Raw genomic sequence first — 71,943 nt, 5'->3', positions numbered from 1 at the left:
AAGCTGGGAACACACAGAGGAACTGGGCACTTCCCTGACCCCGGGAGCTTACTGCCTTGTCAAACAGTCAGAGGTGGAAAAGGGAAAGTGCAGGCGGCAGTGGGGCCGGGGAGCCCCTGGCCCAGCCTGGGCAGCAAGGAGGGCTTTCGTGGAGATGCAGGTCCTCGCCTAGATCTGAAAAGCTGAACAGGAGCCAGCTAGGTGGAAAGGGGCGGGAGGATCCAAAGGGAGAGGTGACAGCAGGAGCCAAGCCTCTGTGGCTGCGTGAGGGTGAGAAGGGACTCAGCCCAGAGGAGAGAGGAGAGCAGCCCTGAGCAAGAGGAAAGAGGCCTTTTCCTCCAGGTGGGAGCTGGGGGTGGGCAGAAGGAAGGAGAAGGCAAGGATTGATTTTGTGGGTGCTGGGAGGGGGGTGCTGAGGACTGGATAGGGGATTGGGGTGACAGGAGGTACATCTGTTCTCATTCCCACCGTTCCCCGCCACTCCATACTCCACTGCTCTAGCCATGTGGGTCCCCTGCTGCCCCTCCAACATAGCTGCACTCTCCTGCCTCTGGGCCTTTGTGTGTGGGGTTCCTCTGGCCTAGAAAGCCTTCTCCCATTGTTTGCAGGGCTCACTCCTTGTCATCCTCACCTGTGCTCGTGTCTCCTCTTCTCATGGGCCTTCCTTAGCCACCCCCTCACCCATGATGTCCTGTTCGTTCTGTTTTGCTTTTTTCCTGAAAATGTACTACTACCTGACATAGCATGTATTTATGGTCTTATTTGCTTATTTTCTGTCTCACCCAATGAACATGTACTCTCAGAGAATTCATTGGTTTGGCCCTGGTTGTATGCCTGGCACTTAGCACCAGGCATGAGGTTGGTGCTCAATAAAAGGGTGTCAGGTAAAGAAGTGACTCAATGGAGCAGGTGGGAGGTGGTGAGGCACAGTCACTGGTGACCATCTTTTCTCCCTAAGACACTCTTGGGAAGACACTTTACCCTATGCACACAAACTGGGCAAGCGAGCAGCCTCCCCTAATGCCCTGAGCCCCTAGCCCTGTCTGCTCACCTCTGTGGAGATCCTAGGTTCCCACCCTTGGCCCCTGATGTCAGCAGAAGAGGTCCGGCTGGGAGGGACAAAGGGACTGTGGTTTTGCTGGGAATGGGCAAGGTGGGAGGGCTGGTGTTGAGAGGTTCAGTCCAGATTTCAGGAAGCTTCTACCTGCTGGTTCCCACCATCATTCCCAGTGCAGACAACTCCTGGATTGCCGTCTCCAGCAAGCTGGCCCCAGGAAAGGCCTGTGGACCTTTTTGCAAACACCTTTTTTAAGCCCCATAAGCAACTGTGAAATAATATAAGATGAAACAGTGGCCACTTTCAGGGAGTGGAATCAATAGGGGTGGTGGCAACTAGGATCTTCTCTTTCACTTTATTATATGTCCTTTTTTGCTGTTTCCGTGCATTTCAAAAATGAAGTATTTTGGTTTAAAAGAAATGAAGACTTTACCTTTCAGGTGATTTTCCAGAAATGTGAAATGACACACATGCAAGGGAGTTCACCCAGCATGGTTTGCTCCAGCGAGAGATCGGAGTGCCCTAAGTGAATGCCAGTGGGTGTTGCGAAGCAGTCAGCGGGGCCTCTATGTAAGGGTATCCTGTTGACAGTAAAACAGAGTCAGGCAGCTGCAAGGTTCCGGCACAGTGCAGGGCACACAAAGGCCACGCCAAGGTAGGGGCAGCATCACATGCTCCCATTGTGTACACGATGTTTAGAGTGTCTCTGGAACACACGACAGCCAGCAGCAGCAGCTGCCTCTGGGCAAAGGAACTGGTGTTCTGGGCTCATAGGTGAGAGGGGGGATGACTTTCTCTGAATACCCTTAAGATTTTGTATGGAACCTCCTCAAAAACAACTAGATAGATAGAAGCTTAACAACAATTTGTTTTTAAAGCATATCAAAGTTTTAGAAAGAATTCTTTTTGAAAGGCATGGGGGAAAGGAGATAAAAGATGACAGATTTTTGTTCTAAGCACTGACGCACTCTTTGACCAGTGGGTAAGTCACTGGCTATCCCTGGGCATCAGTTTCTGCCAAGTGTAAAATAAGCCAAGTCTTCCTGCTCAACGTGAGCAGTGTCACACAACTCCGGGGGGTGCCACTCACATTGCAGTCCATGTGACTGGTACCCTTGCAATTGTGCAGTGTGCAATGTAGACAGACAACTGGAGGAGGCAGCTCTCATGTGAGGCAGAAATGGGATAGTGGACAGGAGAGAGCTTGAATGTCATGAGGGGTAGGGTGTGCACATGTGGGTGTGTAGAATGTGGCAGTGCATTCCTCTAAGTGGGTGTGTACTTTCTGCTGATGTGGGCCCTGCAGACACAGGCTGAGGAAAAGAGATCACCCCCTCTCTCCCAGGCTCCGGCTCCTGGGTCTTCTAGAGCCAGACTTGAGAAGAGAAGGGTCCACACCGCAGGGTGCTGAGGCTTCCCACTCTAACTTCAAAGCCTCTGCCACCCGGAAAGCTGTTTCTTCAGGCCCCTCCCATGCTAGCTCAGAGCCTTCATGCCCAGGGTTGGGGTAGGAAATAATTCCTCACACCAGGATGCTTTCTGCTTTTCCAAGTGCAGAGTCAGAGCTAACCTGACTCAAATCCCAGCCATGACTCTCTTTGTCACTTGATTAGAAACAGCTTTGACACTTTCTATCCCTGGGACCTTGGGCAAGGACCTTCACCTCTCTGAGCCTTAGTTTCTCATCTGTGAAATGGAGGCGGAGGTCATGGCCACCGCACAGTGTTGCTGTGAGGGTTAAATGTCCAGTGAGGTTTGACAGGAGCAAGGGCTCATGCCTGTAATTTCAGCACTTTGGGCAGCCATTGTGGGAGGATAGCTTGAGGCCAGGAGATCGAGCCTGTACAACACAGAGATATTCTGTCCCTACAAAAAATAAAAATAAAAAATTAGCAAGGCACGGTGGTATGTACCTGTGGTCCCAGCTACTGGGGAGGCTGAGGTGGGACGATCGCTTGAGTTCAGGAGTTCAAGGCTGCAGTAAACTATGATCATGCCACATTGCCTTGCAGCCTGGGTGACAAAGTGAGATCTTCTCAGAAAAAAAAAAATTTTTTTTAATGTCCAGTGAGGTCAAGCACATAGTAGGCACTCAGTCAGTGGCAATTCCCAATATTAGCTCCTGAGGTACTCCTGATAAATGGGCGGGCTGTGTGGATACAGACGTAAAACACATGAAGGGAAACATACCCACACTCTCAGCAGTGGTTGTCTTGGGATAGGAGGGTGCCATTAAGCCCATGCACGATTTTAAAATCAGTAGAGGTGTTTTCATTCTGAAAACGGACAAATAAAGTGAAAAAGAGAATAGGTGAATCACAGAGGAATTTTAGGGTAGTGAAACTACCTTGTATGATCTAGAATGGCAGATACATGTCATGATACATTTGTTTAAACCTATAGAATATGCAACACCAAGAGTGAGCCTCACGTTGGCTATGGAGTCAGGGTGATGATGATGTGTCAAGGTAGGTTGACTAACAACTGCACCAGCTGGTGCCCCTGTTGGTGGTGGGGACACTGTGTGTGGGGTGGGGGTGGGTGTTGGTGGTGAGGACACTGTGTGTGGGGTGGGAACACTGTGTGTGGGGTGGGGGTGGGTGTTGGTGGTGAGGACACTGTGTGTAGGGTGGGGGTGGGTGTTGGTGGGAACACTGTGTGTGGGGTGGGGACACTGTGTGTGGGGCGGGGACACTGTGTGTGGGGCGGGGGTGGGTGTTGGTGGTGAGGCCACTGTGTGTGGGGTGGGACACTGTGTGTGGGGTGGGGGTGGGTGGTGGTGGGAACACTGTGTGTGGGGTGGGGGTGGGTGTTGGTGGGAACACTGTGTGTGGGGTGGGGACACTGTGTGTGGGGTGGGAACACTGTGTGTGGGGTGGGGGTGGGTGTTGGTGGGAACACTGTGTGTGGGGTGGGGACACTGTGTGTGGGGTGGTGGTGGGTGTTGGTGGTGGGAACACTGTGTGTGGGGTGGGGACACTGTGTGTGGGGTGGGGGTGGGTGGTGGTAGGAACACTGTGTGTTGGGTGGGGACACTGTGTGGGGTGGGGACACTGTGTGTGGGGTGGGGGTGGGTGTTGGTGGTGAGGACGCTGTGTGTGGGGTGGGAACACTGTGTGTGGGGTGGGGGTGGGTGTTGGTGGTGAGGACACTGTGTGTGGGGTGGGGACACTGTGTGTGGGGTGGGGGTGGGTGTTGGTGGGAACACTGTGTGTGGGGTGGGGACACTGTGTGTGGGGTGGGGACACTGTGTGGGGGGTGGGGGTGGGTGTTGGTTGTGAGGACACTGTGTGTGGGGTGGGGACACTATGTGGGGTGGGGGTGGGTGTTGGTGGGAACACTGTGTGTGGGGTGGGGACACTGTGTGTGGGGTGATGGTGGGTGTTGGTGGTGGGAACACTGTGTGTGGGGTGGGGACACTGTGTGTGGGGTGGTGGTGGGTGTTGGTGGTGGGAACACTGTGTGTGGGGCCTTCAACCCTGGCCAGCTGTGTCCCGACAGTGCCCGTAACATGCAGGGCCTTTCTTATCTGGCCTGGGGTCTCTCATGAACCACACTGCCTCTTCCACAGTCAGGGGATCTGGGTACCCCACCTCATGTAGGAAGAAGATGCCACCCCTTTACACCCTCAGCAAGGAGAGGGGTCGCTCAAGTCAAGACCATGGGTGAAGGAGGGGGACATCTGTGTGCAGATGTCCAGCTAGCCAGATCCTAGCTGGCCAGCCAGCCTGGGGCCAGTTCCTGGGGGCCCCAACTGACCCCCAGGATGACCTTCAGTTGTGTGCCAGCAGGGTGGGTCAGAGAGAGCCACACAGCTCCTACTGGGCACCTCTCTAAGACCTCACAGCTAACCTCAGGATGGGGGTACAGGGGGCAGAGGCCTAGTTCCCATCATCCTTCTCAGGTGGCGGAGAGTGGCCTCTGCCCCCCGAGTTGCTGTGTGACCTTGCATGGCTTGCATCCTCTCTGGCCCATCAGGTTCTGCTGATCTGGGCTCCTAACAAACCCCAGGGGCTTTCTGGGCTGGGCCAGGGAACTGTGTGGCAGGGAGGTGAAGCAAAGTCTCCAGAGTGGGCTGGGGCCAAGCCTGGGAGACACTCAGACAAGTGCTAAGGTGTCCACCCCTCAGACATGCTCCAGGTCTCCCTGGCAGCCCCCTTGGTCCAGGCTTCTGGGGCTCATGAAGCACTGGGCCAGTGGGTCTAGACCACCAGGACCTGGCAGAAAACAAGACATAAGCGTCTTCTGCCAGTCTACCCAGCCCAAAATCTACAAGAGAAGAAAAATTTACAGGAAGTGGCTCTTCTGGACTCCTTCACCTGAATCTTGAGACAGGAAGCAGGCTGCGGCCAAGGTGTGGTAGGTGGGTGAGGACCTGAGCCTCAGTTTCAATCCAGTTCCTCCCTACCCTGCTGAGTGCCCTTGGGTGCAGCAACCGCTTCCCTGGTGGAGCCTCGGAGCCAGAATCATCACTCTGTGGTCACAGATCATAAGCCCTCTGTCCACCTCAGACTGAGAGGTCCACCCTGGAGTGAGAGATGCCTTCAGAAATGGCCTGTAGTGACCGCAGCTAAGAGTCTGTTCAAACAGGCATGAGTTGGAGTCCTGGCTTGTCCGCTTGAGCAACTGGGTCATCATGGGCAAGTGATCTCCCGCCCACGCCCCCCGAGACTCAGTCTTCATCTGTAAAATGGGGATGATAGGAGTGCCCCTGCTGGAGAGCTGTAAGGAGCTGATGTGAGCCTATGTGTCAGTTGCTTGGGTATTTAAGCCCTCAGTAAGCTATGGCCCTGTTATTATCCTTTGTATTGACAATAGCCATTATGTTATGATTTTTAGCAATAATAATCATCCTATTATCACCCTGCCTTCATTTCTTCACCTCTAAAATGGGGACAGTTAAGCGGGCTGACATCATGATGTTGCTGGGAAGGTTGAGTGCTTAGAGCAGGGCCTGGCACAGCATGAGCCCTCCGTAAACGACCGTCATTCTTCCTATTACTATCATCGTTGTAGTCTTCTTAATGCTGGAAACGCTCAACAAGCCAGCACAGGCTCTCCAGGAAGCCGGCATTCCCATGCCTAAACTGGGAAAGGGAGGTTCAGGGCAGCCAAGCCACGTGTGCCGCGTCCCACAGCGGGATGTGCTCTGCGGCCTCCAGCCCAAGGGCAGCCCCCACCCGCATCCCCTGCCCATCTGCGGGCGTCAGTGCCTGCAGGAGCTGGCAGCGGCCCAGGCAGCGGGCCAGGGAGGGAGCAGGCGGGGAGCGCACGCGGGGCTGCACGTGGGGCGCGAGCCAGGAAAGGCCGCACACGTGTCCGCCCACGCGGGCCTGCAAGGAGAGGATGGGGCAAGCTTCGGCTTGGCCTCTGGTGGCCAGAGCCTGCGCGCTTCTCTGGTGTTCTCATGGCTCTGCGTGGGCGGCTGGGGCGCTGGCGTTGGGGGCATGGAGGTCCCGTGGATGCCGGGTGAGACGCATTGCTGTCTGCCACCCACACCAGCCCTCCCAGAATCCGGACTCCCTGAGTCAGAGCCCCCAGGGAAAAATCAAGAGTGGCAGACACGAGCTGTGAAGTCATCCTTTCTTTCTTCCACCCCCACCCTCACTTCGTCAGCAACCCCGCTTGACCCTCTTTAAAATTAATTGCAAAGCCAGCCACCTCTTCAGGGACTGGCAGTCCTCAGGTGTCCCACCAGTCACCACCCTCTCCCAGGAGTACAGTGGCCTCCTCGCTCCACTAGCTGTTCTGCTGCAGCAGGCAGTGAGGCTGCCGTGAGCCACCTTTACTGTGAAGAGGACAGAGAAATAAGAAGAGGGATTGTTTGTGTTCATATTTGCATAAGGAAGCTATAATACCTTATCCTGGTAGTTCAGTGAGCCCAGTTTAAGAAAAAGAATGGAAAATTAGGTACCAAGATGAGAAAAGGAATCATAGAAAATTAGAAATTTTAGAAAGCTGACGAAAGTCACGAACATCACAAAATCCAGAAAAATAACTTTTTTTTTTTCAGGGCATTGGGATAATTTATTCAAGACAGTATTTCACAGCAATTTAGGTTTGTGAGGTTGACAAGGTTTCACTGAGTTGGCCAAGGCCTAATAAATATGGACAACTTTGGTGCAAATATCTCTGGTTTCAACTCCTTCACACCTCCAATCTCATTGTTAGGCTTCTGCTTTCTAACTTGGATGGTTGCTTTGTCCCTGTGATGAAATCATGTTATCCATATGCAGAGTCTCTTGGAGATGGTAGACAGTCAAGTTTGATCACATGAATGTTCGAACTTGGGGCTTAACCTGAAGGACTCACGCATTTTCCTAATTTATGCAGGAGACAGAAAATTAACCATTCTCCCTTGGATAAAAGCTGATCCACACAATTTCTTGATATTTTGTCCAGAGAACAGATAATACTCTTAAGTATCAACTTCCTCAAACTAGAATATTATTTTTAAAATATCTTTTTTTTTTACAGTGAATATATATTTTATTTAGTCATTTTGCTTACCATTGGAACTCTGGGAATTCAAAATTAACATCCTTGTCCATGAGCTTCTTATAGACACCAGAAAAAGTTTCAACCTTGTGTTCCACATTGTTCTGCTGTACTTTGTCCAAATGAACCTTTATGAGCCGGCTGCCATCCAGACTCACACAGATACTCTTGCCCACAATTTCGTTTGGGAAGACCAGGTCCTCAAGGATTGCATCGTGCACGGCTGTCAGTGTACCGCTCCTGGGACGCTTTTGCTTATTATTTTTTTTAACCTGTAAGAAATTCACTTTATTTATTTTTTGTTTTGTGTTTTTGGAGACAGAGTCTCACTCTATCCCCCAGGCTAGAGTGCAGTGGTGTAATCTCAGCTCACTGCAACCTTTGCCTCTTGGGTTCAAGCGATTCTCCCGCCTCAGCCTCCCAAGTAGCTGGGATTATAGGCATGCACCACCACGGCCCCCTAATTTTTGTATTTTTAGTAGAGACGAGGTTTCACCATGTTACCAGGCTGGTCTTGAACTCTGGGATTACAACTGTGAGCCACCGTGCCCAGCTAAAAATTCACTTTAAGTAGAGCAATACAGGCAGGTTGAAAGTAAAAGGATATCCAGACACGGTAGCTCACACCTATAATCCTGGCACTTTGGGAGGCCAAGGTGGGCAGATCGTGAGCCCAGGAGTTTGAGACCAGCCTAGGCAACATAACCAAACTCTCTCTCTACAAAAAAACACAAAAGAATTAGCCATGTGTGGTGGCACCGGTCTGTGAGCCCAGCTCACCACTTGGGAGGCTGAGGTGGGAGGATCACCTGAGCCTGGGAGGCAAAAGTTGTAGTGAGCTACAAAAGATTGCACCACTGCACTTCAGCCTTGGCAACAGTGAGACCCAGTTAAGAAAGAAAATAGGCTGGGCATGGTGGCTCATGCCTGTAATCCTAGCACTTTGGGAGGCCAAGGTGGGTGGATCACCTGAGGTCAGGAGTTCAAAACCAGCCTGCCCATCTTGGTGAAACCCCATGTTTAAAAAAAAAGAGAGAGAGAAAGGCGGAAGAAAGGAAGGAAAGAAAAAAGGGAAGGAGGAAGGGAAGGAGGGAGAGAAAGAAAAGAAAAAGAAAGAAAAGAAAGATGATTGCTTGAGCCCAGAAGTTCGAGATCAGCCTGGGCAATATAGTCAAACCTCATCTCTACAAAAAAATTAAAAAATGAGGTGGGAGGGGAGGCGGAGCAAGATGGCTGAATAGGAAGAGCTCTGGAGCGCTGTTCCCAGTGAGAACTGCGCAGAGGGTGAGTTATCTGTATTTCCAAATGAGGTACCAGGTGCATCTCAGTGGGACTGGTGGCACAGTGTGTGTAGCCCAGGAAGGGCAAGCCAAGGCAGAGTGAGGCGCTGCCTCACCTGGGAAGTACAATCCCCGGAGGACGCCCCTCCCTTCCCAATGTAGGCCATCGGGGCTTTTCCATCCCCTCCAGCACTCTGATTCAGATACTGCGTCTCCCGCAGTTTTTAACCACCCGCAGACCAGGAGATTCCCCCCGCCAAAAAGCGCCAGAAGTTTCCAGCTGGGCTGTTTCACCCGCCGCTGCAGGTTTCTGCACAAAAAGTCACACAAATCTGGGCGTCCGTTTCAACTAGCTCCTGGAAAGCCTGGGAGACAGAGCCACCCATTCAACTGAAAAAGGGTGCCGAAAGCAGGGAGCCCGGTGATCTGGCTCCGAGGGTCCTACAAAGACTGGCGATCCAAAACTCTCTGCCTTGAGAGTTCCGCAGCAAGCGCAGCTGGACACCGGACGGTCGGGCTCTGTGAGGAGAAGGGCGTCCGCCATAACGGAGGCAGTCCGGTCCACCTCCACCGAGGCAGTCCACCATTAGTGAGCCAATTCGCCGCTACCGAGGCAGTCCGGTCCGCATTACTGAGGCAGTTCACAGCTGAAAAGTAACATTTTTATTAATCCGTTGTCTGACATACATTTATCTTTTTCCCCAACATGTCGTTGGTCACCTTTATATGGTGACAATTTTGTCATATTCACAGAAAATTAAATGATAATTCTGTCTTTCCTCTAATGTGGCCTACAGAATAAAGCTTAGGAGAGTTTCAGTTTCACAACTTGTACTTGGAAATGTTTTCTGTAAACTCAGACACACACACACACACACACGCGCGCACATTTTAGCACCATTGTCAAATTTGGAAAAACCTCCATGAAGGTTTTACATATTTTGACCCGTAGCTATCCTCGCTGCTCTGAGTAAAACTATAAATCCGTGACCTACAAACAAAAATTCTGATGAATCGCATTTTGTATAATGCTCCCCAAAAAGAAAAAAAAAAACAGTGTGTATTTATTATATACTCTGCATTACTGAGTACGTTTCTGACAAGGGAGGGCTTTGTTTTGAAGTAGGCACGTGGATGACACAGGAAGACTCCATTTATAGTCTTACCTAGTTAATGGTTGAAGGAATTTTCTATAAAGTAGCTCGTGGCTCCTGATGGTTCAGACCTGTTTTTCCTTCACATTCTGTGCACTTTCTATGCTGGTGGGGAGGGGCCGGAGAATAAATTCACATCATGATGGGATCCAGATGAGTTGGCAAACTGAGCTGGAGGATGGTCCTGGAAACCATCGCTGACACCTGGTGGCTAGTGGTAACCTTGCTATGCATGGAAGGGCTTTCATCAGCATAAATTTAGCTCAGTAAACCCAAACTCAATGTATTCTCAACTCTGCTAACCCTAAACCGGGTCCCCAAAATGCCCACAGCCACTCCAGTGCTAATCAGGATGAGAGAAACAGTCAGAAATGGGATTCATAGTAGAAAGTGACAGTGATGTTAGCTGTACTCAGGTAAACTATATTACTTTTGCTAATTTTACAGGTGACACAGTGGGGGACTGTACCTGGGGACGAGCCTGTGTGCAAAACTCTGACGCTTAAGTTTTTGAACTGTATCGTAAATCCGGTCCTTGGGGACACGTTTCTTGTCTGCAAAACAGGGATAATTGTAATACTACTGCCTGCTTTGTCAGTAAATTATGTGCAAAGCACTTAGAACCATGACTAGCAAATACACGCATAGCTCAGAGATACTGAAGGTTCTGTTCCTGCAATAAAGCCACTAATCAAACTAGTATAACAATAAAGTGACTCACACAAGTTTTTGTGGTGTCCCAGTACATATAAAAGTTAATGTTTATGTTATACTGTAATCAGTAGAGTGCAATAGCATTGCCTGCTGCAAGTGTCAAATAGGATTGTGCCTAAACTAGCAATACCCTGTTGTGTGCAATAGTGTTACGTATGAAAGAACATATAGACCTTACTTTAAAAATACCGTATTGCCAAGAACTGCTAATTATCATCTGAGCCTTCAGCAAGTCCTAATCTTTTTGCTGGTGCCATGTCTCTTGCCTCAGTCTTGATGGCTGCTGACTGATCGTGGTGGTGGTTGCTGAAGGTTGGGGTGACTGTGGCAATTTCTTAAAAAGGACAATGACATTTGGTCAACCAGTGGACTCTTCCTTTCATGAAAGATTTCTCTGTAGCCTGCAATGCTGTTTCATCCTGTTTCACCCATAGTGGAACTTCTTTCAAAATTGTAACAAATCCTCACAAACTTTGCTGCTACCTTATCAACTAAGTTTATGTAATAGTCTGCATTCTTTGTTGTCATTTCAACAGTGTTCACAGCCTCATCACCAGGAGTAGATTCCACCCTAAGAAACCACTTTCTTTGCTCATCCCTAAGCAGCAACTCATCATCCATTTATCATTTATCATGAGATCGCAGCAATTCAGTCCCATCTTCAAGTTCTACCTCTAATTCTAGTTCTCTTGCTTTTTCCACCATATCTACAGTTACTTCCTCCACTGGAGTCTTGAACCCTTCAAAGTCATCCATGAGGGTTGTAATCAACGTCTTACAAACTCCTGCTAATATTGGTATTTTGACCTGGTGCCATGAATCATGAATGTTTGTAAGGCATCTAGAATGGTGACTCCTTTCTGGAAGGTTTTCAGTGTACCTTACCCAGATCCATCAGAGGAGTCACTATCTATGGGAGCTGTAGCCCTATGAAATGTGTTTCTTCAATAATAAGAAAGTCAAGGCCTGGCGCAGTGGCTCATGCCTATAATCCCAGCACTTTGGGAGGCTGAGGTGGGTGGATCACATGAGGTCAGGAGTTCAAGACCAGACTGACCAACATAGAAAAACTCTGTCTTTACTAAAAATACAAAATTAGCTGAGTGTGGTGGTGTATGCCTATAATTCCAGCTACTTGGGAGGCTGAGGCAGGAGAATCATTTGACTCTGGGAGGCGGAGGTTGCAGTGAGCTGAGATCGTGCCATTGTACTCCAGCCTGGGCAGCAAGAGCGAAACTCCCTCTCAAAAAGAAAAAGAAAAAGGAAGTCAGAATTGCTCCTCGACCCATGGGCTGCAGAATGGATGTGGTGTTAGCAGGCATGAAAACAACACTCATGTCCTGCACATCTTCGTCAGAGCTCTCAGGTGACCAGGCCTATTGTTAATGGGCAGTCATATTTGAAAGGCACATTATTTTCCTGAGCAGTAGGTCAACAATGGGCTTCAATAAACCATCAATTCAACAAACCATGCTGTAAACAGATGTGCTGTCATCCAGGCTCTGTTGTTCCATTTCTAGAGCACAGGCAGAGTAGATTTAGCATCATTCTTCAGGGCCCTACTGTTGTGGAAATGCTCAATGTGCATTGGCTTCAACTTTAAGTCACCAGTAGCACTAGCCCCTATACAAGAGAGTCAGCCTGTCCTTTGAAGCTTTGTGGCCAGGCATTAGCTTCTCCTCCCTAGCTCTGTAAGTCCTAGATGGCATCTACTTCCAGTAAAGGCTGTTTCGTCTATATTGAAAGCCTGTTGTTAGTGTCTCCACCTTTATCAATGGTCTTAGCTGGTAGATCTGATACCTTGCTGCAGTTTCTTCAGCAGCACTTGCTGCTTTGCCTTGTACTTTTATGTTACAGAAATGGCTTCTTTCCTTAAATCTCTGAATCAACCTCTGCTAACTTCCAACTTCTGTTCTGCAGGTTTTTCACCTCTCTGAGCCTTCATAAAATTGATGAGTTAGGGCTGGGAGAGGTAGCTTATGCCTGTAATCCCAGCACTTTGGGAGGCCGAGGCAGGTGGATCACTTGAGGTCAATAGTTCAAGACCAGTCTGGCCAACATGGTGAAACCCCATCTCTAATAAAAATACAAAAATAGCTGAGCACAGTGGCACATGTTTGTAGTCCCAGCTACTCGGGAGGCTGAGGCAGCAGAATTGCTTGAACCCGGGAGGCGGAAGTTGTGGAGAGCCGAGATTGTGCCACTGCACTCCAACCTGGGCAATAGAGAGAGATTCCATCTCAAAAAAAAAAAAAAGAACTGATGAGTTGGGGCCTTGTTCTAACTTAAGAGGATGCTGTGGCTGGTGTGGCCTTCTATCCAGACCACTCAAACTTACCCCTTATCGGCAACAAGTCTGCTTTACTGCCTTACTGTTTGTGAGTTTACTAGAGTAACACTTTTCATTTCTTTCAAAGACTTTTCCTTTGCATTTACAACTCGGCTATTTGGCACACATGGCCTAGCTTTTAGTCAGTCTTGGCTTTCGATGTGCCTCCCTCACTAGGCTTAATCATTTCTAGTGTTTGGTTTAAAGTGAAAGATGTATGTCTTCTTCTTTTACTTGAACACTTAGAGGCCATGATGCAGTGATTAACTGGCCTAACCTCAATATTGTTATGTCTCTGGAAATAGGGAGGCCTGGGGAGAGGGAGAGAGATGGAAGAACTGCTGGTTGGTGGAACAGCCAGAACACACACATTTATAGATTAAGTTCATTGTCTCACATGGGCACAGTTCATGGTGCTCCCAAACAATTGCAATAGTAACATCAAAGGTCACTGATCACAGATCACCATAACAGATATAATAATAATGTTTGAAATACTGTGAGAATTGCCAAGCTGTAACACAGCGAGCACACGCTTTTGAAAAAATGGCGCCAAGAAACTTGCTCAACACAGGGTTCCCAGAAACCTTCAATTTGAAAAAAACACAATGTGACATGCCATAAAGTGAAGCCCAATAAAACAATAAAGGTATGCATATAGCAGATGCTGGGTAAACATTTGCCTAATTAGTGAATGATGAAAGAGCCTTGTAAACTGTAAAGCGTCATTCAAATTCCTTAGTCCAGCTAAAAGCTGGCATAAGCCAAATCAATTCATGGGGTGCTCACACAGCAGATTTTTAAAAGCCTAGCTTTAAGAAGGGAAGTAAACTTGTCTGCAGCAGCGGCAGAGTCTGCAGCCTCCCTGGAGGGTGGGGTGGGCTGAGATGAGGCTGTGGTCATTCAGCCTCCACTCTCAGCCTCAGGAGTGAGGACTCCCTGCCTCTGGAGGCAGTGGCTCCTTGGTCATCTGAAATCTCTCCCTGACTGCCATGCTGGCTTCATATTTTTCTCCCAGGGTGAAAGAGAAGAGGATCCAAACCAACAGACAGACTTTCAGAAAGATGAGAAGGAGGGAGTGTTAAAAGTCACCCCAGCCTTGAAAACAGAAAGAACAAGATATTCAAAGCTCTCTGCAGAGCAAGCAAGGGGATAAGGAAAAGAGTGGGAAGTCATCTGGTGGAACAGGAGAGAAATGTGGACCAAAGGAGAGGCAATCTGTGGAGAGAAAAAGCAGAGGAGCAGGGAAGGATGAAGCTGGGAGGGTCTCGTAAGCATGGAAGGTGACAACCTCTCCATTCTTACAAAGCGCAAACTTTCATCAGCACGCTCTGTCAGACACCTGCCGTTTGGACTATAGTAGTGAGCAAGATAGACAAAAATCTCTGCCCTCATGGAGCTTAAATTTTGGTGATGGAGACCGAAAATAAGCAGAGGATGAACGTGTATGAAAGCAGTAAGGACAATGCAGAAAGCTGAAGTAGAGTGAGGTGGTTGGAGGCGCCAGGGGCTATTTTCCATCTAGGAGGCAACACTTGTGCTGAGACCTGAATGAGGATAAACAGCCAGTCAAGGAAAGATGAGGGAAGAGTGTTCCAGGCAGAGGAATGGTGAGTGCAAAGGCCCGGGGGTGGAAGTGGGCTTGGTGTGTTCAAGGTGCAGGGGGTGTGGCAGGAGATGAGTGGGACTGGTGGGCAGGGCGTCAGACACAGGATTTTAAAAGTCAGGATAAGGAATTTGAATTTTATTCTAAGTACACAGGGTTTCAAAGAAAGTATCACACTCCAGTGTCCACACTGCTGGGGTGCTTTAAAAGTAGTGTTGAGAGAGAAGTCAGTCATTCATAGAGGATTCGTTGTGAGCCAGGCTCTGGGACAGGGTCTTTCACAGCCAATTTTCCATGTGATTCTTATTGGTAATAGAACTGGAAAGCCGCTGAGTTCAAGTCTGGTTCTACTATAGCACAGCTTCACAGCCTTTCCTAAGATGAGTGTGGATTCCTTACAGTTAATAAAGTGCTTTTATATGTGCCTTACCTCATGCAGTCTTACAGAGTGCTGTCACCTCTTTACAATGGCCTCTGCAATGTTTCTGAGACTGTGAATGATGAGTCACAGCTCTGCAGCTGTTCTTTATCCTCAGCTTTCAGCAGCTTCTCTCTGAACAGGATCACTACTGATGTGAACTTGGAGTTGGATACCGTCAGCATCCGTGGAAGTTAGAGGCAGGTTGCTGCTGGCCCATGTGGTGTCTGCGCAAATCAGAAAAAGGCTCCCTTTGCTCAAGATACTTGACTTCTACCTACCAAAAAAATGTTGTAATAATTAGCTTGTTAGAGCATCCTTTGCAGCCATCTGCAAAGAAAAAAATTCTCTCTGTATGTATGTGAACCTATACTATTTTGGATATGAGAGAGGCCCACTTAAATGCAGGGCCCTTGTGCAAGGCAGAACCTGAATGACTTTCATGATTTTCCACACCCCTGCACAAAACGTTTAGAACAGCAAAGCTATGAGTCCACGCAGAAAGGAAATCCATCTGGAAACGGCCACACCAGGACATATGTGTGAACACATGCCATATCCTAGAGGTGACCGTGACTGTCCAGTTTTTCCTAGAGCTGTCTCCCTTCACAGGACATTCAGTTCTGGTTTCCTCTCCCACATCAGCACGCTGTCCACCCCGCTCTGTAACACTGCCCCCTCCCAGTCACAGAGGCACCTGCTCCAGGGTGTAAAATGTTGAGCAACACTGAGTCCCTTTACAAGTCCTCCTGGGATTGTGAAATGAAGTCCCCACACTGTGCCTTGGGGAAAGCCCCCACCATGACCCTGGGTGGTATTGGTTTCCAACGCTCACCACACCCATGTTCCCCTGTGTGGCCAGTGCTACCTCTAATGACCGGGGTGCACCTTTGAATTCTTCCAGCTCCTAAATTTAGAAACACGGATTAAATCTAAATAAATGGAGAGTTATGTAACTTCTTGTCCCTTTTCACTGCCCCCTCCCCTTGGAATAATCAGCCTTAATCAGCTAAGATGGGGCCCTGAATACAACTTCAATCCCTGGGGAAGCTATTAGGCTTACATAAGGAGTGACATTGGCTGCTGTGTTACGAGGCTTTAAAATACATCCTCTCATTCTGTCTCCTCTCTCTTTTTTCTCTTTCTCAATCCCTCCTTCTCATCCATACATTCACACACACACACACACACACACACACACTCCCCCAAACATGTCCATCAGATGCTGAAGCTGCTTAGCTAGTCTGGGATCAACTATATGCAAGCTGAGAGGAAGGGTTTACTCCTCAGGAGGTTCCAATTATCACCTAAAAATAAACCACCTAAATCTGTAAGTGACAGCTTATGTAGGAAGGAAGGGGGCTCTTTGCCACAGAATTATAGACTGAGGAAAAAGGCAAGGTCAGGAAGGTACATTTGAGAAGTTCCTAATCATCAGAACTGTCCAGCAATGGAATGGCCAGTCTGAAGAAACAGTGAGCTTCCTGACATTAGAGGTGAGTAAGTAGAGGTTGGGGATAAGGATTCCTGCAATGAGCAGAGGCTGAATGGTAACTGACATTTATGCAGGATCTGCTATGTGCCAGAAACTGTGCTCCACAAATATTGTAAGGAGATGACAAAAAGGATTCATCTCACATGCCAAATCCTATCTATTAGGAGTGGCTGCCTGAAGCTCTGGACATACAGGATTCTGAGGCCCAGTGAGAAAGAATATCTTGATTGATTAGCAATGTCTGTCATGGCTGCAGGATAAGCAAACAGGAGGTATGGATATGCTATTTGCCAAGATGTATTTGATCATTTCTTAATCCCTTTATAGACGAGGAAACCGAGATTCAGAGATTTGCAATTGGTAAGTGGCAGAGCAAAGACTTGGACCCAGTCCAGCCAGGACCAGTCCGGCTTCAGAGTCTATGCTCATGGCCACTATACTATTCTTCCCTCAATGATGTGAAGAATGGTCCTGGGGCTTAATATACACCAGCCAGCTGTGTGCCTCATTTACAAATGCCAATGGCATTCGAGTTTCAGCCTCTGAGCTGTGGGCTCCAGGAGGTCGTCTACTGGATCTGAACGCTGCCCCAAGAAGAAGACACATGGGCCACTCTCTGATGCTGGACAGACTTACTCCATCCACTGCACTGCTCTGACTCCCAGCAACACTGGGAAGTAGGACTGTCGTGGATGATCATTCTCAGCACAGATAAGGAAACAGGGGCAACCAAGTACGGCCATCTCTCTTCCTTGGATTCTGCGCTTGGTGGCACATGAAAGCCCAGTGTTCCTGGCCAGAGGGCACATTCTACAGCAAATACAGTGCAGAGGGACCCAGCAGCCACCGCTCAGCCCAGCTGCTTCCTGCCAGCTCCCCGGGGCCATTAGCAGCATGCCATGAGTCTTCTGATCGGGTTTCAGGCAGCCCCCAGTTGCAGGTGGAAATTGCCCCTCCCCAACCTCATGACACCCACATAGACACCTGTCCCTCCAGGTCTCAAGCTGCTGGTGCCACAGCCAGATAACATCAGTACCTCCCTCCTATCCTGCTGGCCACTTTCCAACAATTTCTTCCCTCTCATCAGTCTCCCATCCTTCCTGTGCCAGAGGCCTCTTAACTCTATTGTTCAGCTTCTGTCCTTACCACTTTCTCTGGGGGAGATATTTTACCTCAATCCTTGCTAAGAAACAAAGCAATCAGAGAAGAGAGATTTCAAATGCCAAGAACTTATGCATGCAGAGTCCTAGAACAAGAAGGGGAACATAAGCTGGGGCTGGTCCCTGTCCCGAGCTTCTACTCTCTCCTTTTGTGAAGATGGGGACACTGAGATGACAAAGGCCAGGCACACACATTAAAGCCACTCAGGACCGTGGCTGGGACCTCAGAGTTAATCCACAGGGCATGGCTGCTTTTGTATTCCATCAGATGGTGCCTGAATTGGGCAAGGCAAAGGGGAGGAGCCATGGCCGTGGAGGCGAGGAACGGAGATGAGGTGTCTCCTTCCTGCTGAAATTTAACCTTGGATCCTCTTCAAAGTGTCAAAGACTTTTACTGATGCTGCAGGAGTCCTCCACATTTAAGATAAACCCCGAGGTTCACCCTTCCAAGCAGATAAGTCGAGAGTTGGAAGTAGTTTCTGGTTGCAACAGATGTGCCCTGAAGTGCTGCTTCTGGAGTGGATTTGAGCATTTTTTCGCAGCTAATCAACTGGAAGCTGCCTGAAAAATCAATGAGGCCAGTCATTTCCAAAATCTTGGGATAAGATCACTTTTTGCAAACAAAGTCTTTCTGGGAACCCTGGTTCATTGAGACAGAAAAAAACCCACAAGATGTTGAGTTGGGATGGGTCCCATGACCCCTCCAAAATTACATGCAAAGTTATGCATGTGCGTGAGTGTCCCCTGGTTGGGGTCCCTGGTTATCTTGTGTCTCCAAGGGCTACCTGTTCCAGGAAGGGTTAAGAGGATCTGGAAGGCCTGCTGACAGTCTAGGATACCAGTGATTGTCACGTCTATTTCTGTTGCCTGCTTGCTTTGCTGAGCTCTGTTGCTCCAGCTGACATTTAAATGAGTTTGCATTTGCAGAGCCCACACCAACTGGCACTGTGGGTGCAGTGGGGGTGGGGGATTGAGGAGGCCCCAAACTCAACAGATGGAAGGGGCGTGGCTATGGAGATTAATGTGGTCCCAGATCATCAGGAGTTGCCTGGGAGCATCTGAAGTGCTTTTTTTTTTTGAGATGGAGTTTCGCTCTTGTTACCCAGGCTGGACTGCAATGGCGTGATCTCAGTTCACCGCAACCTCCACCTCCTGGGTTTAGGCAATTCTCCTACCTCAGCCTCCCAAGTAGCTGGGATTACAGGCATGTGCCACCATGCCCAGCTAATTTTTTGTATTTTTAGTAGAGACAGGGTTTCACCATGTTGACCAGGATGGTCTCGATCTCTTGACCTCGTGATCCACCCGCCTCGGCCTCCCAAAGTGCTGGGATTACAGGCGTGAGCCACCGCGCCCGGCCCTGAAATGCTTTAAAGAGACAAAGCAAGGTGCTGTCGGAAGAGCTGGCACATGGGCTGGACAGCCTAGTTCCAGGCTGTCTTCCTCCATGTGCTGTGCAGCCTGGGACAAGACTGGTTTCCTATCTGATTTTACCTGCACTGTGAAGACCAGTGTTTCCTGAAATGTGAAGTTCATGGCACACGCCATGGCCTGACATAACATCAGCTCACTAACGGAGAAACTGCTGGCTTCTCTCCTGCTGTTTTTTGTTGTTGTTGTTTTGTTTTGTGACACAGCCTCAGGTGGTCCTGATGACATATACCCCTGCTGCTTCCTTTTAAACCTTTAATTCTGGTCCCATCCAGGGTGGAGGCTCAGGGCGGTGCCCGCATCTGGGATGTCTCTCTAAGCCCTGCCAACTCCCCAGCAAGGCTCTAGCCACTGGTGAGCCCTGCACAGGCCATGGTGCCGAGCTGGACTGTAACACATATTGTTTTCTGTGCATCGATGTATTCTAATTATGCACAGTACACCAGTGCCCTTTCCAGCTATGATGAAGTCTTCTAGATTTTTAAGTGATTTCAGTAAAGAATGTGTGTCAACTTAACACACAACAGTAAGAAAATGTTAGTACTGGAGGGAAGCAGCTATGACACGAATGTGGAGGTGGAAATAGCCTGGCTGGCTGACCCCCAGGGTTCTAAGACGCACTACCATGCTGGATCCCCCGAAAGAGTCTCAGGGGCCCAAGCTCTCCCAGTGCCTCCAGAGCCGCAGGGAAATGTGGGGCTGTGTGGGTAAGGGAGATGCTTCTTGGGTGCCAGGAGCTGTTCTGTGGGATCTGTGGAGCCAGGAAGATTGCGGACAATGAAAACCACTTCTGAGTAGCTTAGGACATAACTATTTCATAAAAACAATGTAGCTTTATTGTGGGGACCAATGCAAATTCACAGCCACGGTGGACAATATCCCTGGGCCCCAGGCCATGTTCATTCCCTCTTTTACCTGGGCGGTCTTACCCCCAGCAGCAGCCTAGACTCTGGATTCTGGTATCAGACCTCCTGGGTGTGACTCCTGTGTTACCCGTGTGAACCTGGGGCACTCCTTCAAATTTGGGTAGGGCCCTGGCTTGCAAGTAAATGACAGAAAATAGGCTCAGCTAACTTCAGGCAGATATATGGGCCTTATAGGAAGGATGAGAGATAATTCTTGGAGTCAATGTCTCAAAATTTATGGGATTCAGATGAGTGGGCCTAGGCAACAAGGACCAGGAGAGTCTTCAAAGTGAAGCAGCCTTTTTGTCATGTGGCCTGTTTATGTCATGTGATTTGAGTGGGCCCTGGCCCAGGAGAGAGCGTCTGATTGGCCAAGCCCAGGTCATGTGCCTACCCCTTGGTCAGAGAAGAGTAGGGTAGGTCACCTTGATTGGCAGTCAATCTGACTGCAGCAATGATGGTGGGAGGTTTCCCAAAGGGAAACTGAGGTGCCCCTCCTAGAGAAAGGGGTGAAGAGTGTTAAGCCGGCAAGGAACACAAATGTGCACCAGGCCCCTTGCCTCCAGGGCCTCGGTTTCCCCTTTGTAAACAGGGCTGAGTGTGGCACAGCCCTCAAGGGCAGCTGAGGAATTCAATGATGTCACATGTGTAAGGGTCTGGCTCTCTGTAACTGACACTCCATAAATGTCAGAGATTGGTTTCTTAAGATGGTTTTTAAAATTAAAAATGGTGCACAAAACAGCCACTGTCAGCCATATGTGAGCCTAACAGATGCCACATGCTCCTTTTGGCTATACCACAGGGGCCTTCAGGTTGGCAGATGTGGGTTCAAATCCGGGCTCCACCAATGAGTAGCCACGAGGTGCTGGGCAAGTGACCTCAGCCTTCTTGGCCCCAGTGGTCACATCTGGCTGCTGCTCTGCCTGGGCACCAAGCCCAGAGTCTAGATGTCAGCTGTCAGCACAACCAGGCGGGGGATAAGGAGCCAGTGGGTGCCTCCCTTGGTTCCGTGGCTGTCATTTCTGAACATTGGTCTATCTAGAGAGGATGTACCAATTCAGCCATGCCATGAAAATGCGAAGTAACATACCACGCCAAAACTTGGAGGCTGGGGGTGGAGAGGCTGTATTCCTGCCCCTAGTGTGAGGTAGGGCAGAGGAGGCCTCCCACTCCTGCACCATCCCAGGGGTGCAAAGGTGGTCCTGGCCAGAACCACGCATCCACACCAAGGACTGAGGTCCCAAATGCCCCAGATTCCTGAAGCCAGTGACTCAGCCAGGGATCCCAAGCTTGCTGTTTCTGGGGACAGACCAGTCCAAGGGACTGGGTAATTGAGGGATCTTGCATAAGAGAAACCACTATGGAGCACCTGCTGTGCTCTCCACAGCTTCATCCTGATGCCATTGACTCTGGAGCCAGAGCACTGGGATCAAACCCCAGTGCCGCTGCCCACAACTCATATGACCTTGGGCAAACCGGTTCTTCTCTTTGTGCCTTAGTGTTCTTATCTGTAAAATGGGTTCTAGGCCAGGTGTGGTGGCTCACACCTATAACTCCAACACTTTGGGAGGCTGAGGAAGGTGGATCACGAGGTCAAGAGATCAAGATCATCCTGGCCAACATAGTAAAACTCTGAAAAATACAAAAAAATTAGCCAGGTGTAGTGGCATGCACCTATAGTCCCAGCTACTCAGGAGGCTGAGGCAGGAGAATCGCTTGAGCCTGGGAGACGGAGGTTGCAGTGAGCTAAGATGGCATCACTGCACTCTAGCCGGGGCGACAGAGCGAGACTCCTTCTCAAAAAAAAAAAGAGTTCTAATGCAGTACTAATGTCCAAGGGTGTGAGAAAGGTATCCTAGCTTCAGAAAAGACAGGAAATGTACCCATCTTTCTCCACCTTCTTGTTCTACCTAGGTCCTCAGCTGACTGGATGGCACCCATTCACATTGGCTGAGGGCAATCTTCTTGAACTTTCTTGAGATGCAGAACTGACTTCAAGTGGCTCCTCTGAACTTCTCGTGATGTGAAATAACACTTCCTTCCTCATGGTATGCTTATGAGAGTTCTTTTTTTGAGATGGAGTTTTGCTCTTGTTACCCAGGCTGGAGTGCAATGGCCCCATCTCAGCTCACTGCAACCTCCGCCTCCTGGGTTCAGGCAATTCTCCTGCCTCAGCCTCCTGAGGAGCTGGGATTACAGGCACGTGCCACCATGCCCAGCTAATATTTGTATTTTTAGTAGAGACGGGGTTTCACCATGTTGACCAGGATGGTCTTGATCTCTTGACCTCGTGATCCACCTGCCTCAGCCTCCCAAAGTGCTGGGATTACAGGCGTGAGCCACTGAGCTGGCCCTTATGAGAGTTTAAATGAGATAAAGTTTGTGGAGTACTTAGAACAGTTCCTGGCAGTAAAACAAAACAAAACAAAAAGCAACAATGCAAGTGTTGGAAGCGTTTGCTATCTTCACCATCCTCATGATCATTGCCGTCACTCCCATTACCCCTTTACCAGCAGTGGCTACCCTTTGGGTTTCTGGGGTGACTTTAAAGGAGAGAAAGACATATCTGCCTTCAAGAATCTTAGTTTTGTGTTTCCCTTGACCTCCCTGGAAGCTGAAGGATGTGTAGTGCTGACAGCTACTGTTTATTGAGTGCTTGCTGTGTGCCAGGCCCTGTGCTGCATGGATGACCTCACTGCCATCCTATGAAGTAAGTGCTGTTACCATCCGGGTCTCCCTTGAGGACCCGAGGCATAGAAAGTTTAGGTCATTGCTTCCTGCATGTCAGTCAGGGCTCATGGCTGCAGGCATTAGAGCAGAGCTTGGCCTTCTTAAGACACGAAGGAATTTACTGAAGGGCTATCAGGTAGCTCACGGAATCTTCAGGAAGTCTGGAGAACCAGACTCAGAAAAACAGGTAGGAGCCAGGTTGGGGGAGGCCAAGGGAGCATGTGCCGAGGGGCCACTCCCACGAGCTGGGAGCACCTGTGAGAACAGGGCCTTTGCTGTTGCTGGGCTGCCTCGGCTGCTGCCGCCTCTGTGCATAACTGCTCCTCCACCTCTGCGCCTTTGCATCTGTCACGGCACATTCAGTTTCTGGGTCGGGGCCCATGATTTGGATGTCAGGAAGGAGGAAGAGGGAGAATCTTGCGCTTTTGGGTTTTGAAGTGGGAGGTGGGCCCTGCCTTCCCCCAAGACTCCACCAGCAAGAGGACAGACTCACAATAGGAAAGGAGTTGTATTAGGCTGTTCTTGCATTAGTATAAAGGAATACCTGAGGCTAGGTAGTTTATAAAGAAAAGAGGTTTAACTGGCTCATGGTTCTGAAAGCTGTGCAGGAAACACAGCTCCAGCATCAGCTTCTGGGGAGGCCTCAGGAAGCCTTCAATTATGGCTGAAGGTGAAGGGGGAGCAGGTATGTCACATGGTGAAAGCAGGAGCAAGTGGGGGAGGGTGGCACCATACACTTTGAAATGCCCAGGTCCCATGTGACCTCAGAGTGAGAGCTCACTCATCACCAAGGGGATGGCCTAGGCCAGTCATGAGGGATCCACCTCAATGATTTAAACACCTCCCACCAGGCCACACCTCCAGCATTGGGGATTACATTTCAACATGAGATTTGGAGGTGACATCCAAGCTATATCAGGGGTCCGAGTAAAGAGGAGCCAGACAGATGGCTAATGGGATGGCAATCATCTCTGAACATCAGTCACTCTGGGGAGGATGTACTAGTCAGCTACGCTATAAGAATACAAAGTAACACACTACCCCAAAACTCAGTGGCTGGAAACAAGAATCGTTTATAACCAAGAATCTGCAAGTGGACTGATTAGGGGAATTTGCTCATGCAATTATGGAGTCTGAGGAGTCCCATGATAGGCTGTCTACAAGCTGGAGACCAGGGAAGCCAGTAGTGTGGCTCACTCAGAGCCACAGGTTGGGAAAAAATCAGCCAAAGGTCTGAGAACAAAGGGAACTGATGGTGCAACTCTTAGTCAGAGGCTGAAGGACTGAGAACCTGCAGTTCTAACGTCCAACGGTGTGAGAAGGGTATCCCAGCTCCAGAAGAGACAGGAAATTTGCCCACCTTCGCTCTGCCTTCTTTTTCTATCTAAGTCTACAGCTGATTGGATGGTGCCCATTCACATTGGGTGAGGGCAATCTTCTTGACTCAGCTGCTGATTCAAATGCCAATCTTTTCCTGAAACAAATTCACAGACACTCCCAACAATAATTCTTTACCAGTTTTCTAGGTGTTCCTTAATCCAGTCAAGTTGACACCTAAGATTAACCTCACAAATGCGCTTGACACCTCTACCAACTAGCCAGGGGTGCCAAGGAATCCCATGTGGATCACCTGGCTGCAGGGGTGCCTGTTGGTCCCCCCGTATGTCTGTCAGCTGGCTAAGGAGATAGCAGAGCAGAAAGATAAAAATGGAGTCCTTGAGAACTTCCCTGAGACACAGAACTGACTCTGAGTGGTTCCTCTGAACTTCTCATGATGTGAAATGGCAAACATCGTTGCTGTTTAAACTACTTGTAGATGCTCTGTTACTTGTAGCCGAAAAACATCTTCTCTGACACAGTAGTTCTTGGATTGGGCTGTTTCAAAGGAATGAGATGATAATTACAGCCAACACTTCTGGAGGGTTTTCAGGTGATGTCACTTGCTCCAGGCTGAGTCAGAATTTGAACCCAGCAGGCTGGCCCCAGAGAAGCACTCTAACCCATAGCACCAGGCATGGCACAGGAAAAGTGCTTGACTCGTGGCACATACTATAAAGCAAATGAGTGACTCTGTTCCTTTCACAGTCAAGGCTATTTTGAAAATATGATTTAAAAACTAAAACCCTAGATTTCTTCTACCCTCCACCCCAATGTACAACCCCACCTAAGTTTACATCCAGTTTCAAGGAGTTAGAGAGGACAAACATTTCTCCCTGAAGATGCAGAAGCCTTTGGCACCAGGTGTGGGGTGGGTGGAGGAGTCAGGGCTGCAGTGATAGTGGGCAGAGAAGGACCCCTTAAAATTCAGAATTTTAGCAGGCTCTGCTCACTGAGAACACATTTGGGAGCAGTCCTTCTGAGTGTTGAGCAGGGATGGCACATAGTTTTCCTCTCTGGAACCAACCTTGAGTGCCTGGTGGAAGCTGCCTGGATGCATGCTATAAAGGATCTGAGGCTGGGTGTGAGGCAGTGATGGGGAGTGTGGGATCTCTGTGGGTTAGGAAGGCCTGCCCACACTATGCACTTGCCACCCATTGCAAAGGTGCTGGTTCAGAATTGGAGGCCTAGGTTCCAATTCAGAGTTTGTTAGCTGCAGCTCTGTGGCCTCAGGTAGTCTTCTGCCCTCTCTGGGCCCCTCTCTGTTAAGTGAGAAGCAGCATCAGATGATGTCTGAAGTGCTCTGTTGGCAAGGTCCCTCCAGACTGCCACTATCTAAATATAACCCTCTCTCCTGTGTGGCTAGCCTGTGACACTGCGCCTCAATCCACATGAATAGCTGAGTTTGGCATATTCAACTCTCCTCAGCTTTCTCTGCAGACCTCTTCAAGCATATGTCTGGGCCTTCTCCTGGGTCCAAAGGCAGAAGGTCTGAGTTCCCCACAGAGAGCTCACAGGCTCCCCCACGGGGTTCAGGAATGGCTGGAAGGGCAGGAATCAGCTTCACCTCTGACACCCCCTCCCACTGCCACTCCCTCTCACAGCTGGGACCCCTCTCCGCACCTCCACCCACCCATGCGGTGCTGGACCTAGGGCACCCTCCTCCTCCCTACTACTCACTCTTGAGCTTCCCCTCTCCATTTGCACCTGTAGCTCTCTGCATTGCTCAGTTTAAAAACCAGTAACATTTGCTTGCTTTACTCCAAGTCCCAGGAAGGCAGGACTGCATCTAATTTTCTATGTAGCTGGCACATACCACCATCCCCAACCCCTTCCCAGCTGCTAGTGCTGGGTTATGGGAACCCAGCTATATGCCCTTGGGTGACTCACTGAGGGTCTCAGAGAGAAGGAGCCTGCGACTGCCTCCATTAGCTGCTCCACCCTGGGTTCCTCCTTTGTATTCCTGTCTCTTGTCCCTCAGGGCCTGCTTCCTGCAGTGCCACACCCACATCTGCTCCCCGGAACCCAGCCACTGGAGGCTGGAGGAACAGCTCTTGGGCAACTCTGCCTGATGCTGGCTTCTGGGCATAGACAAGTTGTCCCAGAGCCTCACAATTGGGAAAAAAAATCCCAGTTCCTCCTGAGTGGCTCCCGTGGGAATGCCCTGAGGTGCTGTTAAAATGCAGATTTGCACACCTCCACCACTGCCACCAGCCCACATGAGTCAGCATGTCTGGAGCGGGGGCCCAGGAACCTGCATTTTAACATACGCCCCAGGTGATATACAACAGACTGATCCAGCTCACACTTCTGCTCCAAAATTCCTTTTGCAGCACCCAACCCCACAACTTACACTTACACTTCTGAGGTGGGGCATGGAGGCGATGAGGCTTACTCCCTCCCACACAGTGAGCTCACCTCTGGGCAGCCTGGAACTGCCCTCTCCCACCCCTGGGGGACCAATTCAGGGGGTCCCCACCCCAGCACAGCTCTCAGAGCCTAGGCCTCCCCCACCCCACTACCGCCGGCATCTGCCTTTCTCTGGCTCAGCCACCTAGACATTGAGGCTGGTGCAGGAGGGAAGGCTGCCTGCAGGTTATGGTGAAATGAGGGACAGTGGGAGCTGGGTGAGGGGGCTGGGGCCAGATTAGAGAGTCAAAAACAGTTATATAGGAAGCCAGGATCAGAAATGGAAAGGGAGGCTGGGTGCAGTGGCTCACGCCTATAATCACAGCACTTTGGGAGCCTGTGTGCAGATTGCTTGAGTCCAGGAGTTTGAGACCAGCCTGAACAACATAGTGAGGCCCCATCTCTACAAAAAATAGAAAAATTAGCTGAGTGTGGTGGTACATGCCTGTAGTCACAGCTACTTGGGAGGCTGAGGCGGGAGGATCACTAGAGCCCAGGAGGTCAAGCCATGATTATGCCACTGCACTCCAGCCTGGGTGACAGAGAGAGAACCTGTCTCAAAAAAAAAGAGAGAGAGAAAGGAAGGAAGGAGAGAGAAAGAGTGAAAGAAAAAGAAAAAAAGAAAAGAAGAAAGGAAAAGAAAAGAAAAAATGGGAAGAGAAGGGGTGAGGATTGGGGAACAAGGTATAGCACTAGAGGCTGTTGGGGTTCAAGGACGGGAAGACAGCCTGCCCAGGTCTTAGGCAGCTCCTACAAGCCCCAACTCTCATGGCTTCATCAACAAACATTCACTGACAGGTCCTGCTCCTCCTTGGGGCTGGCCCCAGGAGCCTATGGACTCATCTCTGTGCAGCACGGCACCAGCCTTATCTACTCAATGACTTGGGAACACCGTGGCTCTGCCTGCCCAGCACCTGGTCACCCTGTTTGGCTACAGCTTTTCCCACTCTCCCCCTTGTTCCTGGCCCCTCTCAGGCCATGGTGGCTCACTTCACCCCTAGCTTCTAGGAGGCCCTAAGTCCCATATCTGGACAGTCCCGTCCTCTGAGTCACAGCTATTGGTTTGGAGGTGGGCATGGGATCCATCCTGGCTCATGTGAGCCTTCCCACAGCATTGCTGGGCCAGAGCTGCTGTTCCCATTACACACTGGGTCAGGGTATCCGTGGAGGAGATGAATGGGGGTTGGAACCAAGGGTGCATTCTGCTCCTTAAGTGCCTTGCCTGGTGCAGGGATGTATCTGCCCACTTTTTTCTAGTTTGCACCCAAATGCCATATGAGCTAGCAGAGGCCCTGGCTGAGCTTTCAGAAAATAGGCTGTTGCTTTCTCCAAGAGCTGCACTAAGGTAGGATGTCAGCCTGGACTGAGGGGCCTGGGTTTACTGCCTCAATGAGATAATTCAAGTGTGAAGCCTTTACCCAGGAAAGCAGAGCTGAGGGAGGGGAGAGGGGAGAAAGGGAGAGGGAAAACGCCTGGTGACAGTTATTAATAGCCTGGACCAAGCTATACCTGAAATCCAAACTAGTCCCGGATTTTTTTTTTTTTTTTCAGTTGCAAGGCTCAGCAAATTCCTTTCTTTACAGCTGAAATCCACTGGAGTTAGTTTTCTCTAACTGAAACCAAAGGAGAGATGCACGATGGAGACCAGCTTGTCTAGCACCTTTAGTACAGAAAAGGAAACTGAGAAGGTTGGAGACCTGTCCACGGTCACCTGGCAAATTAGTGGCAGAGTTGGGCCAAAAACCCACATCTGGAGAAGACACCAAGTGAGGGCGATGAGGCCAGAGCCTGAAGCTGCTCCCTGCTGAGCCCCTGGCTCGCTGAGTGGTCTTGGTCAAACCACTGTCCTTCTGGGTTACTTCAGTGTTTGCTTCTTGGAAATATGGCTGCCAAGGCCCCCTCGGGTGGCTGCTTGAGGCTTGTGAGCAGTCCCTGATGCTATGAAGCGCTGTGGAGCTCTGGGATGGCACCTTTTCACTGTCAGAGTCTGTGTGTCCTGAGGCTGCCTCAGGCAGTGCATAGTAGGGCCAACCTTGCCAGGCCAGGCGAGGCTATGCCATCAGTGCCGGGCACCAGCCTGTTGTGGTAGGAGGTGCAGGGCTGGAGTCCCTCTAATTGCTCTTCAGTTACTTATTCAGCAGAATAGCAGCCTGTGCCTTGGTACCATATTCCCTGGCTGGCACCAAATTCAACTCCTCCAAAGCCCAGGATTTAGAGGTGGGAGAGGGTCCCAGGCCACCATGGACAAGCTCCTGGTTTTGAAACAGAGCCCTCTGCCTCCTGTGCCTCCCCTGAGGTCCAGTCAAATGGGACTGAAGGAATGCAGAGTGTCCTCCCGCCCAGCCTGCCCCTCCTTGCACCTGCCTTGCTGTCGCTGACGGAGCCTCTGTTTCTCCTGCTTTTTTCAGCACAGACCTCTCAGTCATGCTTGGCTCCTTGCTATCTCTCACAATCCACATTCCATCTGCCTGGAAGCCCTGAAGCCCTCCCTTCAAGATACGTTGAGGATCCAACCACTTCTTCACTGTCCCACTGCCTCCATCCTCCTTTCTGTGGGCAGGGGTGAGCTGACCGCCTCCTCGCTGCATCTGTCTCTGTCTTCTCTCCTTGTGAGTCTGGGCAGGCCAGGCTGTGCTGTGGTAACCAGTGATCCCCAGAGCTAAGTGATGGACACACAGGTTTACGTCTTGCTCCTGCCCCACGTCCCTCTGCTGGAAGCTCCCCCCCATGTCATGGTTGTCTACAGTGTGGGGCCCAGGCTGGTGGAATCATTGAGAGCAGCTCCTGAGGCACTTGGGCAGTTGGCGGCTGATCTGGAATGAGAACCCAGGTCCTCTGATTCCAGCTCAGGCTGGCCCCACTCAGCTGCAAGGAGCTGCTTGAGAAGGTGCTCCCAAGGGGTCGGGGGTGACCTGCTCCCCTCATGTTCCCAAGCCTGGCATATGGTGGGTGTTGCATGGGCTAAGACCTGGAGAATGAGTGGGATTTGACAAGTGGGGGGAGTGAGGAAGGTGCTGCAGGTAGAGGGCATGGCAGAAGCAATGTCCTGAGACCTTCTGCTCAACAGCAACTACTACTCTACTCCCCCTGCTATCCCCAGTGAGCGATCACCACATGCCAAGTGCCAGGCCAAGCATTTCACAAGCATCACCACATTTAACTCTCCTAACCACTCTAAGAAGCAGACACTGCTATCAGCCTCATTTTACAGATGTAGAAACCGGGGATCAGAGGTTAAGTGGCTCTCCCAAGGTCACAGCCAATAGCCAGAGTTCAAATAAAGATGCTCGAGTCCATGCTCTTGGTGGCGACACAGACCTGCTTTCCCAGTGGGTCCTCTCCAGGGCTCCATCCCCATCCCAGGAGAGTAAGGGTCCAAAAGGCCCTGGGGAAAAGAGAGCAGGGCAGGAGGGAAGCCCCCAACCCTCTTGCTGAAATGTCACCCAGGCCAAAATCTTCCCCCACAGGGGACTTCCCAGGGCCCTGAGCTGCCCATTCAAGCAGCCTCTCTCTGTGGTTTTGACTGTGCAATGTGAAATATACCTGTCTCCAACCTGTCCTTGGTCAACCTGTAGAGAGGCCCTGTCCCTGACAAAGAACTGGGCACGCAGGTAGGGAATGGCCAGAGGTGAGGTGGGAGGTGGAGCTGACTCCAGAGGCCGGGACTTGAACTCCAGTCCAGACTGAAGTGGGTAACAGGTGAAAGCACCTCTCCATAAAACATGCCTACCAGTGTTGTGTCAGTTCACCATTGCCATGGCAACACCCAGAAGTTACCACCCCTTTCCATGACAACAACCTGATGACCTGGAAGTTATCACTCTTTTTTTAGAAATGTCTGCATAATCTGCATATAATTAAAAGTGGGTATAAATATGACTGCAGAACTTTCTCTGAGCTGCTACTCTGGGCACACTACCTATGGGGTAGCCCTGCCCTGCAGAGAGCAGTACCCCTGCTGCTACGCACTGCCACTTCAGTAAAAGTTGCTGTCTAACACTGCTGGCTCATCCTTGAATTATTTCCTGGGTGAAGCCAAGAACCATCTCCGGCTGAGCTCCAATTTCGGGGCTTGCCTGTTCTGCATCACTGGGGCCTCCCTAAGGGATGGGGCAAATGGAAGGCAGCAGCTTGCAGCCAGCAGGAGGAAGCCGTGCTCACAGGGGCTTCTGTGGCAGTATGCCACCGTCTCGTGGCTGCCAGGAGACCTCTGGGTTGCAACACACCTGCCTCAGAGGTGGGAGAGTGCAGTGGGGGCTGGATGATCACTTTGTGGGAAAACTGATACTTAGAGCCACGCTACTTACAGATGATGCTCACAATAGAAGGGCCGATGCTTGCATAGCACCCACTGTGTGCCAGGAATTGTTTTAAGTGCTGCCATGCGTGTTTACTCAAGCATCCTTTTGGCTGGGCGGGGTGACTCACACCTGTAATCATCCCAACCCTCTGGGAGGCCAATGCAGGAGGATCACTTGAGGCCAGGAGTTTGAGACCAGCTTGTGCAACATAATGAGACCCCATTTCTACAAAAAAATTAAAAAGTTAGCCAGGCATGGTGGCATGCACCTGTGGTCCCAGTTACTCAGGAGGCTGAGGTGGGAAGATCATCTGAGCCCAGGAGGTCAAGGCTTCAGTGAGCTGTGATCTCACCACTGCACTTTGGCCTGGGCAGCAGAATGATACCCTGTCTCTAATAAATAAATGTCCTCTCAACAGTCCTATGAGTAGGTGCTATTTTTATCCCCACTTCACAGATGGGGACATTGAGCCCACACAGAAGAAGAGACTCCTGGCAGCAAGTTAGGGACAAGGCATCAATCCAGATCTCAGCCCCATCAGTGGGTGAGGACTGGCACAGGAGGCAGGCCTGGCATTCCCATGGCCCACTCCCTTCAGACAGAGAAGTATGGGCTCCTGCCAACTGACAGTGCCAGGGCCTAGTAGGAAGGAACACACGGGCCAGGAACTGAACATTGCCAGGAAGAAAACACAGAAAGCACTGGGCATGGTGGCTGACGCCTGTAAGGCTGGCATTTTGGGAGGCCAAGGTAGGCGGATCACCTGAGGTCAGGAGTTTGAGACCAGCCTGGCCAACATGGCAAATCTCTGTCACTACTAAAATGCAAAAATTAGTTGGGCATGGTGGCAGGCACCTGTAATCTCAGCTACTTGGAAGGCTGAGGAAGGAGAATCACTTGAACTCAGAAGGTGGAGGTTGCAGTGAGTTGAGATTGCACCACTGCACTCTAGCCTGGGGGTCAGAGTGAGACCAAAAAAGAAAAAAAAAAAAAAGAGAGAGAGAGAGAGAGACAGAAAGAAAAACAGAAAGACAGAAAGAAACAGTTTTTTAAGGCATAAATTACTTTCAGCTTCACCAAACAATTCTTCTTCTACATTGAAATATGCATTCATCTGAGTAAGAAAAATTAACAGTTATACTCACTGTTTCACTGATTTCTCCGAAAAAGAAGAATTATCCTTCAATAACTTATTCAAAAATTAGAAATAGAAAGAAAGAAAAGGAAGGAAGGAAACAAAAACCTCTTCAAAACAGCCAAACTAATACCGCAGGGAGAAACTATTCTTCACTTTTTAAATCGGTAAAGACCAAAACCACCTGATAACATCTTGTTATTATATGCTGGATAAAGGTAAAGGTGCTGGTGCTGGTAAAAGGTAAAGGGAAGAGTGTTGCCTAGATATTGTAGTGGGAGAGCAAGGGAAAGACACGATTCCTATGTCCAATGCTTGACACTTTGACTAGCACGTGGGCATGTGGAGCCCGCAGTGTGGGAAAGAATGTCTGCTCAAAGTTATTCATTGCAGCAGTGTTTAGGGTAGCACAAGTTTGGACAGTTAGTTCCCCAACAGGGAACTGAGTAAATAAATTATGCTTCATCTGTACAATGGAAATAAGGAAGTTCTTTACATGCTGGTATGGAACCATCTTTAAGCTATATTAAAGTAAAAGGCAAGCTGTCTAGACATTAAAGAACAAACTGATACATTGGACTTCATCAAAATTAAAAATGTTCACTCAGCCAGGCACAGTGTTTATACCTGCATTCTGAGTACTTTGGGAGGCTGAGGCAAGAGCATCACTTGAGACCAGGAGTTTGAGACTAGCCTGGCCAACACAGGAAGACCCTGTCTCTATAAAAAAAAGTTTCAATTCAAGAGTGATGGCGTGCACCTGTAGTCCAGCTACTTGGGAGGCTGAGGCAGGAGAATCACTTGAGTCCAGGAGGTCTAGGCTGCAGTGAGCTGTGGTCATACCAATGCACTCCAGCCTGATGACAGAGCAAGACACTGTCTCAAGAAAATAAAAATGTTCACTCTGTAAAGATGGATGGAAAGACAAGCCACAGTCTGGGAGAAAGTATTTGCAGGTTTGTAAATAATCCCATCTCTGATGAAGGACTTGTATCTAGAATACATAAAAACACTGTAACCTCAATAGTAAGAAACTCAGTAGTATGAAGTGCTGGGCGCGGTGGCTTACGCCTGCAATCCCAGCACTTTGGGAGGCTGAGCCTGGTGGATTGCCTGAGGTCAGGAGTTCAAGACCAGCCTGACCAATATGATGAAACCCTGTCTCTACTAAAAATACAAAAATTAGTCAGGCTTAGTGGTGTGCGCCTGCAGTCCCAGCTACTTGGGAGGCTGAGGCAGAGGTTGCAGTGAGCCAAGATCACGCCACTGCACTACAGCCTGGGCAACAGAGCGACACGCATCTCAAAAAGGAAAAAGAAAACAAACACTCCAGTTAGAAAACCAGCAAGAGACACATACAGCTACTTCACTGAAGAGGATATATGGATGGCGAATCCAAAGCATAAGAAAAGAAGTTCAGCATCACAGGCATCAGGGAGATGCAAATTAAAGCTACAGTGAGATACCACTACCACCTGTCAAAATGGCTAATATAAAAAATAGGAACAATGAGGAGTGCTAGCAAGGACACGGGTGACTGGGGCCCTCCTACTTGCTCCTGGACATGGCCTCTCTGGAAAACGTTTTGGCAGTTTGTTATCAAATTAAACACACACTTACCATGTAACTTAGCAATTATACTTCTGGGTATTTATCCCTGAAAAATGAAGACAGGTTTATGCAAAAACTTGCATATGAACATTTATAACAGCTTTATTTGTGACGGCCAAAAGCTGGACAGAGCCCAAATGCCCTCCAGCAGGTGAGTGAATAAACAAACTGTGGGACACCCATGAAATGGAAGACTGCACAGTAATGAAAAAGAGATGGACTCTTGATAAGCACAGCAGCTTGAGTTGATCTCCAGGGCACTATGCCGAACTAAAAATGCCAATCTTAAAAGATTACATACTATATGGTTCCATTTATGTAACATTGTCACAGTGACATAATTATAGCAATAGGGAACAGATCAGTGGTTGCTAAGGGATAGGGTTGGGGGAAGGTGTGATTCTAGTGGTAACATGAGGGCATTTCTTTCTGCTGATTGGAATAGTTCTATAGCCTGATGGCTACAGAATCTATCCATGTGGGAAAATTCCAGAGAATTATGCACCAGAAAACAAAAACAAATGAAATAACTCTTACATGTAAAGGCTGGTAACATCCAAATAAGGTCTGACTCAGTGATACTGTACCATGTCAATTTCCCAGTTTGACAATGTAGCATGATTATGTAAGATGTTAGCACTAGGGGAGCTGGGAGAAGTGGGTGAAAGGTGCATGGGAACTTGGTACTATTTTTGCAACTTCATGTGGGTCTTACACTATTGCAAACTAAAAATTTTTAAAGTAGCAGTGGTTTGGGGCTGCTTTGCTCAATTTGATATTTTTTCCTGCTGTAAAAAATAATAGCAAGGTGAAGAACTTATGTAGAGAATACCATTCATGTGGAAATAAATGCAGGAGTCATCCTATGTGTGATAGAGTATTTCTGGAAAGATACAGAAGGAACTGGAAATATTGGAGCCACATGAGAGGGAACTGAAAATGCACAAGGATGAGAAAGAAAGCCTGATTTTCCAGTCTTCCTCTTGGGACTTTTGGCTTTTTTTACTGCAGGTGTCTACCACTGTCTTAGTTCATTCTTGCTGCTGTAACAACATACCATAGCCTGGGTGGTTTTATAACCAACAGAAATGTATTTCTCACAGTTCTGGTGCTAGAAAGTTTAAGGCCAAGGTACCAGCAGACTTGATGCCTGGGGAGCAGCTGCTCTCTCATTCATAGATGGTGCCTTCTCGCTGTGTCCTCACATGGTGGGAAGGGCAGGGGAGCTCTCTGTGGCCTCTTGTTTAAGGGCACTAATCCCGTTCATGAGGGCCCCACCCTCATGACCTCCTCACCTCCCACAGTCTCTACCTCCCAACACCATCACCATGGGGATAAGGATTGCAACACATGGATTTGGCATTCAGACCATAGCAATCACCATTTAAAAATTTTAATTAATTGTCTTGAAAACTACGAGTAGGACCCAAGGCAGTGGGGGAACTGTGGAGCCATCACTTTGGCTCTGAGATCCTCAAAGGGTCAGTCCAGTAAGGAGAGGGACAGTAGCCTTGGGGAAAGGATTTTATCAGGAAGTCAATATTTTGTTAAGCTCAAAGGATGCTCTACACATATGCACATGCACACACACACACATGCACACATACAATTAATGGGGCAGGGAGGGCACTGGGCTGAGGTTGACCAGGCCTGGGAATTGGTGCCTTCTTCATCTGGGTTATAACAACAGCAAGCAGGGGTAGGCATCATAGCTTCCATGACTGTGGACACTCACTGCAGGCCAGGCACTCAGCCAGCCGCCTTTCAGGGATTAATTCACATCATCCTCTCAACAACATCACCATAAAGGGGAGGAAACTGAGGCACAGAGAGGTGAAGTGACTTGCCCAAGGCCCCACCTGAGTTTGTAGCACTCTAACACGTCAGGTCTCCTGACCAGCCCCGGGTCCTGGATGCTGAGGTAAGAGGGCACTGGGGTGGAGCAGGAGGACAGGCGGGTGACAAATTTCTTGAGCACTTGCTTGGCCCCAGGCATAGACTCGATCATGGAGCCTGCTGGGGAAGGGCAGGCAGGCAGCACACAGGCCCATGTGAAGGCAAAGGCGACTATCAAAGAGGCAGATGTGAGCAGCCCTGGGCTGGGGTAGGGGAGGCGGTGGTGGTCTGGTGACCTGGGATAGGCTGGGGCTTACGGGCAAGTATTACTGGGGAGATGCCAGCTCCAGCCTTGGAAGATGGCTCCTGTCTCGGCAGATGGCTCCTGTCTCTACTTGCCTTCTGATTCCTTCTCTAAAATGAGGAGCATTGCAGCACCTGCCCCAGACCCAGGCTGCTGCTAGGCTCCAGGGCTCAGGCAGGGGACAGCAGGAGCTGCAGAAAGCCAGCTGGCTTCAAAACCTGAGAACAGCCCAGACCCCTGTCAGTAGGTGCGAGGGGAACTTGGGGCACACCCATGCATGGAGTATTATGTAGCTAGGAATAAGAGCAATGACAGTCATGTGCAGTGAGAGATCTCCAAGAGTGATGAGCAAAAGAAACTGGGGAAGGAAACATACAAACTGGACCACCCCATTTCCATGGAGTTTAAACTAGGCAAAACTCACCTATGGTGTTAAAAGTCAGGATCACAGGGACCTCTGGAGAAGAAAGAGAGAGGGGCTTTGCAGGGCCATGGACACAGGTGCTCACTTTCGACAACTCATCAAGGGGCTGGAAAGTGGTAACCCAAGACGGGCCACACTGAGCCTCGGTTTCCTCCTCTAGGAAGTGGATTTCACCAGTGGCCCTGCCTGTCGAGGGTGTTGTGAGAGTCAGGCAATGGCAGGTGACTTGTGGGTGTGGAGATGCCTCCCTGAGAGGCCACCATGGCAATGGTGGATCCAATTTCTGAAGCAGAGGTCTCTGTCCCATGTCCTCTTCTATCCACTGCCCCTGCCTCCAAGGCTGGAGGCCCTGGGCAGCCCTGGTGTGCGTGGCACCTTGGGGCCTCTGTCTGCTGCCCCAGCTTCCCTGGGCCTGGCTCCCAGAACTCTCATCCAGCCAAAGCCCATCCAGCCTGAGCTAGGGAAGGATTCAGGGTAGAAATCCAGAGCTGGGGGCTGAGTGGGAGGGACCTCAGGCAGGGTGGCCGGAGGCTGGGGTGGACAGGGGCCATGTGATGGCAGCCCTCCTCCCTGCACTCCTCAAAGCCCCAACAACACGGCATCTCCACTGTGTTTCCTGGGACTAGCCTCGGGGCCTCTCTGATCCTCAGCCTCCTCATCCATCAGGGGTGCGTGGTGGGGGCTAAATGAGATAATCACCTCTCGGTGCTGAGTAAACCGCAGCTGCAGCTGTTATTTTTGCTGCTATCTCACTGGGGGAAAGGCTATCTAGGGCATAGGAAATGAGGAGGATGTGAGGGTCCAGAAGAAACCTTAGATTTATGCTCTACCCTCACATGCACTTTGCAAGTGAGGAATGCAAAACCCAAGGTCACAGGCAATTAGGCCAGGAAGCCAGGGGCACCTTCAGGGCCCCGCCTTCTCAGTCCCTGCACTGACTTTCTCACATGGGTGGCTTCCCATATGACCTCTGGGAGGGTGTGCAGAAGGCAGAGAGGCTTTGGGCCAGCCTGGAGGCAGGTGGGAGACTTCCCGGGAGAGTGCACAAGTGCACACGCACACACACTTGCCACGGTGGGAATCCCTCGTTAGTCATTCTGTTTTAGGACTGGGAGCGTACTGTGGAGCCAGCTTGCGCTGGAAGAGTGGGAGATGCAGATGCTCCCTCTAGAACTGCCAGAGGCTTTTGTGTGACTCAGAAAACTGGAAGAGGCCCCGCTCATCATTGACTTCAATTCTTCATTTGGGAAATCTGTTCTTTTTACTTATGAAATAGTTCAGACATATAGAAAAGTACAGAAAATAATGTAACAAACACCTACGGATTTCTCACTTGGCTCCAGTTCTTTATTTTAATTAATTATTATTTTTTAATTTTTTTTTTTTAGAGACAGGGTCTCACTCTGTTGCCTGGGATGGAGTGCAGTGGTACAATTTTAATTTCCTCCAGGTTGGAGCTCCTGGACTCAAGCGATCCTTCTGCCTCAGTCTCCCAAGTGGGATGACAAGTGCCTGCCATCATGCCTGGCTAATTTGTTTTTAATATTTAGACATGGAGTCTCACTATGTTGCCCAGGCTAGTCCCCAGCTGGCCTCAAGCAAACTTCTTGCCTCAGCCTCCTGAGTCCACCACAGTTAGCTCCAGCTCCAGTTCTCGCAGGTTTCTGGTCCTGCTCCTCCTCCTTCACGAATCATTTTCAGGAAATAGTCAGAGCCCTCAGGCGGCCCTCTCTGATTGCATTTCTGTATTTGTCTCCCTCCAGAAGGAATTAACTCCTTAAATCTGGAGTTCACCTTCCCAAATTTGTTTTCACACATACATCTGTATCCATAAACAGTGGTTTGGTTTGCTCTGAAACTTAATGGGACTACGCTGGATGAGTCACCCTGCAGCTTACAGTTTTCACTCAGCCTTGATAACTTGAGGTTATCAAGGCTGCTGCACTGGCTGCGTAGAGCGTGACTCCATTCATCTGCAGTCTATACGTAAGCTGTGATGCATGAAGCCCTTCTGCCCATGATGGGCTCCTAGGCCGTCTCCAGTGGTTTGCCCTCACAAGTCAGCTGACCTTGTCTTCCAGAGCATGTGTGCAGAGTTGACCTCAGAGCCAAAGCCCATCCAGCCTGAGTTAGGGAAGGATTCAGGGTGGAAATCCAGAGCTGGGGGCTGACGGGGAGGGACCTCAGGCAGGGTGGCCGGAGGCTGGGGTCACAGGGTCAGGGCGTCTTGTGCTTCCCTCCATGATGCCTATCTGCTTTTCAAGGCCGGGGGTTGGGGGGATGCCACTTCACACCCCCACCGCTGCACAAACAACACAGCATTCCACGCTGTGAGCAGACCAAACCCTTCCTTCTTCAGTGAGTAGAGTGAGGCTGTGGGGAGGCAAAGGGCCCAAGATGCCAGAGTCAGGGGCAAAAGGAGCCAGGACTCAAGCCCAGGGCTACGGATGTTGCAGTTATCTATTGCTGTGACAAACAACCCCCGTGCTTAGGAGCTTGATTTTCCTTGTGAATCCACAGTTCAGGCAGGGCTTAGAGGGGAAGGCTCATCCCTGCTCTGTGTGGTGTCAGCTGGGACAGCTGGGCTGGGGCCTGGAGGGTCCATTTCTAAGATGGTGCCCTCATGGCAAGTGTGGGTTGGCTGTCAGGGGGAGCTGGGTGGGGGATGAGGGTGGCATGAGGGTCTTGGTTTCATTGCACTCAGCCTCCTCATGGGTTGCTTGGCCTTCCTCGGGGCCTCTCTGGGTTTTGAGAGCCAGCGTCCAGAAGCTGGCATGGTGGTTCTTCTGCTGTATTCCATTGGTCAAGCAACCACAGGCTGTAGATTCCAGGGGAAGGAGGGGTCAGGTTGCCCTGAACTGTCGTTCCCAAACAGCCTTGGTGGCCAGAATGAGGAGTGACCACAGGGTAAATCCTCTGGTTCACTGCACCTTTGCCTCCTGATGGAAGGAGCATCAAAGAATTTGGGGTCATGTTTTAAAGCTGCTGCACCTAACTTCTGCAGCACGCCTGCAGCAATGTAAGGTTCCAGATGCTGCAACAGGCAGAGGGTGAATGAGTAGCAGTGGCTGCTGAAGACCACCCTTGTCATGCATGACTCCAGGCACCCAGAAGCACCCAGACCAACAAGGACCTTCAGAGTCCTGGCTCCAGGGCCAAATCCATCAATGTGCTTTATTTGCCTGAAAGGAGAGGTTTTTACGTAAAAACAATTATCAGCTCTGACCATCCATTCTTGCATTGCTATGAGACTGAGTAATTTATAAAGAAAAGAGGTTTAACAGGCCTACAGTGCCAAAGGCTATACAGGAAGTATGGCAGCAGCTGCTTCCGGAGGGGGCAGCCTCAGGAAGCTTACAGTCATGGAGGACCGCCCCAAGATCCAATCACCTCCCACAAGGTGGATTATAATTTGACATGAGATTTGAGTGGGGACACAGATCCAAACCATATCATCAGCATCTTCAAACTAGTAGAAGATTTGGCAACACTGAACTGTCGTTCCCAGAAGGCCTTGGTGGCCAGAATGAGGAGTGACCACAGGGTAAATCCTCTAGTTTACTGCAGTCCCCAGCATTCTGAACCGGCCACTGTGGGCCCTCAGGTTGGCAAACCCTAGGGTCACGAATTCTAAGACATTAGAAAGGTATTGGAGAATAATCGTTCCCCAGTGGTTATTAGTGAACAGAGTTCGGAGAGTATAGCTGGCAGACAAATGCGTGGTGCTGATAAAAAGCCCTCAGATGTTCAGCATATGGGAAGAACAATCCCAGAAGGCTTTCCAGAGTAGGTGACATCTCAGTAAAGTCTTGAAAGATATGGAGGACTTCGGGAGACCAAGGCAGAAGGATCACTTGAACCCAGGAGTTTGAGACCAGCCTGAGCAACACAGGGAGACAGCATCTATACAAAAAAATTTTTTAATTAGCTGGATGTGGTGATGTGTGCCTACGGTCTCAGCTTTTGGGGAAGGGGGCTGAGGTAGTGTTACTGTAGGTAGCTAGTCAGATGTGAGCAGGGCAGGAGAGGGCCCCGCCTCCCAACCAGGAATGTGAGGCCACCATCAGGTGATGGTCAGGCGGTTGTTAACTGTCCCTCTAAAATAATGATAATTGGTTGCAGCCAGTGCCAGGGAAAGCCCGTCTCCCAATAGACAGAAACATCTGAAGCTGGTGATCAGCCACACCCTGATAAGATCTCAGGAGCTAGGTGAGTGGCCTCAGGCATGTGCATTAAGAGGACAATGGTGGAGTTTAATTGGTATACGACCTTCCTCTAGGAATGCTAGACTGATAAGAGAAGAATACCTCCACTGAGCTTGTGCACAACTCCAGTAAACACACTGTGCGTGCAGCCCCTCCCAAGTGCTGGCAGGCCACTGCACAGGTGGACAGCCCCCCAAAGGGAAGAATCAGGGGAGGAGGGACAAAACCCCCCAAAAGCACTCCAATATATAAAACCCTGTCAAAGGTCAAAACCGCACACCTGCACCTCTCAAGTCACCTGCCTGGCCTCTCTTGAGAGTACTTTACTTCGTTTTGTTCCTGCTCTAAAACTTTCCTCAGTATCTCACTTCCTTATGTATTTTGCTCAGACTCCTTCTTCTGAGGGAAATAATTGAGGTTTCTGCAGAGCCAAATAGATTCACCGCTGCTAACAGTGGGAGGATCACCTGAGCACAGGAAGGCAAGGCTGCAGTGAGCCATGATCGCAGCACTGCACTCCAGCCTGGGTGAGAATGTGACCCTGTCTCAAAAGAAAAGAAAGAAAGAAAGGTGGGAAGGAGTTGTAAACATTCAGACCTCCAGAAGTGAATGAGTTTGGTCTCTAGTCGGACATCTGAATGTTGAGGTCAGAAAAGCAGAAGCAAGTTTCCTCTGGAGAGCTCTCTCTGCAACCCCAAATCCAATCTCTGCAATCCCTAGTGGAAATAAAATGCAAAAATGGAGGCACTAGTAGGTGATGATTTGAAAAACATCCAAAGATGTCATGATATTATCTTCATTGATGACCATCCTGCCTCAAATGTCACTGTCAGCACCACTGTGTAGATTGCAACGTTCCGTAGAAAGCACTTATTACTTGATGGGGGAGGGTGGTCATGTGTTCACATAAATCACTCATTTGCCCATCAATTTGAGACTGTGGATTCATTAGCTCATTCGTTAGCATAGAGAAGGAGCGCTGGGAAGGAGATGGGGGAGTGAGTGTTGCCAACGAGCAGAGAGCTGTTCTGGGTGGTGCTGTCTGCTGTGAGTAGAACCCACAGTGGGAGCCCTGAGCACACTGGGGTGGCGGGTCAGACAGGAGGCAGAAGGAAGAAGGTAGGAGCCTCCGAGGCCACCATTCTGCAGGACCTCAATCACTCTTTTCCAACTGTAATTTCCTCTTCCACCAACCTCAGTGTGGAGTGGAAGTTCTAGACGTCTAGGATTCCATAAGTCTAATTTTCCAAAATACCATGATCCCAAGCTCTTACGGATTCTCCAAGTCGCAAGATCATTTTCATAAGCATTGAGATAAAGACGATAAAGTGACCAGGCGCTGTGGCTCGTGCCTGTAATCCCAGCACTTTTGGAAGCCGAGGCAGGTAGATCATGAGGTCAGGAGTTCGAGACAAGCCCAGGCCAACATGGTGAAACCCCATCTCTACTAAAAATACAAAAATCAGCTGGGCGTGGTGGCAGGCATCTGTAATCCCAGCTACTTGGAAGGCTGAGGCAGGAGAATCACTTAAACCCAGGAGGCGGAGGTTGCAGTGAGCAGAGACTGCACCATTTCATTCCAGCCTGGGCAACAGAACGAGACTCTGTCTCCAAAAAAAAAAAAAAAAAGATGATATAGTATTGATTAAGAATTGATTAAGATGGTATTATCTTTGAAAATGCCATCAAGATACTGAGGCTCTAAGGTTCTGCTTCTAGGTGTGACCTTCTCTGGGGTCTATGTTTTAAAATTCAGTCATTTCAAGGTTTGATGAAGCCATCATAGTTTCCCCTCTGGACTGAGCTGGAAGGCAGAAATCTGCAGTGAATATAGTGATTTATCCTGTGCTACTTGTAGTGCTAGTTTTCTTTACATTTAAAATTTTAATTTAAAGTTTTTTCTTTAGACTTAATCTCATTCTACATAATAATAGTAAATGAAATTGTGCGTCTGAAGGACAAATTCTGTTTTTCTACAAATCTACCAAATAAGCTCTGGTAGTGTAGCTCCTGGCACCTCGAACTATCTCAGGCATCGACCACAACTGGGACACCACATTTCAGAAGCCATTGCCAAAAGCACCAGTCCCCCAGCCCCCAACCAGTTTCTGCAGGGAAGAGCAAAGACATCCGTTTACAAGTGGGCCGCAGGTCACACCTAGAGCAGGAATTCTTTGGGCACTGAGAATGTGAGGTCCACCCACGGGTCTCTGGGGAAGGTCGTGCCGTGCTGGGTGCAGGTCGGAGTCTGGATGGAGGTCGGGCGTTTCGCTGAGTGGAGTCTCTTGTGGACTGGAGCCAACGGGGACCCTATGCAACACCGCCATCTAGTGGCCACAGTACAGGGCACCGAGGGCAGGAGTATGGAGACAGCTTGCAGGTCCTGAAACCGGGAAAGCTGGAGAAAATATAAAGGGACAAATGACTGAGAAACAAATAATTCAATAAAAATAAAATCAAATGTAATATGGAGTTAAGTCCTAAGTGGGCAGTACAGAAACAACTTATGTGTCCACCCTGGGGGATGGTTAAAAAATTATGGGATATCATGTTAGGGAATAGTGTGCAGGCATTGCCATGAGTGCCTTGAGTGCCAGGCTGACATGGAAAGATGCTCAGTCGAGTGGGGAAAAGAGCAGGAACCAGAGTGTCACCATGCAACTTATGCAAAATGTAAGTATAGATTCCCATTTTGGGCACACATCTAGGGAGAATGCCCCCTACTCACCATCTTCCGCATGGCAGTAAATGCACCCCACTCACACGACTGCTCAAGCCAGAAACCCAGAAATCACTCAACCTCATGTCCCCAGCCTGACTCACACCAGAACATCGGCGACTCTGTCAGTTCTGTCTCTGAAGCCCACCCGCTTCTATTCCTCTGCACAACCACCACTCTGGCCAAACCACCTTCATCTCTGGCCTGGGTGACCACAGGGGCCTCCAACCTTGCGCCTCTGCATTTTCCAGCGTGCAGCACAGGGATCATGCTGCTTCCCTGCTTAACCTCCTCCTGTGGTTTCCTGGCTCACTAGATTAAAAGCCCCCTCAAGCCAACCTTGTCCCAAACCCTTCACCCCTTCTATTTCTATTCCTGCTCACTGGGCTCCTTCAGTTCCTCAAAGTTTTTGAGCTTTTTCCAATCCTAGTCTTCCCACCCCATGCTGGTTCCTGGCCCTGAGACACTCCTGGCCCCACTCCTCCCCTGCCAATTTCTACTCAAACCTGGGCACAATGTCCCCTCCTAAGAGAAGGCTCTGTGGGTGATAGGGGATTTCATCTTTGTATGTTCTGATTTGTTTGGGGAACAAGTATTATTGATATGATCAAAACAATCAGATAACTTTCAATCAAATGTCTAGACCATTGGTACATGGTGAGTTCAGAGCAGCAGGGGCTCAAAGGCCAGGGAAGCCTTCCTAAGGCGGTGGGGCTTGAAGAAAAGGAAGCATTGAGCCCAGGAAGGCAAAGAGAATTCCAGAAAGGGAAATTTGAATAATGCATAGAGGTGGCAGAGCAGCTAGAAGAGGACACACCTGCTGATTTTGCTTGTTTAACACCCTTAATTCTGGTTGTAACACCTGTTGTTTTTCCTCTGAGGATGCACATTTCCCACATCCTCAGATTATGTGTTTCCAGTGGGGCTGATTCTCATTACCGGTGTGTGAATTCAGCAGGGCCAGTGAAAGCCTTTCCTGAGACTGCTGCTTCACTTATTGAAAAAAGTGTTGTCTTTTCAACAGAGTTGTCAAGTTGGAAGGATGCAAGCCCAAACTTTGCCACCACAAAGGGAGATAATAAAACTCATACAAGAGAAAACAGAGTCACGGATGGAGACAGTCACATTCCTGGTGACAATGTTTGAACACCTGGAACCAGCCCCACCTGAGGCCATTTCCTCCTAGGCTTTTTAGATCTGTGAACCAATAAATCCTGGCTTTAGGGGTTGGGCTAGTAATCATGAGTGCCCATTATTTATAATCCAAAGATTCCTAGTTCCACACTAAGCTGGCTGGAACAGAGGCTTGCTGTGGAAGGCAGTGAGGGAGGCTGAGCAGACATGGCAGGAACAAAAAATGTCATGGCCATTCTTTGGAAGCAAGGCTTTAATCTCAGTGGACTGAGGCATCTAGTGTGGGAACTGGAGAGTCTGAATCTCTGAGCCAAGACAGAAATCTGAAACAGCGATAGGCCCTCTCCCTTGACTGCCCACAAGCCACATTCTCTCTTCACTGACCCAAAAATCCTTTGAAAGGAGACCCAGGGACAGAAATGGCCTGGAGCAGCTCCTGTTCTTGGCTTCCTGGGGCTCTGGAAGGAAACCGTCTAAGTCTTCCCAGACCGCACTGGGAAGGCCAAGAATTCACAAGACAACTGGCCAGGGGAAGAGACGGGTGAGGGTGGAGACCACTTGGGGCATTTTCTACTGCTCTTGCTCTGTTTGTTTGTGGTCAGTCTGACTGCTCCCAAGGGCCCTGGTCTCTGGTGGGGGCGGGGAGGGAGTACCGTGGGGCTGGTGGAGGAAAGGGACACAGGCCTCGGCTCTAGCCCAGGGTCAAGGCCCTCCTAGGAGCTGCAGGATGGTGTGATACGTGGAGACACCCCAGGGCCCTGGAGGGGCAGTACCCGTGTCCTCTGCCCTCCCAACATGCCTAGCGCAGTGCCTGCCACAGGGTTATATGCATGGCACCAGTTTCTCTTCTACTCTAAGCAGATCCCAAGTCCTTGCTGGGAGTGAGTAGAAGAGGAGGTCATGAGGACCAAGGTGTGTGATCACGTCAGTGTCACTGACTTGTGCCTTGGGGGCTATCTCCCGCCTGGCCTCCTGTGGCCGTCTCATCCGGCCTCCATGAGGGCAGGACTCCCTGTGAAGCCTCTGGCCTGACACCAGCCACAGACCACTTCCTAGCTTTTGAGAGTTGCAGCTGCAGATGTGAACTAAAATCAATACATATGGGCAAAGATTCGTTAAAATTCAATACTTATTCATGTATTAAAAAAAAAAAAACTCAACAAAAGAGGCACGGAGGAGAATGTAGCCTGATAAAGGGTTTCCATTAAAGACACATGTATGTGGGCACACGCACAGACACAGAGCTAACATCATCATTAATAGTCAAATACTGAACGCTTTTCTCCTAAGGCTAAGAACAAGAAATGCATGTCCACCACTATCATTGCTATTCAACATGTACAGTAGAGCCCAGTTGTTTCAATGAGGCAGAAATAAAAATAAAAATAATAAAGATTGAAACGAAACATAAAAACTCATCGTTTCAGATGATAATATGGCATATGGAAAAAAATCCAAAATCCAATAGAATTAGATCCAAAAACCTATTAGAATTAATGAGTAAGTTTAGCAAGGTGGCTGGATATAATCAATATACAAAAATTAGTTGAGTTTCTATGTGCTAGCAACAATTAACAAATGAAAATTTTGATGCACTATTTATAATAATACCAAAATAATCATCAAATACTTATTAGTAAGTCTAATGAAAGAAACACAAGACCTCCATGATGATATAACACATTGAAGAGAAGTTGAAGACCCAAATACATTGAGGACTGTACCCTGTTTATTGTTTGACCAGCTTAATATTATTACGCTATTAAGTTGCCAAATTGATCTGTGTGTTTCATACAAACCCATTCCAGCAGGTATTTACAAGAAAATTGGCAGGCTGCTTTTAAAATTTATATGGAAATTCCAAGGACCTAGAATGGGTAAAGTGATCTTACAAGAATACAAAGCTGGATGACTTACTGTACTGGATGTCAAGGGTTTTTCTAAATCCAGAGTAAGAAGATAGTGTGGCATCATGTAATCCTAGTCAGCTGGACCAATAGAACAGAGAAGGGAGCCCAGAAACAAACCCACATGTGTTCAATCCCTGGATTCACAATAAAGATGCATAATTCAGCAGGGGAAGGTGATATTTAATAATTGGTATTCATTCAATTGGACAGTCATATGGAGGAAAAATGGACCTACCTCATATCATACCCCAAAATTAATTTGAGATCCATCATAGACCTAAAGTAAAACCAAAAAATCTTCTAGAAAATAAAATACAAGAATATCTTCATGACCCTGTGGCAGACAAAAATTTCTTAACCAAACAGGTTGAGAGATGTTTGAAATACATTTAAGAAAAAGAACTCATATCTAGAACATATAAAGAGCTTTTATAAATTAATAAGAAAAGGACAGGGCAGGCACAGTGGCTCATGTCTGTAATCACAGCACTTTGGGAAGCCGAGGCAGGAGGATCCCTTGTGCTCAGGAGTTTGAGGCCAGCCTGGGCAACAGAGTGAGACCATATCTCTACTAAAATTAAAAAAAAAAAAAAAAAAACTAGCTGGGTATAAGAGTGGCACCTGTGCTCCCAGCTACTTGGGAGGCTGAGGTGGGAGGACTGCTTGAGCCCTGGAGATCCAGACTGCAGTGAGCCATGATCACACCACTGCACTCCAGCCTGGGTGACAGAGTGAGACCCTGTCTCTAAAAAAGAAGAAGACTGACATCCCAGTTTTTAAAATGGATAAAAAGCTGTGAACAGAGACTGTACAAAAGAGCACATTTAAATGGCCGATTATCATGTAAGCATTATTAATCATCTTGGAAATGCAGATTAAAGTCACAAGAAGATGCCATCACACTCCCCACTAACATGGCTAGCAGGTGTGGTACATTGACAGTTATACTGCCGTCAGCAGGTGGCCTGCAGCTGTAGGTTCCTCCAAGGTCTGCCTCTGCCCCGCCCCCCCAGGCCATGGCCCTCCTGGGGCAACCCAGATCAGGTGGCTGAGTGCAGCAGGGCTCAGAGGTCAGCCTTTTGTTTCCACTGGCTGTGGGTCCCACTGCTGGGCAGTTCTCATGCCAGCTCCCTGCTGGGTTGACTGGGGCTTTGTCTGACCTGCATCACAACTCAGCTCCTTCCTCCGCCCCATCTTGTTTCCCCCTTTTCTCTTCACAGGTGTGGATCCCCAATAACTATCTCCAGACCCAAACTCCATGGCCCCATCTGCTCCTGGAGAAACCAACCTGCACAGTGCGGGTGTGGGTGTGAAACCCTCAACTGTTGCTGCGTGGATCATCACTTAACACCACTTCAGAAAACTTTTGGCAGCACTATATTACATATTATTATTCTAATACTAAACTAAATCTGCATAGAAGCTAAGACCCAGCACATTCTCATCTAGGTAGATGCCCAACTGAAATCAGTGCTTATGTTCTCAGAAGTCCTGTTCACAGAAGCTTGATGCGTGATAGCCACAACTGGCACCAGACCAAATGTCCATCACCAGGAGAATGGATAGACACGTGGCAGTCAGTTCATGTAATGCAATGCTACAGCGCATCAAAAGGAAAAAGGCTGCTGCTATATACAACATGGATTCAGTACACAGGTTCAGTGCTGAACAAAGGAAACTGGGCACAAAAGAGTGCACACATCCTGTGTGCATACTCACAGTACACACAACCTGTGTGGCTCCATTTATATGGAGACCAAAACCAGGCACAACTAATTTGTAATGATAGGAGTCTGGAGAATGGAGAAATTGGGCTGGAGGGAGCTTGCTGGGGAGCTGCAGGTGTCCACTAGATTGATTGATCCTGCGGGTGGTTGTGTGCATACATACGCAAGAAGTTAGTCAAGTTCTACATTAAGATGCGCGCACTTTGCTGAATGTTACACCTTGATAAAAAAAAAGAGTTAAGAAATAAAAGAAGCCTTCACAATGACCCACATTTATCGAGAACTTACTATGTTTCAGGGCCAGTGATTTCATGCAGCAGATCATTCCATGCACACACATACCTGCCCCCTCACACACACCAACAAATACATCCTCAATACACATACACACCCCAACACTTACATGCTCCAATACATATACACACCTCAACACACACACCCTCAAAACACATACACTCCCTAACACACACATATTCCAACACACACACACCCCCAACACACACATACCCCAACACATACACCCCAACACACACATACCCCAACACATACACCCCAACACACACATACCCCAAAACATACACACCTCAACACACACATACTCCAACACACTCACCCCAATACGCATATAACCAACGCACACACCCAATGCACACTCCAACACATACACCCCAACACACACATACCCCAACACATACACCCCAACACACACATACCCCAAAACATACACACCTCAACACACACATACTCCAACACACTCACCCCAATACGCATATAACCAACGCACACACCCAATGCACACTCCAACACATACATCCCAACACACACACCAACAAACACATACTCCAATATATATATGCCCCAATACATACATACCCCAACACACACACATAGCAACACATATATACTCCAACACACACTTACACCAATACACACACCTCAATACACATGTCCCAACACAAACATCCCAAAACCCACATTTTGACACACACATACTCTAACACACACCCCATATGTGCACACCCCAACACACACACACTCCCCCACCAACAAACACGTACAACACACACATACCCCCAACACACACACACCCAACACGCACACACATAGCTCAATACATACACAGCCCACTGCACTCATACACAGACACACAGACACACACACTCTCACACAGCTTCAAGGCACAGCTAAAAGCTGAGCCTAGGGAGAAATAAGAACCTTAGGTGCAGTCGTGTGGTCTAAACTCTGTGATCCAGTTGTCTCTCCTTAAAATGGAAGTGATACTGGTCCCCACCTCCCAGAGATGTAATCACCCACAACATATTAGGGAACAAGACATTAGGCATAGGGCCAGGTGCACCCAAAGCTCTCAGAATGTAAGGACTGGCTATTGCAGGCCCTGTTGAGGGAGGGCAGGCTCGAGGAACACAGGGTGTTGTGGGGAATGCAGGAAAGCAAATTACATGTGTGGGACCTGGGAAGGTTGGGGCAGATATTGGCATAAATCTTTGCATCACTTATTTCAGTTTGCAAATTCCATAAGAGCTGGTTCCTTCTGCAGCTTGGGAGGGTTGATCACAGTCACTCCACCTGTAGAGAAACCAAGGCTTACATTGTTGGGGAGCAAGGGGAGAGATGAACAGTTCTTGTTCTTGGTTTTTGAAACGCAAGGAAAATTGTGATTTCTTTCAGAGGACTGGTAGGTTTGGAGCTCACAGAAGCCATGGATCACCAGATGGGAAGAGGTACAGCCAGACGAGGAATCTGGGGCACAGAGATGCCAAAGTGAGTGGCTCCAGGTCACACGCAACTTAGTGGTGTGCCCAGAATCTGCTCAAAAATAAGATTTTAATTCTACACCCAAGATCAGTTGTTGAAGCAACATGGCATAAGGCGAGGTGGGAGAAGTGAAAAGTATCTCTGATTTCTCCCCAGTTCCTCAAAGACCAGTCTCCCTGTTGACTAAAATGCCCATGCAGCTCCCATTAGAACAGAAACCCAGCCAGCCACCTATCCTGCTGGAGGGCTGTCGAAGATGCAAACGGGAACCACATGCAAGACGTCCTCCAGCCACACTCACAGCTTTCCAGCCAGAGGGACTGGAAGAGAACTCAGACTTCCTTAGTGTCACCCTCGGGACACAGGCAAACACATTCCCAAAGATCTAAGGCCTCAGACCAGGCCATCTGGGAAGAAAAAGATGGAAAGTCCCAGTCTCAGGGCTGTCAGGCAGACAACAGCCCATGGTGGGTAAGCACCCTAGAGACTCCAGAAAGCCCAGCCTTCCTGGACACGAAACGGAGACATGACCAGCATGTGCTTAGGGTTGTGTTCAGATGAAACTCTCTTGGCAGCGGATGAGAGAAGTCCTAGCAGAAGCTGGACCTGGTGCCATCCCTCAAATTTCACATTGGGCTTCTTTTGTGGTGATTGGTAGTTAATCCACTCAGCTGGGACCCTGGGCCTTCCGGCTGTCTGGAAGGCACGCAGAGGAGGATTTGGGTTCTGGCTACTCAGCCAGAGTCCAGCAACCACTGGAAAATTGTGCAACAGACATACCACGCCTGCCCAGGTCTTTCCAACATACCAGCCCCAAGGCCTTCCCACAGCCTTGCTTCACCCACCTTCCACCTCTTGGCTGAGTGAGCCCCGCCTTCTAATGCCTCTGGTTTTACTGTGCGACCAGTCTTCCCATTTAGGGCCCACCCCGCTTTGCCCAGCACACAAGAAGCCTCCACTATTTTCCAATCTGGGCATCTTGCTCCCACCCCACCCCCTCTGTTGCTCCCACCAGTTTCTCCCCAGCCCCACAACCAGAACTAGCAGGGAGGCCCAGGGGCTGAGCCATTGTCCCAAGCACATCTGAAGGGCACCTTTCTTCCTGGTAGGGATGATGAACTAACTGCTCAACTCAGCTCTCTGACCTTCACCTGCTGGGGTCAGCTGTGGAAGACTGGAGGATGCAAGTGGGTGGCAGCAGCTTCCTACCCTCCAGATAGTCCTAGTCCTTGAGGTGAGGCCGACACGCAAGAAAGAAATGACCACGCAGCACTGGGGACACAGTTCAGGCTGCATGAGAAAGAGGGCCTCCCTCAAGTCCACACAAGGTAATCAGGTCTTCATTGGAAGCAAGTATAGCTCGGGGTCATGGAGATTCAGGGACAGCCTTGGAACTCAGGTGGCCTTATGGGATGTGGAAGTCAGGCCTGAAAACCAAGCAAAACGCAAAATGGCTGCCTCACTGGGGCCACACACGGCAAGCTGCCTCTCTCTGTCTCTTGCCCTAGCTCTCTCTGTGTCTCTGTCTACCTCTCTCAGTCTCTTCCTTCGTCTGTCACTCTTGGGCTCTCTGCCCTTCTCTCCATCTCTCTCTTAGTTTTCCCTTGTCTCTCTCTTTCCCCTTTTCCTCCCGTCTTCTTTTGTCTCTGTGTCTGCTTTGCCTTCTTGCCACTGCTGGGCTTCCTCTGCTTTCACTCGGCTTCTGCTCCCCATGACTCTGCCTGGCCAGCATCCAGTGCTTAGCTCTGTGAATTCCTGTCCTGGCCCCTCTGGTCACAGCACACTGCCCCCAAATGAGACCAGAGAAGTGAGGCTGCAGAGTAGGGGCACTCTACCTCAGAATCCTAAAGGCAAGGGAATTAGAAGCTCAGAGAATCTAGTGCAGCTGTAGTAAAATGCCTACATCTTAAATGGACAGATGGCTTCTACACATGTCTACATGCACCTAATGCCACCCACATCAAGACATGCCACAACTCGAGCTCCTCCAAAAATTCCTCTTTCCCCTATCCAGTCAATTCCTGCCTTCCCAGAGGCAGCCACTGGTCTTTTCACCATAGTTGTGAAACTCCTTTTGCAAAATTCTGTCAGTAAGAGACATCTGACATAATTGACTCCATCTTGTTTCTAACCTCAAAGCTGTCCTTGGTCAATGCTGGTGTGGACCAAGCTAACCTTGGGAGGAAGTTTTAACCTTTTTTATAGTTTAACCTTATGGCAAGGATGATGATAACCTATTTCAAAATTAAACCGCCTTTATAAAACTAATGAAAGGCCACAAGGTTAGGGCTGTGAGGGGGGCCTGACTTCTGCTAAGATGTACATATAGTTAAATGTAACCAGCCACTGTCCCAGAGGTCACAAGATTTGAAACGTCCCCGATTACTCCTGTAGATAACATCACTATTGCAGACCCTAATACTGACCTTTCGGGATGTCTTGCCTTTCTCATGACTGGCTGACTCCACCCAGACCTGTGATTCATCCAGTTCTGTGGCCCCCACCCAGAGGCAGACTCAGCGCCTGAAGACTGTTTCCTATACTCCTATGATTTCATCCTCAACCAATCAACATTCCCCATTCCCTAGACCCCTGCCCGCCAAACTATCCTTGGAAAACCCTAACCTCTGAGCCTTTGGGGAGACTGATTTGAGTGATAACTCTGTCTCCCACAGGCCGATCTGTCCGTGAAATGTCTTTACTACAGTGCCAGGATCTCAGTGAACGGATGTCGGCTGTGCAACAGGCAAGAAGAACCTGTTGGGTGATTACAGATTTGTCCAGAGCTGTGCAAGGGAGAGAATATAGTCATGGGTTCCTAGTTCTGCTTCCAGTTGAGCAGGAAAGCCCCTTCCTCATCCCTCTTGTTTCTGCTTCCAGTTGAGCCAGGAAAGCCCCTTCCTCATCCCTCTTTTCCACTTATCGCTAGAGACAAACTAAAAACCACAGCTTCAGACTGCTAAAAGCTTGAAACAAAACAGAACAACAGAACAGCAGCAACAACAATAAGGTGGGCTGGACAAGCTTAAGCTCACAGACCTTATTTAAGTGAACTAACGCCGCACGTGGGCCTCTGACTCAGGCTGGTGAGGCTCAGCATGCTATATTGTGGTGTGTATCTGCAGTGCCTTAGTCAGCTTGGGGTTTCATAACAAACACCACCGACTGGGGGGCTTAAATGGCAGAAATTCATTTCCTCACAGTTCCAGAGGCTGAAGTCCACGATCAAGGTGCCAGCCAATCGGGTTTGTTGAGGGCTCTTTTCTCGACTTGCAGACAGCCACCTTCTCGCTACGTCTTCACCTGGCCTCTTCTCAGTGTGTTCAGGGAGTGAGGGGGAGGGGCGAGCGGAGGGAGGGAGAGGAGTGGGGGAGGAGGGTGCTTTCTGGTGTTTTCTCTATAAGGACACCAATCCTATTGAATTAGAGCTTCACTTAACCTTTATTACGACCTCAGTTAACCTTAATTATGTCTTTAGAGGCCCCATCTCCAAAGACAGACGTGCTGGGGTTAGGGCTTCGCATTCATATTCACATTCTGGAGGGTCAGGAACATTCTGTGCTTAACAAGCACTTTGTTCTCTTCATGGCTGGGTTGCAGAGTAGTATTCCGTTACATGGATGGTTGCATGAATATATCTTGATTGCTTTGTTCCTCACCTGTTGATGGACATGTAGGTTGTTCCCAGTTTGGGGCTATTTATTATTTATTATGAACATGGAGAACATTTAAGTAACAGTCTTTGTGTGGACCTGGATTAACCAACAAAGGGAATACCCTGGAGCACACCAATGAAAACTCCACTGGTGGTGAAGGCTCCATCCAGAGGCTCCAGACCGCACTCCCTTTCCCTGCTATGCTTTCAGCTTTATCCGTGTATGCATGTGGTTGACCTTTCCATCTCCTCTTATGGCTCAGCCTTTCTCCTTTGCTTATTCAATCAGCAAACATTTATGGAGCCAGCTCCATGGCAAGCACTGAACTATGAGTAGGAAACAATGGCTGAGTAAGCGCTGTCCTTGCCCTGTTGGCGCATATGATCTAGTGAGAGACATAGACAGATGGAGACATAAGCCCACAAGTGCTACACGTAAGCCTGCAGCTCCAAGTGAGAAGAAGGATTCTGTAAGATGAAGGGGAGGGATGTCAGTGACTCGCCTGTCTGGGGACGGTGGGGTCAGGCCACAGAGTCTCGTGTTGCTTTCAGCTCCATGTGTTTCTCTGTTGCGCCTGTCTCCCTGTAGCTGCCCGGATGAAGTCTCCTAGATGTCAGATGTCCACACAGAGGCTATTTGTTTGTTTCTGATCACAGGCTTGTTTGCAAAGCAAGGCTTGTGAAAGCATTCCCAGTTCATCTACATGATGAAAACCCTGCAGGAGAATTTCATGTCCTCGGGGTTGGGGAACTCAGTGTTCTACCTCGGTGTTGCTCTCACCTTAAGGACCTTCCACACAACTGCCGAGGCTGGTGGGATGGATTGTTTATTGACCTGATTAAATGTGTCCTTAAGCTATAAAACTGATGCCAGAGTCTTGGGCCACACTTCCAGGGTGAGACTGATTTGTCTCCTGAGGGAAGAGCTCTAAGAATTGTGGCCTCTCTCTCCTCCCACATGATTTTAGGACTGGGAGATTCTGAATATGCACGGGTGTTCTGCCCCAAAGCGTTTTTACTCAAGGGAGTCTGTTCATTTTATAAGTACTCCATTTATGCCTGATGCACTCCAGGCATCGGGCCAGACTCTGAGCACAGCAACAAGCAGGACAGATTCAGCCTCTCCCTAGCGGAGCTCAGAGCCTGGTGGGGGCAGATACCCAGGAACCATCACTCATGGATTACATAGGCAAGTATAAACCACGGTGACTGCCACAAAAGAGGGACACAGGGATTTTAAGTGGGCATATCAGGGTGACTTGACTTAGATGAAGGGTCCAGTGACATCTCAGCTATGGAGATCTGAAGGATGAGCACAAGAAGGGAGGGGAGGCAATGGAACAGCACGTGCAAAGGCACCAAGGGAAGAGGAATCAGGGCACAGAGAGGAGCTAAGAGGGACAGGATGGGCTGAGCAGAGTGAGAACGTGAAAGAGTGGTTCAAAGGGGTAGAGGGCCAGTCACCCCAGGCCCTGTGGAGTCTAGAGTTTATTCTTAGAGCCCTGGGGAGCCATGGCGGGTATGAGCAGAAGGCTGGTGTCACTGCTCCCCTCGACCACCACACAAGACCTCCCACAGGCAGGCTCTTCCTCTGACCCTTTCTCTGCAGGGTCTTTCTAAGGCATCTCTTATCCCACCATTCCCAGCCTTAGAACCTGCCAATAACTCTTCACTGTGGAGGCAAAGTCAAATTTCCTTAGCAGGGGCGTGAGGTCATAATAGTTGGTCAAGACTTCGAAGAACAAGCAGGTGACTGGGAGTTTGTTGGAAGTCACTGTCTGCTGTCTTTCTTTTCCTTTAAATAGCGTAGTCTTAGGAGCTCCTTTAGGGATGAGACAACCTTTTCTTATATTCCCAGCAGAGGCCAAAGCATGGGCACTGTTGTCATCATCATCACCATCATTATCATCTTCATCATGGGTTCCATTAATTAGGCCAAGCTGTGTTGGTTAGCTGTTGCCGTGGAACTTAACAGCCTAAGACAGTGATTTATAATCACAACCGTTTATTTTGGTCACAATTTTGTGGATCGGCAGTACAAGTTTGGTTCAGTGGGGCAGTTCTTCTGGTGTTGACTGTCCAACATGTCTGTGGTTAGCTGTGGGCCAGCAGGCTGCCTCTGCTTCTGGGGATTGATTGACTGTCGGCTGGGTCAAGGGGGATGACTGATTAATGTGTCTTCATCCTTCAGGTAAGATTGAGCCTCTTCATAGGGTGGTGGTGAGGTCCCAGGATAAGAAGAGATACTTACTCAAAGTGAGCAGGGATAGTCAGTTGGCCACATTGAGTTACAAGGCCATCAGCATTGAAGGCAGCGAAGAAAGGAAGGAAGTGACTCTGCCCCTTGACAGGAAGCATGGCAAAGGGGCACGGATATGGCAGGGTGTGAAAAATTGGGTCATTTTTGCAAGCAATCCATCTCACAGGTGTTACCTTACTTCCTCAAAAAGACATAGTCAAACTCAGTTTTACAGGTTTACAGTTTTACAGTTTTACAGTTTTAAAGCAACTGAGGCACAGAGAAGAAAGGATTTTGCTCAAGGAGCTGCTAATAGTTGAGATTCAAACCCGGGTTTTTATGACTCCACAGACAACACATTCTTAACTCCTGTGAGTTACCGCCCACTCCACTCACAGACGAAGACCTAAGGAGCTCAGCTTCCCAGGAGGCCATTGTCTTTGTGGTCATTGCCGTCATCGTCACCACCGTCACATTTATCGAATATCTGTGATGTGCAGATGCTATCAGTGCTTTACGTGCACTAATTCATGTATTATAATTCACCCAATGTCACTATAAGATGTATATTAATAATTTTCCCTTGTAACATGGGTCAGAATTAGAAATCTCATCACCACTTCACTCATTTTGATATTCCCTCTATAGCACAATGTCTGGCACATAGGTCATACCCTCTTACCAAATGTTTGCTGAATGAATGAGGGCGGGAGTAGGGGAGTGAAAAAGGCCCAAGGCAAACAAGCATTAGCCCAAAGTCACACAAAGTGGGACCAGACCTCAACATCCCCCACTTCCTTCCCATGAGGCCCCCGGGCAGCCTTTTACCTGGATCTGCTGCTGCTCCACTGCCCCGAAGTCGCTGAAAATAGGAAACAAGACTCGGGACGTGCTGCTCTGTCTTTCAGCAGGTGCCTCCAAACCAAACACAGTCCCAGAAATGGAAATCTGAGAATGTTTTGCAACCACGTAGCACAGTGGAAAGAGCACTGGGCTCAGAGTCTGAAGACCCATGTGTGCCACCCTTGGTTGATCTGTGATCCTGGATGGGTCACTTGGAGAAGACCGGACTTCCCACATCTGAAATCCAGGGCTTCAGATTTTACATCCTGTTGACAGCCCAGGACTGCGTCAGAGATGAGAGGAGTTCGCAGATGCAAACTCTCCCTGGAGCTTGTACTTAACTCACAGACCTCTCCGGGTTGACTTAGCTCCACTGGTTGCACCCCCAGTGACACCCCCAGCCTCACTTACTTGCTCAGGGGAGCCCAGGCCCCATGCCAGCTCATCTTCTAACTGCTACAGGCTCCACCTCCCACCGGGTGATGTCTGCCCCTAGGCCTGGCGTCTTACCCTCCATGGAACCACAGCAACTCTGGTGTCCTGGTCCAACCCAAGTAGCCATGCAGAGGCTCTGGCTCATCTCACTCTTTCTAGATCCAGATAAAGCACTGTGCCCTGGGATGTGGCTTCCCAGAAGCTGTCTGAAGGGACCACACTTCCAGGGGAGTTAAGGCCCGTAGGGTCAGTTTGGACCAGTGAAAGACAGATGATGGAAAATCACCAGGAGATGCCTCTTTCTTCTTCTAGTCCTGGCTTCTCTGAAGATGTTGCATGGCTGAGTGACCTGGTGTGCTTCGCTCTGAGCTATGACCAGCTCAATCATACACCAACCTGTGTTTCTTTCTCTCCTTCCCTGCTTCACTTCCCATCTTCCTTCAGTCTTCCCCCAGCTCACACCCTGGAATGACACACCAGTATCTGAGTTTCACTGGCGGCTCTGTCGGATAGGCAGCCTAGTCTAAGATAAAGAGAAGAATTTGAGAAAGTTGTCAATTTGCAACCACTCAAAAAATCAGAGGAAGGCTGGCTGTATCTAGCACTGGTGAGGATACGGAGCAACTGGAATGCACTTGTATGCTGCTGGTGAGAATGTAAAGTGGAACAGCCACTCTGGAAAATGGGCAGTTTCTTAAAACATTAAACATACACCTACCATATGGCCCAATCTTTCCACTTCGAGGTATTTATCCAAGAGAGGAAAAAATACATATGTCTACACAAAGACTTGTACGTGAATGTTTATGGCAGCTTTATTTATAATAGCCTCAAACTGGAAACAACTCAGATGTCCCCCAACTGGTGAATATATAGACAAATGGTGGTATAGTCATACAATGGAATTTTACTCAGCAATAAAAATTAATAAACTCTGGATACACACGACATGCATGAATCTCAAAATAATTATGCTGAGTGAAAGAGGCCAAAGAAAGTACTGTTTGATTCCATTTGCATAAAATTCTAGAAGATGCAAACAAATCTATAATAACAGAAAGTAGGCCAAGGATTGCTTGGGGACGGGGGTGGAGGAGGAGTGGGTTGCACGCAGGAGGGCAAGAGGGGACTTTGGGGGTGATGGAAATGCTCGTCATCTTCATTGTGGTGATGGTCTCAAGGGACCACCTTCATGAAGATGTGAAAAGGGGGGAAACTCACCAGGCCCATAAGTGAACCCAAGCAAATATTTAGGGGAACAATCACTCCAGTGCTTTTTAAAGCATTTCAGCATGCAGAGAAAGGAAAGCTTCCAAATTCCTTTTGTGAAACTAGCATAATTCGGATACAGAAAACCTGGCAGAAAGGGTCCATTAATGAGGAGTGTGCCGCTCTGCACACACCTGTGGAGTTATTATTGACTCTATAAGTCAGCTACATTGCAGCTGACCTAGTTTCACAATAGTTTTCTGTCTTTAGTTTCCGGAAATTTAATTGCATTGTGTGTTACTGTGGATCTCTTTGCGCTCCTTCTGTTTGGGGAAAGCAGCAAACAGGTTTACCGGATCACATCAAGAAGTAAGAAGAGGCAGGCCAGCCTCAAAGGCTGATCCCAGCGAGAGGGCTTCTTCTAGAGGGGAGCCAAGGCCAGGAGCTTCCAAGACCTGAGAGTGGGCTCCCTGACGCCCCGGTCGTCTTTCTCTGCTTGTCCCTCTCGCCCTGACCTACCTGCTGCTCTCCATGCCCATGGCTTCCACCTTGGTTTGTATCTTCACCATCCTTTTTCTTTTCTTTAAAAATCTCTGGCAGTCTCTGAGCCCCCTCTCCCTGCAATCCATCCTCCATGATGCCAGAAATCCAATTATGTTACATAGCTAGAATCCAGTCACTACTCTGCTCGCTTCCTGTTAGGGGCTGAGCTGCATCTCTTTCTCCACCCCAGAAATTTTTATGTTGAAGTCCTAAACTCCAGTATATCATGACATGCCCATATATGGAAATAGAGCTTCTAAAGCGAGAGTTAAGTTAAAATGGGCAATTAAGGTGGGCCCTCATCCAATCTGACCAGTGGTCTTATAAGAAGAGGAGATCAGGACACACGGAGACCTCAGGTCTATGCATACACAGAGGAGGGACTGTGAGCAGGTGGCTACCTGCAAGCCCAAGAGAGAGACCCTGGGAGAACCCAAACTTGAGAACACCTTGATCTTGGACTTTCAGCCTCCAGAATTGTTAGAAAATAAATGTCTGTTCCTTAAGCCCCCTAGTCTGTGTATTTTGTCATGGAAGCTCTAGCGAACTAACACTGTCCTCATCTCAGACTCTGCTCTCCAGTGGCCCACAGAACAGGTGCAAACTTAGGACTGCACAGCCCAGTGCCACAGCTTCCTTCCCCGCAATGCTTCAGCAATGCTGGAAGGACTGCACCAAGTTTTTCATGTCTCTCCCTCTGCCTGGGGCAGCCTCTCCTCCTTCTTGTCAACAGGCAGAGGCTCTGCTCCTCAGGTCTGACTTGTACGTCCACTGTCTGTACTCAGTGTAGGACCTGGCACTAGGCAGGTGCTCCTGAAGGCTTAGAGGGAGGAAACAGAAATGTGAGAGGGGCTGCATTGGTGGACACAGGCAGGCCGGCTTTGTGAGCATACAACCTGCGACTTAACATGGACTCCAAGAATCTCTTATTTATTCAATGTGTTCTTCTTATTTTTTGCCTGATTCCCAGTAAAATTCAACTTTATTGTACGTTTTTTTTGTTTTTTGAGTCAGGGTCTCACTTTGTTGCCCAGGCTGGAGTGCAACAGTGTAATCATATCTCATGGTAGCCTCGAACTCCTGGGCTCAAGCAATCTTCCTGCCTCATGTTTTCTTCTTGCTTAACCTCGGTTTCTCATTTTTCTACAATGACCGTGAACTTTTCATAGTAATAACAAAAAGGAAAAAAGAAATAATAAAGATTGGACACACGATGAAAAAATCACTTTTTGAACAACCAACACATACTCAAAGTATGAATGACATCTTTTTCTTCTAGTTTTCATATTGTCTTCCTGTCTGCAATCCATAATCATCTCTCTCCAAGTTCAGGAGATCCTCTGAGGCAGGTCCAGTGCTTCTGCGACTTCCCTGAGCAATGTGCGCACAGACCTCCAAGCTCAGATAGGAATCAAATTGTCCTGGGAAGAGACTTGGAGCGGAAGAAGCTGGTGACCTGGAAACACCAACAAAGAAAGCCCCAACAAAAGCCTCTCCCTCACCAGCTGGCCAGGGAAAGGGCAGCTCAGCAAGAAAGAAAACTTTTAGACAACCCTATTCTACTCCAGATAAACACCGCACAAACCACACCAGCAAGCGGTGAGTGGGAGCCTAGATGTCCCCACTCGAGAGGCTGTAAGGAGGATCTCAGTAGCCTGGCAGGAGCGGTTTCCAGGAAGGCCCAATAGAGCTGGAGGCCTCGCCCTCACTGGCTGGCAATCAGCTCATCCTTTCCCACCCTCACAGGGTCCACCCACATGGAGCCTCTGGATGTTCACTCCCGCCAGCAATAATGAGGCATCTCTCTCTCCACTCTCCAGGGTGTCCAAGGAGTTCTTGGGAGGGTCAGGACTTTTAGCAGCACCCAGCAGTGATGAGGCCACCTCCATCAAACTGTCAGAGGAGACTGCTGGGGAGCTGGAACTCTCACCCCCCACTCAGCAGTAATGAGAACCCCCACACCTTGGTGTCATGGAGGCTGAGTAGGAAACCGGGACTTCTACTTTCACATGTCAATCACGAGGAATGCCACACACATGCCCCTGTGGAAACAGCGTCAGAGAAAGCCAGGTACAGAGAAGGCTTCAATAAGGCCCAAGTCTCATCAGAATACAAACATTTCCAGGTTTTAGTGAAAAAAATCACTTGACATATCAAGAAGCAGGAAGATCTCAAATGGAATGAATAAAAGACAATCAGTCGATACCCATACCAAGGTGATGGAGATACTAGAATTATCTGAAAAGGATCTCAAAACAGCCGTAATAGAAAGAACAGAAAGAAAGCAATAAAAGGAGGAACTCTGGAACATCAGGGAAAAAGAAAGACTATTATAAACAAAAAATGTGGGTAAGCTAAACAGGATTGCCCTTTCTCCCAAATAGGCTTTCCTAAATGATGTTTGATGGTAGGAGCAGATATTGCAACACCGGCTGCTGTGGTTCCGCGTGTATGCAGAAGAAAAAGTCAAGACAGTTCCTAACAGGTGTAGGTAAAGGGACAGACAGGGAGCTAAGTTTTCTATACTTCACTTAAACTGGCAAAATGATGACATCGGTAGGCTGATCAGTTATGTATACACAACTTAGTACTTAGAGCGACCACCAAAAGTCTATGTGAAAAGATACACTCAAATACACAATTGATAAATCGAATGGAATTACTTTTATTTTTAGAGACAGGGTCTTGCTCTGTCACCCAGGCTGGAGTGTAGTGATATGATCATGGGTCACTGCATCCTTGATATCCTGGGCTCAAGTGACCCTCCCACCTCAGCCTTCTGAGTAGCTGGGATTACGGGTACGTTCCATGGGACCTAGCTATTACTTACAAAACTTTATGTAGAGAGCTGGTCTTGCTATGTTGCCCAGGCAAGTCTCTAACTTCAGGGCTCTACAGATCCTCCTACCTTGGCCTCCCAAAGTGCTGGGATTACAGGCATGAGCCACCATGTCTGTTCCAAAATGGAATTTTTTAAATGCTAGTGTAACCCACAGGAAGGCAGAAGGAAGTAAACAAATAAATTTAAAACAGAATCTGGGTGCTTATACTCAGGAGGCTGAGATGGGAGGATCACTGAGCCCAGGAGTTCAAGGCTGCAGTGAGCTATGATTGCACCACTGTGCTCCAGCCTGGGGCACAGAGTAAAACCCCATCTCATTAAAATAATACTTTAAAAATTTTTTAAAGAAACTAAAACAGAGAATAAACAGACCATTAAAAAATGACAGACCTAGCTTTATAATATCAATATTTATATTGAATATAAATGGGCAAGCTACACCAATTAACAGACAGAGATTGTCAGAGTGGATTAAAAAGCATGACCAACTCTATGATGCCTACAAGAAACTCACTTCAAATATGATGATATAGACAGGTTGGAAATAAAAGGATGGAAAAAGATACATCATACAAAGATTACTTAAATGAAAGCAGGAGTGTCTATATTAATAAAAATAAGGTAGACTTCAGACTAAAGGAAATTATCAGAGATAAGACAGGGACATTATATAATGATAAAAAAGATAATCCATCAAGAAGTCATAGCAATCCTAAATGTGTGTTCACCAAACAAGGGTTGCAAAATATGTAAAGCGAAAACTGATAGAACTGAAAGGAGAAATAGACAAATTCACAATTATAGTTGAAGACTTTGCACTGCTTTTTCAACAACTGAAAGATCAGCTACACAGAAAATCATCAAGGATACAGAAAACTCAACAATACAACTGATGGGATCTAATTGGCATTTATAGACCACTTTGCCACCAAAGCAGAGTACGTATTATTTTTAAGTGCCCACAAGACACATATCAAGATAGACCATATCCTGGGCCATGAAAAATGTCATTGAGTTTAAAAGAATTGAAATCAGGCACAGTATTCTTTTCGAACATAATAGAATCAAACTAGAAATCACTAACAGAAAAATAATAAGAAAATTTCCAAACTTGTGGAAAATAAAAAGACATACTTCGAAATAATCAAAGAGGAAGTCTTCAAGGAAATAAAAAATCCATTGAATTGGATGACAAAATACAACATACCAAAATTTATGGGAAACAGCTAACACAGTGCTGAGAAGAAAACTTACAGCACTAAGTGCAAATGTCAGAAAAGAGGAAAAGTCTCAAATCAGTAATCTAAGCTCTCATATCAAGAATCTAAAAAAGAAAAGCAAGATAAATCCAAAACGAACAGAAAAAAGGAAATTATAATGAGCAGAAATTGATAAAACTAGAAGCAAAGAAAATCAATGAAACAAAAATCCGATTCTTCATACAAAATAAATGAAATTTCTAATCCTCTAGCAAGGCTGATAGAGAAAAAAAGAAAAGTCACAAATTACCAACATCAGGAAGGAAATAGAGGATATTCCTACAGACCCTGCTCACATCAAAACAATAAGGGAATAATATGAACAACTCTACACACATAAATTAGACAACTTAGATGAAACGAAGCAACTTCTCGAAATACAAAAACTACCACAACTTATCCGACATGAAATAGATCATTTCAATAGTGCTCCAATATTAAGGAAGTTAAATTTGTAATTTTTAAAAACTGTCAAAAAAGAAATCTCCAAACATTCAAAGAAGAATGAACATCAATTCTATACAATCTCTTCTGGAAAATAGGAGTTTATTGGCCAGAGTGCAACCATTGAAACAAAACCAGTAAGAGATACACACTAAAGGATTTATTGCAAGGAATTGGCTTACACTACTGCGGGGTCTGGCTGGGCACTCTGAAACTGGGCTGTCAGTATGGGCAGTCTGAAACTCTTGGGCACAACACAACGCTGCCGTCCACAGACAAAATTTCAGGGAAATTTCACAGGATTTCAGGGAAACTGCATTTTCACTTGTAAGACATTTCAGTTGAATTAGACCCACCCAGATAACCAAAAATAATCTATTTTAAGTCAACTGATTATGAATGTTAATCACATCTACAAAATATCACCGCTACACCTAGATTAGTGTTTAATCAAATAACTGGGGATGAGAGCCTAGCCAAGCTGTCATATAAAACTGACCATCACAGTCTACCCCTTGTCAACTTGGCATCCAGAGCGTCTCCCTAAACCATACATAATTATCCAAATAAACAAGATCACTAAGTCACACTTTCGTCTAACGTGATACAAACACCCTGAGTACAACTGAAAACACGTTAGCCCTTTTCCCAGGGGAATGTACAAAGTTCTTGGGTGACGTTCAGCCTTCTCTTTGGTAGTCTGTAATTTAAATACTGTGATGTAAAATTAACAATTATTAATACATCTTATGTCATCTCGTAAGGGCATACGGGAGGTAAGAAAACAAAAATACTTGCTTGACAGATATATACAAACATGTTCATAACAAAATAAGGAAGAAATATTTATAACTATTATAGTCTTCATTTCTGCAGCTGCACATGGCCGTAGCTGGCATTTATAACCACCTTCTTCCACTACCCATTCCATATTTCCTCTGCCCTCAGCAAGCACCTCAAGCTCATGCTTCTTTACCTAGCAAAGTGACCCAAACTTTCATTCTTGAATGGTGTAGGCCAGTAGTAGTCCTGCCTGAATTAGATTAACAGGACATGGTAGTACTGAGAGAAACCCTAATAGATCTCTTGTATTTCAGGCTTACTCTTCTTTTCCTTATCAATGGCAGTATTTGGCATATCTCTATTGACATGGCATGCCATGTACTACCAATGTCCTCTTTGCCAGGGTCCCCAACCCCTGGGCCGTGGACTGGTACTGGTCCATGGCTTCTTAGGAACTGGGCTCCACAGCAGGCAACGAGAGGCGGGTGAGTGAGCATTACCGCGTAAGTTCCACCTCCTGTCAAATCATTAGTAGCATTAGATTCTCATAGGAGTGTGAACCTTGTTGTGAACTGTGTATGCAAGGGCTCTAGGTCACATGCTCCTTATGAGAATCTAATGCCTGATGGTCTGAGGTGGAACAGTTTCAACTTGAAACCATCCCACACCCTAACCATTCATGGAAAAATTGTCTTCCATGAAACAGGCTCCTGATGCCAAAAACATTGGGGACAGCTGTAATTTGCCACTGAAAACAGAGTCATTAGTGTTTTAAAATCTAATCAGATTAGAGAACAAATTCCAGAAAACCTTGAACCAATTTGGAAAATTCTTCCTTAAGATCATGATCCTTTAGAGTCATTTCTAGTACCAAAGTCTGTACCAGCCAGGGTTCAAACAAACAGAGCCAGTAGGAGATATATATTAAAGGATTTAAAAAAATTTTTTTTTTGAGACGGAGTTTCACTGTTGTTACCCAGACTGGAGTGCAATGGCATGGCTCACCGCAACCTCCACCTCCTGAGTTCAAGCAGTTCTCCTGCCTCAGCCTCCCGAGTAGCTGGGACTACAGGTGTGCACCACCATGCCCAGCTAATTTTTGTATTTTTAGTAGAGACGGGGTTTCACCTTGTTGACCAGGATGGTCTCGATCTCTTGACCTCGTGATCCACCTGCCTCAGCCTCCCAAAGTGCAGGGATTATAGGTGTGAGCCACTGCGCCCGGCATATTAAAGGATTTACTGCAAGGAATCAGCCTACAAGATTGTGGGGACTGGAGTGCTGTCAGGAAGGGCAGGTTGGACTTGGGCATGAACTGAAGCTGCTGTCTACAGGCAGAAGTTCTTCTTCAAAGAAGCCTCAGTTCTGCTCTTAAGGACTTTGAATGGATCGAAGCAGACCTACACCGAATATCTACGGTAACCTCCTTTACTTGAAATCAGCTGTTCACCTTTCCCCTAATGATGCCATGAACAAGACCCAGAATGTGCATTTTCTACAACTGAGCTGTGTCTAACATAGACCCCTACAAAGCATAGGACCTGATCACGAACTGCCTTTTCTGGAAGCATTTCTACAAGTTGCTGAGCCAATTATTCTGGGAACATTGTTCTGGGGAGCCGGCTGGAGCTAGAGAAGCTGGAGAAGGAAACTGGCTTGGCCAGGCCTTTACAAACAACCCATGTCCAAGTGGCCCCTATCCCAGGAGCTCGATATTGAGACTCAGCATCCACCGTGCAGACAGTGCCTGTTTAACATCCCTGCAGCCAACAGGGAATGTGCTATGAAACCCAGTTTATAGATGAGGCTCAGAGAAGGCTATTTAATCAAGGTCACACAGTAAGTGACTAACCACACCCTTGAACTCCAAATCAACCCTCCTTCCATTATACTGGAGCCCATGACCTCTGATCCAAAGATCCCAAAGAGCCCAGTGCCTTTGTACTATTGGGAACAGTGGTAGTAGGGGACCTCAGAAGATAGGGGGTGAGGAGTGCACTCAGTCCATGTGTGTTGATGAGTTTATTCAATGAGAGTCCCACATTCATGTGGCTGCAGAAATCGGCTTAGACATGGACATGTGACTTGAAATAGGCCAATCAGAGTTAGGTCCTGGGACTTTTGCTGAACCCATTGAGAAAAAGATGCTCTCTTTCTGTTGAGACTCTGTGAAGTGGATAGAATGTTAGCTTGAAGCTCCTACTGGCAGCCTGCCATTCCATAGGGAAGAACCTACTTGCTACTGCAGTCAAGCCAGGGAAGAGCAGAGCCAAGACATGGAAAGAGATTAATTTCTGAGAATCTCCTTCGAGGATCTGGATTCAGCCATGCCTCTGTAGGCCTTGATTTACACACCACCGTGGACACACAGCACATCACCTTTTTAGTTGCCCTTCTGCCCGTGAGCTAAAACCTGCCTCCCCGGAACTTACGCTGACTAGTTCTAGCTCTACCAATCCAAGGGGCAGCAGAAGGCTCTAAGGCAAAGAAATGTGGTTTCAAATCCCAATTCTGGCATTTCCTCTTCAAATCTCAATTTAAAATTGGAAGAACGCCTACATTGGAGGGATGTTGTGAGGTTGAAAGACGATCACAAGTACTTTGTTTTAGTTATTTTGTCGTATTGCCACTGTTACAGTCATTGTTATCTGACTGTGAGCTCCCAGGCAGCAGACACCTTGTTTTATTCCACTCAGCTTCCCCAATACCTGAAAATAGTTGACACAGAGTAGGTTCTCAATAAATGCTGGTTGAAATAAGCTCCACCAGAGGGAGCTACTTGGGACAGCTGTGATATTCCAAATCTTCTGTTCTTATCCCTGCTCTCATCCTCACCATGTCTTTACATAACATGGATGGTTTTCCTTATTTAAAAAAAAATATTTTGTGAATATTTACCAGTTAGAAACAAAAGAATGAAAATAAGCTACCACAGTACCAAAAATCCAGATGTTTGGGATTAGTTTTCTAACACAACACTCAACTATTTTACTTATTTCATATTTTTCTTAAGAAACAAAACAAAAGCAATCTGCCCTGCAATTTGGACACTAGATCCTTTTCTCACAGTGTCACTTGCCGTTTGCTGGGAGTGGTGTGGGCACGCTTGGCAGTCACGACCGGCTGCTGACATGGGACAAGTGGGGAATGGGAAGCAGCTGCTTGGCCCATGCTGTCTCCTAAGCCCCAAATTGGTGACGAGGTGTCACAGACAAAAGACAGGCAGTTATGGTTTGGGTGGAGGCTTCACAAGCAGCAGTGAACTCCTCTTCCCAGTTCATCCGGCAAAGCAGAGTCTGCCTGGCTGGCCACTGTGTGCCAGGCAGCCTCTGACCTTAGAAGCAGTGTGCACCCAGAAAGATGAGCCCATCAGGCCGAGCCACCGTCTCCCTCTGTCTGATGGAGGGGAGGGGGAGGAAACACCAGCCACAGGCACTGATGCAAAGGAGAGACCTCATCTTCATCTCTTGTCCCACAGTGGCCTTGTAGCGCCATGTCATGACACCACCCCACATAGCAGTCAGAGTCAGTCACCTTCTGAAAATACAAACTAGATCAGGCATCAGCAAACTTTCCTGCACAAGGCCAAAAAGAGAGAAAGTATTTTAGGTTTTGTGGGCCAGCTGGTTTCTGTCACAACTACTTAGCTCTTCCCTATAGTCTGAAAGCAGCCACAGATAACATGTGAATGAATGGGTGAGACCGTGTTCCAATAAAACTTTATTTACACAAACAGAAGGTGGGCTGGCATGACCTGTTGGCTATAGTTTGCCAGCCCCTGGGTTCTATCATTCGACCCTCTGTTATGGCTCCTCATCCTCTCAGAGGTAAACCCAGCTCCTACCTGGGGGCTCCAAGGAGCTGCCTAGCTTGGTCCCTGCCGACCTCTCTCCCTAGACCCCACTGCCTGGTCACAAGCCAACCTCATTCCTGCCTCAAGGCCTTTGCACTCACGGTTTCCTCTACCCACAACAAACCCCCCACACCATCCCCACTCCACATTTTCATATGACTCACACAGTCCCAGTATTAGGTCTCAGCACAAATACTGTTTCTTCAGAAAGGCCGTCCCTTCAGCCCTCTGAAGTGAATGTCACCTCCCCTCCATTCCCTTTTATCACAGCACCTTGTTCAAGTTCTTCACAGCACTCATCACACTTTGAAATGATCTCTTCTCTTGAGTCGTTTACTTTTTTATTGTCCTTCTCACCCTTAAGCTCTGGGAGGGTAGGGAGCCTCATCTCCGGTGCCTGCTACCCATGCACTAGGAGTACAGGAAATATTTGGAGAATGAATGAATACTCAAATGGATGGAGACCTCAGTAGCCTCCTAACTGGTCTCCCTCATACCCTCCCTCCCTCGATTTCATCACCCATGCTGCAGACAGAGATATCTTCTAAAAATGGTTATCAGATCACGACCTGTCTGCATTAAACTCTCTAATAACTTCCCATTGCTCTTAGAATAAAACTTAAACTTTGCACCATCGCCCCAGAGACTCTGCAAAGAGGGCTTCTTGGCTGCCTCTCCCAGCCCATCTCTCCCATTCTGAAGAGGAGGCTGCCTGTAGCGTCCATCGATGTGACCCCAAAGGGCGCCACTTGGCGCTAAAGGTGTTTTTGCCTTGATATCAGAAAACGGGTTATGTTCCAGGAATTCTCTCTGAATAAAAGAATGAGGCCATGAACACCTGACTCATGAGAGGCTGGGAAGTCATCCAGTTTCCTCATCTCACCCCACCCAGGTCAGGCTCTCTCCTGTGACATGCTCGGGTAGAAACAGAGAACGTGCACGATCTTTCAGACTGATGCCAAAGCCCAACAGGGCTCATGCCTTTGGGAGGGTGGGGTCATGGAATGGAAAGCTTTAAGTGCTTTTTCTGGCCTGACTCAAAACTACATGCAAATCAAAGTGAAAAAGAGAGGGGTGGGGCTGGTAACAGAATAAGTATGCAGACTTGTGGACTCCTTACGAAACCATGTAGTTTATAATGTTTTCTCTGAAGTTGAAATTCCATTTGGAGAAGATTCTACAGCAGAGATGAGATCATGTGGATAGCCCACAAGGGTCTGCTCTCACTCATTGCTTGAGCTATATTGAGGTGAAAGATTAGGAAGTTGCCACCTCATGGCTTCTTCTCAAATAGGCGTGGAGAGTAACATCAAAGTGGCCAAAAGCTGCACCAATTTTCTAAGTGACATTGCTCAAAGTATGTAACCGAAGTTATAAGAATATCTGTATTTTTTTCATGAGAGTTAAATTAACAAAGGCATTTCATTTTAGGTGGTGATAAATATGGCCCATGAGACTTTCTGTTTTTTTCTGAACTGGCCTTCCTAAAAAGATGATGCTACTGTTCTGCAGCGCAGTGTTATCAGCAAGACACAATGTACACCTCACTTCTGGTCATTTTTAAATCTAGGCCAATGCACCTGGCATCATACCCTTTCCAGCTTATAAGTGACCACTTGGAACCACTGTCCTCCAATTCTAGTTGATCTTGACTTGTTTTCACTTTACCCCATTTCTCCTATTGTGAATTCTTGCTTCCCACCCTGAATTCCTTGCTCTTTCTATCTCTAGATTTTTGCCCTTTCCTGACACCTGGATCCTGGCTCTCCTTCTAGGAGTTTAGCCCAACTTGCTTATACCACCTCCCCTCCATTCCACCATCTCCTGGGGCCCCAACTGATGCCCAGATAGATACACCTTGGCCCCGAGCCCTAAGCACAGAAGAAGTTATCATGCTAGGTTACAATGACATTGTGAAGAACAGGACAGAAATGATCCGCCCGTCACTGCACTTTCTACTTTCTTTCTTTAAATGAGACGGAGTCTCACTTGGTCACCCAGGCACGAGTACAGTGGTGCAATCTCGACTCACTGCAACTTTTGCCTCCCAGGTTCAAGCGATTCTTGTGCCTCAGCCTCCCGAGTAGCTGGGATTACAGGCACACACCACCACACCCAGCTAATTTTTTGTATTTTTAGTAAAGACAGGTTTTTGCCATGTTGCCCAGGCTGGTCTTGAACTCCTGAGCTCAGACAATCTGCTCGCCTCGGCATCCAAAAGTGCTGGGATTATAGGCGTGAGCAACTGCACCCAGCCCATCAGTGTACATTCAACCTCGTCTACAGCATTCCATCCACCATTCCTCCTCTTCTACCAGAACACCTCCAAGGACAGGAAACTTACAATTTCCTGGGACTGTCCTTTTCACTTTCTGACAACTTTATCAGAAAGCTCCAGCTGTCAACGAGCTCTCAAGCCCTGGAGTAATCTGTTTCCTGTAGAGTGCTGACGGTGTGGTGTGAACTCCCAGGCAGCTGTCAACATACATTCGCCTATCGCTGGCTGCAACTCCCGCTGGAGCATGCGACATAAGTTAATCACTTCCACTTCTCACCAGCATGGCTCCTTGTCCTTTTTCTGCCTCTGGCCATTCATGCTCAGCAGACAACTGATAGCCAGGGCACTGACTGGAACATGGGCAGGATTCCGGGCCAGCCAGATATAGCCCATTATCGCTGCCACTACAGTGTACAAGCTCATTGAGAAGTCAGGGAACACTTTATCAATGAGGAGGCTGTCCTAGAAACTCTGGTGTTGGGCTTCATGTGAAGGGATGGAGGTGAAGAGAAAGGCTCCTGAGATAGCAGGACCTGCTTATCTGAAATGTTTGCCCCAGTGAGGTCAAAGTGCCACAGCCAACTCATCATTTTATGGTTGAACCATAGAATATCAGAGCTGGAAGATCTTGGAGTCTTTACACAAGGAGAAATTGAGGCCCAATGAGAGTACCTGGCTTGACCAAGGTCATATGGGGAAACTATCTAAGAGACTCAGGTCTCCTACAAGAAAAGGAAGGGCCCTGCTGCCTTTGCAAGCTGAATCAGGCTTTGAGAAGGAAGAGAAGGGTTTTTGAAGGTCTTCATACTTTGCATGTTTGCTTTGAAAACATACAAAAAGGTCAGTAAGGAGTCAGGAATGAGCTGTTTCCTCAGAATCCCAGTTCACAGCTCTCATTACTAGATGACATCTTGAACATATTCCTGAAATCCATGTGGAAATAAATATAAATCCACTTACTTGTTGGTTTAATCTATAAATATTTATTGAGCAGAGTCTCATTAATTACTTTAGAGGGCCTGTTCCCAGTCCAGGGGCTGCAGTGGTGAGCTGGGCACACACTGCTCACTTTCATGGAACTCAGGTTCTAGCCAGTGAGATGGGCAATAAATGAACAAATGAGTGAATATAGAAAATGAGATGGGGGTAGGTGCTGTGAAATTTAAAAATGCAGACTAAGGGCATAGGAAACTCTGGGGATATGGAGTTACCACTGATAATAGGGCAGCCAAGGAAGATATTATGGAGCCGCTGATATTTAAGTAGATCTCTGAAGAAATGAGAGAGCAAGTCTTGGAGCCATCTGCAAAAAGTACTGCAGGCAGGAAAAGCAAGAGTGCAAAGACCCTGGGGCAGCAGTGAGCTTGTCATGTTTAAGGAACATCAGGGAAACCAGGGAAGCTGGAGCCAAGGGCGCAAGAAGGAGAGGGGTCAGAGATGAGGGCAGAGGGTAGAGAGTTGGCTAGGGCAGATCAGGTAGGGCCTTGTGCACTGCTGTTGGGACTTTGGATTTCTTCTGAGTAGATGGAAGTCACTGAAATCTTTTTAGCCAAAAAATGATATGACCTGACTTTCTTTTCAAAGGTTGCTCAGACAGCAGGGTTGAGAAAGAGCTGTAGGAAGGTAAGGGCAGAAACAGGAAGACCACTTCTGACAAGGATGATGGATTGGATATGGGGAGGAGCCAAGAGAACACAAAGGTCTTTGGCTTGAGCTCGTGGACAGACAGAGTTATCATTTACTGAGGTGGGGAATACAGCAGGAGGGTCAGGGTGGCGTGAGAAGAGAGTCAGGAGTTTGCTTTGGGTCATGTGGAGTTTGACTATATACGGCCTCTAAGGGGAGTTTGCAGGCAGGCAGCTGAATGTAGAGGTCAAGCTAGTAATTCTGATTTGGGAGTTGTTGACTTAGAGAG

The 71,943-nt window shown here is 48.2% G+C and overlaps 2 long non-coding RNA genes across 2 annotated transcripts; one reads left to right on the top strand and one right to left on the bottom strand.

The window, feature by feature from the left end:
• Positions 1-16,427: 16,427 nt before the first annotated feature.
• LOC144579440 (uncharacterized) lies at positions 16,428-30,562 on the top strand. Its single transcript, XR_013526974.1, has 2 exons — positions 16,428-16,552; positions 28,972-30,562. It is a non-coding gene; the product is annotated as an uncharacterized LOC144579440 (long non-coding RNA).
• Positions 30,563-39,322: 8,760 nt separating this feature from the next.
• LOC118147681 (uncharacterized) lies at positions 39,323-70,443 on the bottom strand. Its single transcript, XR_004734113.3, has 4 exons — positions 70,095-70,443; positions 42,538-42,777; positions 40,977-41,095; positions 39,323-40,077 (listed from the first exon to the last, which is right to left on the bottom strand). It is a non-coding gene; the product is annotated as an uncharacterized LOC118147681 (long non-coding RNA).
• Between the last annotated feature and the right edge of the window lie 1,500 nt (positions 70,444-71,943).

Source organism: Callithrix jacchus, chromosome 15 (genome assembly GCF_049354715.1).
Source record: "Callithrix jacchus isolate 240 chromosome 15, calJac240_pri, whole genome shotgun sequence".
NCBI lineage: Eukaryota > Metazoa > Chordata > Mammalia > Primates > Cebidae > Callithrix > Callithrix jacchus.
Note: the sequence above shows the minus strand (reverse complement) of the source record. Positions and strands in the feature narration are given on the sequence as shown.